The sequence below is a fragment of the Borostomias antarcticus genome (assembly GCF_949987555.1).
Source record: "Borostomias antarcticus genome assembly, chromosome: 18".
Taxonomy (NCBI): domain Eukaryota; kingdom Metazoa; phylum Chordata; class Actinopteri; order Stomiiformes; family Stomiidae; genus Borostomias; species Borostomias antarcticus.
This window is the reverse complement of record NC_140251.1, coordinates 22,000,899-22,065,898: the sequence shown is the minus strand read 5'-3', so window position 1 is coordinate 22,065,898 and position 65,000 is coordinate 22,000,899. Positions and strand designations below refer to the sequence as shown.

General features: G+C 46.5%; 1 protein-coding gene across 1 annotated transcript; it reads left to right on the top strand.

Annotated features, from left to right (window-relative positions):
• Window positions 1-34,833: 34,833 nt before the first annotated feature.
• LOC311320996 (serine/threonine-protein kinase pim-3-like) lies at window positions 34,834-37,591 on the top strand (the record flags this gene model as incomplete). The annotated part of the gene is made up of 6 exons (XM_084452864.1): window positions 34,834-35,042; window positions 35,355-35,464; window positions 35,578-35,628; window positions 35,755-36,118; window positions 36,991-37,167; window positions 37,407-37,591. The coding sequence occupies exons 1-6, from the start codon at window positions 34,958-34,960 to the stop codon at window positions 37,589-37,591; spliced, it is 972 nt and encodes a 323-aa protein (XP_084308990.1). The 5' UTR covers window positions 34,834-34,957.
• Between the last annotated feature and the right edge of the window lie 27,409 nt (window positions 37,592-65,000).

Here is a 65,000-nt window from a genome sequence, read left to right as displayed (position 1 = left end):
CGCCCCGATGAGCCGGGACCACGCCTTGATGAGCCGGAACCACGCCCCGATGAGCTTGGACCACGCCCCGATGAGCTGGGACCACGCCCCGATGAGCCGGGACCACGCCCTGATGAGCTGGGACCACGCCCCGATGAGCTGGGACCACGCCCCGATGAGCCGGGACCACGCCCTGATGAGCTGGGACCACGCCCCGATGAGCTGGGACCACGCCCCGATGAGCCGGGACCACGCCCCGATGAGCTTGGACCACGCCCCGATGAGCTGGGACCACGCCCCGATGAGCCGGGACCACGCCCTGATGAGCTGGGACCACGCCCCGATGAGCTGGGACCACGCCCCGATGAGCCGGGACCACGCCCTGATGAGCTGGGACCACGCCCCGATGAGCTGGGACCACGCCCCGATGAACACTCGCCCCACCACACATGCCAGACATGAGCTCTAATTTGCCAACAGTACGGCATTTATAATAATATTTCTATCATGGAAGTAGATTGGTCTTGATGTTCACATGCCACGGCATCACACTCCGCAGTTCATCCTACAGCATGAAATCAAGCCAATCCGTTCAAAAACTCCTTTTGATTAGAAATTGTCTCTGAAATCACAATTAATAATACAGAACACAGTACTGATTGATGAAATAATCAAAGAAACGCATGTTTTGTGTTTGAGCCAGAATTCAGCGATGGTGAACATTCTCCTAGTTTCAGCTGGGTTTCATCCTAGACGTCTCACATGTTGTTGCTAGCCTCTGTAGTGACAGCAGCTCACAGCAGTGATCATCTGCAACTAATCACACTAGACTTCACTTCTGTACTCTGTGTGCTGTTCCAACATACAGCCTCTGGCTGTGGCTGTCATAGCTTCACCTGAGAAGGCCCCACAATCCCCTCGTCTTCGAGGGCCTGAGCCCCGCCCAGTGATGAGAACACGGACGGATTGCTACCACGGTGTGATGGAATGCACAAGTTAAGACCACTCCTTGTCAAGTGGCCTTGAACCAGCTACTTCACCTGGGTCTCCGGCATCACTGCGTCACTCGTCAGTGTTGCTCTCAGACCTCAGCAGTGCAAGTGGGTGTGTGCGTGTGTGTATGTGTGTGGACTTATACCCAAATACCCATGACCACCTCCCAAAACAACTGCTTTAGCTGCAGTTGCGCCACTGAAAAGTGAACATGTTTCCCCTCCCAATTCACCTGCCTTTCATCCGCCCAACACCAGAGAGGTTCAGCCCAGCGTGTCCCTACAGCCCTGGAGATGGGGCAATTAAAATAAGCCCTTTGTTTCCAAAGGTTAGATAGAACAGAATAGAGCAAAGCCAGAGGAGTCTTTGATGCAAGCTCATATCAAACACAAGAAGAGGTGCACTTTAGCTACATACAAAAGACACTTCACACTCCAGGCTACAGGTGTCACTTGAAGGGCTGAAGCCAGAGCTTCTTTGTGTGCTTGTAGGAGCGGTTTTTGTGTAGAAATATGAAGTGATGGGGAAACTACTGCAGTTTACTAAGCTGCAGTATCAATCACTTCACACTGAAGGAAGTGACGATACAATAAAGCTAGGGTTCAGAGAAGTTACTACTAGTAACTACATAGATACTGTGAAGTTGGGGAGGGGGGGGTGTTAGTTGGGGAGGGGGGAGGGGTTTAGGGCCTAGCACCCATGTGTCTCTGTTCCCTGCGGCGTCTGGGTAAAAGAGTCTCAAATAGAGCTGGTGGTAAAGGTCATGTTGATTGCGTAACCTTTTCCTGTATTCAGAACATGGGGTTATCTCAAACATGGCGCTCTCCCGTAACACTGCTGTCTACGCAGCTGCTCCTCGGCGATAGGCTGCTCGGAAATCATCTGATCACCTGTGATGAGTTACAGCGGCGATGCACGGGTACTCTCAGGATTTTGGTGACTGTGTGTACGAGCTGGAATAATCCTGTCTCCCCTGTAGCTCCAACAGATCAGAGAGATGATTGACACAACCCTGGAGGAGCTCTAGTCTAGGAGAGACCTCTAGTCTGGGAGAGAACCTCTAGTCTGGGAGAGACCTCTAGTCTGGGAGAGAACCTCTAGTCTGGGAGAGACCTCTAGTCTGTGAGAGAACCTCTAGTCTGGGAGAGACCTCTAGTCTGGGAGAGACCTCTAGTCTGAGACCTCTAGTCTGGGAGAGAACCTCTAGTCTGAGACCTCTAGTCTGGGAGAGACCTCTAGTCTGGGAGAGAACCTCTAGTCTGGGAGAGACCTCTAGTCTGGGAGAGAACCTCTAGTCTGAGACCTCTAGTCTGGGAGAGACCTCTAGTCTGGGAGAGAACCTCTAGTCTGGGAGAGACCTCTAGTCTGGGAGAGAACCTCTAGTCTGGGAGAGACCTCTAGTCTGGGAGAGACCTCTAGTCTGTGAGAGACCTCTAGTCTGGGAGAGAACCTCTAGTCTGGGAGAGACCTCTAGTCTGGGAGAGACCTCTAGTCTGGGAGAGAACCTCTAGTCTGGGAGAGACCTCTAGTCTGGGAGAGACCTCTAGTCTGGGAGAGAACCTCTAGTCTGGGAGAGACCTCTAGTCTGGGAGAGACCTCTAGTCTGGGAGAGACCTCTAGTCTGGGAGAGAACCTCTAGTCTGGGAGAGACCTCTAGTCTGTGAGAGAACCTCTAGTCTGGGAGAGACCTCTAGTCTGGGAGAGACCTCTAGTCTGGGAGAGACCTCTAGTCTGAGACCTCTAGTCTGAGACCTCTAGTCTGGGAGAGGAACTCTAGGAGAGACCTCTAGTCTGGGAGAGACCTCTAGTCTGGGAGAGACCTCTAGTCTGGGAGAGACCTCTAGTCTGGGAGAGAACCTCTAGTCTGGGAGAGACCTCTAGTCTGGGAGAGACCTCTAGTCTGTGAGAGAACCTCTAGTCTGGGAGAGACCTCTAGTCTGTGAGAGAACCTCTAGTCTGAGAGAGCTCTAGTCTGGGAGAGACCTCTAGTCTGGGAGAGGAGCTCTAGTCTGGGAGAGACCTCTAGTCTGAGAGAGCTCTAGTCTGGGAGAGACCTCTAGTCTGGGAGAGACCTCTAGTCTGGGAGAGACCTCTAGTCTGAGAGAGCTCTAGTCTGGGAGAGACCTCTAGTCTGGGAGAGGAGCTCTAGTCTGGGAGAGACCTCTAGTCTGGGAGAGACCTCTAGTCTGGGAGAGACCTCTAGTCTGGGAGAGACCTCTAGTCTGGGAGAGACGTCTAGTCTGGGAGAGACCTCTAGTCTGGGAGAGACCTCTAGTCTGGGAGAGAACCTCTAGTCTGGGAGAGACCTCTAGTCTGGGAGAGACCTCTAGTCTGGGAGAGACCTCTAGTCTAGTCTGGGAGAGACCTCTAGTCTGGGAGAGACCTCTAGTCTAGGAGAGGAGCTCTAGTCTGGGAGAGAACCTCTAGTCTAGGAGAGACCTCTAGTCTGGGAGAGAACCTCTAGTCTGGGAGAGACCTCTAGTCTGGGAGAGACCTCTAGTCTGAGACCTCTAGTCTGGGAGAGACCTCTAGTCTGAGACCTCTAGTCTGGGAGAGACCTCTAGTCTGGGAGAGACCTCTAGTCTGGGAGAGACCTCTAGTCTGGGAGAGACGTCTAGTCTGGGAGAGACGTCTAGTCTGGGAGAGACCTCTAGTCTGGGAGAGACCTCTAGTCTGGGAGAGACCTCTAGTCTGGGAGAGACCTCTAGTCTGAGAGAGACCTCTAGTCTGGGAGAGACCTCTAGTCTGTGAGAGAACCTCTAGTCTGGGAGAGACCTCTAGTCTGGGAGAGACGTCTAGTCTGGGAGAGACGTCTAGTCTGGGAGAGACCTCTAGTCTGGGAGAGACCTCTAGTCTGGGAGAGACGTCTAGTCTGGGAGAGACCTCTAGTCTGGGAGAGACCTCTAGTCTGGGAGAGGAACTCTAGTCTGGGAGAGACCTCTAGTCTGGGAGAGACCTCTAGTCTGGGAGAGGAGCTCTAGTCTAGTCTAGGAGAGACCTCTAGTCTGGGAGAGACCTCTAGTCTGGGAGAGACCTCTAGTCTGGGAGAGACCTCTAGTCTGAGAGAGACCTCTAGTCTGGGAGAGACCTCTAGTCTAGTCTGGGAGAGACCTCTAGTCTGGGAGAGACCTCTAGTCTGGGAGAGACGTCTAGTCTGGGAGAGACGTCTAGTCTGGGAGAGACCTCTAGTCTGGGAGAGGAGCTCTAGTCTGGGAGAGACCTCTAGTCTGGGAGAGACCTCTAGTCTGGGAGAGGAGGCCCTGATATGGCAACTGTTAGGTTGTGAATATCCATCCCACTGAAATTGGTTGTGTTAGGGTAAGTAAACATAACTTTAAATCAATAAAAGATTACTGTGCACCATACAGAATGTATAAAGTTGTTGATTTATTAACTCTTTCCCAACATTTGTTAAATACAGACTTTTTAGACACACTGGAGCTGGTCTCACTGGTAGTCTCTCTCCATACTCAAATATTAGCTCTCTAGCTCATTATATCGTTGCGCTCTGAGGGTGTATCGATGGGTCAAAATTGCAAATGAGAGACGCTAGCCCAGGTTAGATGGGCGGGGCATATCTATGGGTTGGAGCGCCTGGTTGCGAAAGTCGTTACTGATTGGTGTCGCTGGGATTCCTGCGAAACCAATGAATTGCCAGGATTTGAGCACCAGATTTTTGCATGAAGTGTCCCAGATCCAAAGAGAGATCTGCAGCATGCAATAACGTAGCTATCATAGTTTACGTAGTGTATCAGAGCAGTTAGCGTAGCTTATGTAGTGTATCAGAGCAGTTAGCGTAGCTTATGTAGTGTATCAGAGCACTTAGTGTAGCTTACGTAGTGTATCAGCAGTTAGTGTAGCTTACGTAGTGTATCAGAGCAGTTAGCGTAGCTCACGTAGTGTATCAGAGTAGTTAGTGTAGCTTACGTAGTGTATCAGCAGTTAGCGTAGCTTACGTAGTGTATCAGAGCAGTTAGCGTAGCTTACGTAGTGTATCAGCAGTTAGTGTAGCTTACGTAGTGTATAAGAGCAGTTAGCGTAGCTTACGTAGTGTATCAGAGCAGTTAGCGTAGCTTACGTAGTGTATCAGAGTAGTTAGCGTAGTTTACGTAGTGTATCAGAGTAGTAAGCCTAGTTTACGTAGTGTATCAGAGCAGTTAGCGTAGCTCACGTAGTGTATCAGAGCAGTTAGTGTAGCTTACGTAGTGTATCAAAGCAGTTAGCGTAGTTTACGTAGTGTATCAGAGTAGTTAGCATAGCTTACGTAGTGTATCAGAGCAGTTAGCGTAGCTTACGTAGTGTATCAGAGTAGTTAGCCTAGTTTACGTAGTGTATCAGAGCAGTTAGCGTAGCTTACGTAGTGTATCAGAGCAGTTAGCGTAGCTTACGTAGTGTATCAGAGTAGTTAGTGTAGCTAACGTAGTGTATCAGCAGTTAGTGTAGCTTACATAGTGTATCACAGCATTTAGCGTAGCTTACGTAGTGTATCAGAGCAGTTAGCATGTAGCATGTAGTGTATCAGCGAAAGAACTCTCATGGGTCTGGAATTGAGACTATCTCACAGGTGCTGGTCAGACTGGTGCTGGTCTCATTGGTGCTGGTCTCACTGGTGCTGGTCTCATTGGTGCTGATCTCACTGGTTCTGGTCTCCCTGGTGCTGGTCTCACTGTTTCTGGTCTCACTGGTTCTGGTCTCACTGGTGAGTGTGACCCAGACAGGTCTCAACAGGAAGGGTCAGGCAGGTCTGGATAGTCTGGGTGGTGGTGTGGTGGGTGGGGGTCTGGGTGGTGCAGGTGGTCTGGGTGGTGGGGATCTGGGTGGTGGTCTAGGTGGTGGAGGTGTGGTGGGTGGGGGTCTGGGTGGTGGAGGTGTGGTGGTCTAGGTGGTGGAGGTGTGGTGGGTGGTGGTCTGGGTGGTGGAGGTGTGGTGGGTGGGGGTCTGGGTGGTGGAGGTGGGTGGTCTAGGTGGTGGAGGTGTGGTGGGTGGGGGTCTGGGTGGTGGAGGTGTGGTGGTCTGGGTGGTGGAGGTGTGGTGGGTGGGAGTCTGGGTGGTGGATGTGTGGTGGGTGGGGGTCTGGGTGGTGGAGGTGTGGTGGGTGGGGGTCTGGGTGGTGGAGGTGTGGAGGGTGGTGGTCTCTGTGGTGGAGGTGTGCTGGTCTGGGTGGTGGAGGTGGTCTGGGTGGTGGAGGTGTGGTGGGTGGGGGTCTCTGTGGTGGAGGTGTGGTGGTCTGGGTGGTGGTCTGGGTGGTGGAGGTGTGGTGGAGGTGGTCTGGTTGGTGGAGGTGTGGTGGAGGTGTGGTGGGTGGTGGATGTGTGGTGGGTGGGGGTCTGGGTGGTGGAGGTGTGGTGGGTGGGGGTCTGGGTGGTGGAGGTGTGGTTGGTGGGGGTCTGGGTGGTGGAGGTGTGGTGGGTGGGGGTCTGGGTGGTGGAGGTGTGGTGGGTGGGGGTCTGGGTGGTGGAGGTGTGGTGGGTGGGGGTCTGGGTGGTGGAGGTGTGGAGGGTGGGGGTCTCTGTGGTGGAGGTGTGGTGGGTGGGGGTCTGGGTGGTGGAGGTGGTTTGGGTGGTGGAGGTGTGGTGGGTGGGGGTCTGGGTGGTGGAGGAGTGGTTGGTGGGGGTCTCTGTGGTGGAGGTGTGGTGGTCTGGGTGGTGGATGTGTGGAGGGTGGGGGTCTGGGTGGTGGAGGTGTGGTGGGTGGGGGTCTGGGTGGTGGAGGTGTGGTGGTCTGGGTGGTGGAGGTGTGGTGGGTGGGGGTCTGGGTGGTGGATGTGTGGTGGGTGGGGGTCTGGGTGGTGGAGGTGTGGTGGGTGGGGGTCTGGGTGGTGGATGTGTGGTGGGTGGGGGTCTGGGTGGTGGAGGTGTGGTGGGTGGGGGTCTGGGTGGTGGAGGTGTGGAGGGTGGTGGTCTCTGTGGTGGAGGTGCGGTGGGTGGGGGTCTCTGTGGTGGAGGTGTGCTGGTCTGGGTGGTGGAGGTGGTCTGGGTGGTGGAGGTGTGGTGGGTGGGGGTCTCTGTGGTGGAGGTGTGGTGGTCTGGGTGGTGGAGGTGTGGTGGGTGGGGGTCTGGGTGGTGGAGGTGGTTTGGGTGGTGGAGGTGTGGTGGCTGGGGGTTTCTGTGGTGGAGGGGTGGTGGTCTGGGTGGTGGAGGTGTGGTGGGGGGTGAAGGTGTGGTGGGTGGGGGTCTGGGTGATGGAGGTGTGGTGGAGGTGGTCTGGGTGGTGGAGGTGTGGTGTGTGGGGGTCTCTGTGGTGGAGGTGTGGTTGTCTGGGTGGTGGAGGTGTGGTGGAGGTGTGGTGGTCTGGGTGGTGGAGGTGTGGTGGGTGGGGGTCTGGTTGGTGGAGGTGTGGTGGGTGGTGGTCTAGGTGGTGGAGGTGTGGTTGTCTGGGTGGTGGAGGTGTGGTGGAGGTGTGGTGGTCTGGGTGGTGGAGGTGTGGTGGGTGGGGGTCTGGGTGGTGGAGGTGTGGTGGGTGGGGGTCTGGGTGGTGGAGGTGTGGTGGGTGGTGGTCTAGGTGGTGGAGGTGTGGTGGTCTGGGTGGTGGATGTGTGGTGGGTGGGGGTCTGGGTGGTGGAGGTGTGGTGGGTGGGGGTCTGGGTGGTGGAGGTGTGGTGGGTGGTGGATGTGTGGAGGGTGGGGGTCTGGGTGGTGGAGGTGTGGTGGGTGGGGGTCTGGGTGGTGGAGGTGTGGTGGGTGGGGGTCTGGGTGGTGGAGGTGTGGTGGGTGGGGGTCTGGGTGGTGGATGTGTGGTGGGTGGGGGTCTGGGTGGTGGAGGTGTGGTGGGTGGTGGAGGTGTGGTGGGTGGGGGTCTGGGTGGTGGAGGTGTGGTGGGTGGGGGTCTGGGTGGTGGAGGTGTGGTGGGTGGGGGTCTGGGTGGTGGAGGTGTGGTGGGTGGGGGTCTGGGTGGTGGAGGTGTGGTGGGTGGTGGTCTGGGTGGTGGAGGTGTGGTGGGTGGTGGTCTGGGTGGTGGAGGTGTGGTGGGTGGTGGTCTGGGTGGTGGAGGTGTGGAGGGTGGGGGTCTGGGTGGTGGAGGTGTGGTGGGTGGGGGTCTGGGTGGTGGAGGTGTGGTGGGTGGGGGTCTGGGTGGTGGAGGTGTGGTGGGTGGGGGTCTGGGTGGTGGGTGGGGGTCTGGGTGGTGGATGTGTGGTGGGTGGGGGTCTGGGTGGTGGATGTGTGGTGGGTGGGGGTCTGGGTGGTGGAGGTGTGGTGGGTGGGGGTCTGGGTGGTGGAGGTGTGGTGGATGTGTGGTGGGTGGGGGTCTGGGTGGTGGAGGAGTGGTTGGTGGGGGTCTCTGTGGTGGAGGTGTGGTGGTCTGGGTGGTGGAGGTGTGGAGGGTGGGGGTCTGTGTGGTGGATGTGTGGTGGGTGGGGGTCTGGGTGGTGGAGGTGTGGTGGTCTGGGTGGTGGAGGTGTGGTGGGTGGGGGTCTGGGTGGTGGAGGTGTGGTGGAGGTGTGGTGGGTGGGGGTCTGGGTGGTGGAGGTGTGGTGGAGGTGTGGTGGGTGGGGGTCTGGGTGGTGGAGGTGTGGTGGGTGGGGGTCTGGGTGGTGGAGGTGTGGTGGGTGGAGGTGTGGAGGGTGGGGGTCTGTGTGGTGGCGGAGTGGAGTGAGTGAATGATTAGATCCCAAATGATATTTTAGCACAATGAATAACGTTGGCTGGAACCTGAGAATGCAGCTTCAGATGTGTGAGTTTGAGTCACAGGAGTCATTTCCACTTCACACTCTCTGTCTTGGGTTTTGAATGAATTGAATTGCAATTTTGTATGTTTTCATACATATATTTTAAAAATCCACTTCTTAATAAATTAAACAGGATTTGTTAAGAATGTAGTTTTGTATGATACCTCAACAGTCATGAAAGTGTCGTGAATGGCTGCTGTGTTATGAATGCTTATGAACACCACCTCGGAGTGAAGTGTTAGCAGATGTTCCCTGCCATCCTCCACCAGACCTGGTGACCTTCCTAGCATGTCCTGATGTGATTAGTGTTGTGTAGAGTGGGGAGTGACCATGGAGGACGCGTCCAGGTCTAAGCTCAGCGGATGTGTGTGGAGCTCAAACACGGCTGGGGAGATGGAACATCCTCTGCTCTGGAGGTCAACGTGTCCCCGGGAGCGGAAATATCAAATAGCACCAATCACTCTCAATCATCCTCTGGGAGCTGCTAAGGATCCGTCACTCTTAAAAAATGGGTTGGACCAATGAGGGCTAGGCTGTGTTTAAATCTGGCAAATCGTGACGCAGAACACAAAAGAAGGAAGCATATTCCAGTAACAATGGGGCTGTCAGTAACAGCAGGTGGCTAAGGGTTATTGTCTCCCGGTAATTCAAGTTCCCACTTTTTGGGGGGAAGAGAGAAAATTGTCCTCAAAACACTAAAGTACATGTATATATATATTTATACAACGGGTAGTTCTGACCTCGCAATCTGATTGGTTAATAACCGCTGTATATTCACGATATACCACGGGCAAAGCCTCTTTATCGTTCTATGTGAAATATCAATGCGCCAATTATTACTGCCTGTAAAAACGTTAGTTCCATTGAGTAACGGTCTGTTGGTTACATTACGGTTTCTCCTCAGGAAAAATGTAAACGTTCAATGTCAATTTTAAGTTGTTCTATCTGTCCTGTAGCCTACCACTCTGGTTTATCGTCACCACTTTTACAACTCGCAGTTGCACAGCAAAGGTAGGCTACACTTCGTTCATGGCTAGCTAGTTTGGTCAAGAGTATTCGTTGTGGCTTATTGTTCGTCGTTTTGAAACTCTTTAGCAATGTGATAGTTTTATGAACTACCTTTCTTGGCAGAGTTCACTAACATCGATATTAAGGCACTGAAATAGCCGGTATTTATCCCATAAATGTTTCCCGATGATGGAACCGTGCTGTGGTATATGGACAATATACCACGGGTTGCACTGGTTGACCGCAGCACAACCCGTGGTATATTAGCCAAATACCACACCCTCTCATGAGTTATTGCTTATATATATATATATATATATATATATATATATATACACATATACACACACACACATATATGTAAGGGATATTTACCTCGTCACCCTCCGCTCGGGCATTGAAACAGCATATTGCCCGGTAAATATCTGCTGAGGGGTAAATATTCCCCTTATTCAACTTCTTTTCAACTTAAAACATAACAAAACATAATTATGAAAATAAAATAAAAGTATTGCTCAAATATATTTGCTTTAAAAAGTGTAGGCTCGAAATTGAGTTTCATAGTCCATTTTGTGGTGAACTGCGTTGCTATGGTGCACCTCAATCAATGAACATAGCAACGCATCTACTGCCTGTCTGAATTAGCCTGCATCTCTTTGGATGTTTTCTTTTAACGTCAAATCAATAGTCAGTTTTTCATCCCTCGCCTCTCGCCTTTAGGCTCATCTTTGCCCCTCGTAACCCCAAGCAGCCATTCAATGCATTGCGTGACTTACGAGGCTTTATGTTAGGCTTATTAGGCTATGAATAGCCTAATATTAGCCTATTAATAATAATAGCAGTAAAAAATAGCATATTGTCATCAGTAGAAAACTAGTAGCCTAGGCTAGTCTAATCGTGGGCCTATGTAGGGCCTATGTCTAATAATAAAAATGGGAATATGGTTGGATCGTTTTTATTTCACAGAACAAAAGAGAACACTAAATAAGGCCTAGGCTATATATTAATTGCACAGTAAAATATAGGCCTAAATCTGCCTAGGCTATCCTATAAATATGCTCTAATTATTATTAGGTGGGCTAGCTTGCAGAAGCCCAACTTGTGCTATTCCCACTATTTGGGGGCCAAGCAGCGCAGCACCCATTGTGTTTGTATGTTTTCGTTATTGGGGGCCAAGCAGCGAAGCTGCGAAGGCCTCCATTGTTCTTGTACCTTTTCTTATTTTTCTTTCTTTCTTCTTTATTTATTCTTCTGCCATTGGAGTCTATGGCAGCCCATAGAACCGTATGGTAAAAAGTAGTGAAAATTGGAACACTCATTCATGACAGTCCCCTGAGTCTTTTCACCAAGAGCCATGTCCACAGCTCCAACCCTCTAGCGGACCGTTGGATTCCTTGGCTCAAGCCGAGGTGCATCCTAATATCCTCAAAAGTTGTACAGGGATTTTCGATTCTCAAAAGCGTTCGTCCGCTACAGCCAATCAAATTTGGCGTCCAAGCCGCCAAACAGGATATGGGGTCATATCTCAGCAAATTCTTAATGTACACATGTGCACATTTGGCACACTCATCTGGGACAGTGCCATGACCCTTGTCAGCAAGTGTATCGCGACAGCTCGAACCCTCTAGCGCCACCACCATGTCAAGTGCTCAGGACTCAGGCTCAAGTGTGAGGGAGCGGAAGGGTGGTTTGTGCACTCCACTGTCAAAGTTGGAAGTGCGTTTATTCTGAACCACATGCCGGATTTTCTGCGGTAAGGATTCGAAAGCGGCTATGGCATGTTTCACTTGTTGTCTTTGATGCGCTGGTCACGCATCCTGCTTGGCCCCCACATTCGCCTTATTCACCTCAGCTGCCATATTGGTCAGTCTGACGTAATTAGGGGTGCGGATGTGGAAGTGCCTGTTGCCTTCAATGTTAAAAGTTCACTGTAAAAACACAACTTCAAGAACCAAAATAGTCAAAATAACAGGCTGAATACACTATCAGAGTTACAAACTCATCATTACCAGACCCCGATTGTCGTTGTTTTCGTGTTTGGAAATACATCGGAGTGAATGCAGCTGACGGCTAACTATGGTTCATTCACCTCCATGTGGCTCATCCACCTCTTTCTTTCTTTCTTTCTTTCTTTCTTTCTTTCTTTCTTTCTTTCTTTCTTTCTTTCTTTCTTTCTTTCTTTCTTTCTTTCTTTCTTTCTTATTATTCTCCCCAGTTTTTGTCTCCCTTAACTACTTCTTCATACTTTGTGCTAGAAACTTCATTAAAACTTTAAAATGTTCATCGTCTTTAGCTCTTTAATGGATCCATTCAGATTTTTGATATTTTTTATAGTTTTTTAGAAATGTAACTTTTAAAACTATTTTTTGTCCTATTGAAACTGCTTGAAACTGCTTTTGGAATGTTCAGAAACTTTGTTTTTTAGAGTGGTGACAGCTGTTGCTTTGAAAATATTCACATATTTTGTAAACTGCTGGCACTCCTACAGTTTTGAACACTCACACATATTATATATTAAAATGTTCACATAACTGTGCTGATTCGTACAATGTAAGTATCTAAGCTGTGTTACTTATAGTTTTCGCTGTATGATGATTTGTTTAGCAACTGCGCTCCCCATTGAAACATATGGCAATGCACTCTAGCTTTTGAGCTGCTAATTTTGCATTTTTACTCTCTTTCTAACTTGTCGCTATGCCTACAGTTTTAACAGCTCATACACATATTATATATTGAAATGTTCACACAACTGTGCTGATTCGTACAATGTAAGTATCTAAGCTGTGTGACTTATAGTTTTCGCTGTGTGGCGATTTGTTCGGCAACTGCGCTCCCCATTAAAACATATGGCGAGTGAGTCAGTGAATTCTGTGTTCTGTGCTGTAGAGCTGTGCTGCTGGTTGCTATGGTGACAGTTCACAGGAGAGAGCTGGAAGGTATCTTAAAGGTACACACACCTAAGCCCAATTTATGAAGCAAGACCTATTTGAAGTCAAGCAAACATTTGTGGAACCTTTTTGTATTACAGCATAGTTTAGATTAAATTATTAAGTAATTAAGTATTATATTACAGAACCTTAGTCTCGCCACCACACCACTATCCACGCCATGGGCCCCACAACTCAGCCCCAGAGTGGCCTAGAGACACACGGTCTTCACCGGTGGGGGCAGGTGGTTGGCCCGGAGAGGGATACACTGTCCCCACCTGGCTCTGATCTGAGGGGGCGGAGTCTCGCCACCACGCCACAATCCACGCCATGGGCCCCACAACTCAGCCTCAGAGTGGCCTAGAGACACACAGTCTTCACCGGTGGGGGCAGGCCATTGGCCCAGAGAGGGATACACTGTCCACGACAGGCTCTGACCTGAGGGGGCAGAGTCTTCCCACCACGCCGCTATCCACGCCACGGAACCCACAACTAATGCCCTGACTGGGCTAGAGACACACGGTCTTCGCCGGTGGGAGCATGGAGATTGCCCGGAGGTCATTGCACTGCCCCCGACCGGCTCTGGCCTGGGGGAGTGGAGTCTCGCCACCATGCCACTGTCCATGCCACGGACCCCACCATTCAGCCCCTGAGTGGGCTAAAGACACACGGTCTTCGCCGGTGGGTGCATGGAGATTGCCTGGTCCATAGTAGTTCTAGCAGTAGCTGTTACATACAGCTGCAGCAGCTAGACCACCTCACATTTTCTCCAGGAAATGTACTTTCTAGTTTTATTATTATATTCTGACCACGCTTCTCATTTATTTGCGACAAACTGAACATTTCCATTATTTGGCTACAATAACGAAGGTCAACCGTTTCTGCAGCCTGATGGCTACAGTGGTTTCCTACAGTGGTTACAGTGGTTTCTATAGCAACCGCAAGGCTGCGTCTCAAGATGAGTGTTTGCTTTCTGTGGCTGTCTCCGGCGCTTCCTGTGTGTGGTGGAGGGGTCACGACCTCGCCTCATCAACCTCTCTCCCACTGAGACAACGGATGAACGGCAATGAGAGCAGACGAAAGACAGAGAGAGAGGAGAGAGGGAGAAGAGAGAGTACATGAGAGACAGAGAGAGAGGAGAGAGAAGAGAGAGAGAGGAGAGAGAAGAGAGAGAGGAGAGAGGGAGAAGAGAGAGTACATGAGAGACAGAGAGAGAGAGGAGAGAGGGAGAAGAGAGAGTACATGAGAGACAGAGAGAGAGAGGAGAGAGAACAGAGGGAGAAGAGAGAGTACATGAGAGAGAGAGGAGAGAGAACAGAGGGAGAAGAGAGAGTACATGAGAGAGAGAGAGAGAGGAGAGAGAACAGAGGGAGAAGAGAGAGTACATGAGAGAGAGAGGAGAGAGAACAGAGGGAGAAGAGAGAGTACATGAGAGAGAGAGAGAGAGAGGAGAGAGGGAGAAGAGAGAGTACATGAGAGACAGAGAGAGAGAGGAGAGAGAACAGAGGGAGAAGAGAGAGTACATGAGAGAGAGAGAGAGAGGAGAGAGAACAGAGGGAGAAGAGAGAGTACATGAGAGAGAGAGGAGAGAGAACAGAGGGAGAAGAGAGAGTACATGAGGGACAGAGAGAGAGGAGAGAGAACAGAGGGAGAAGAGAGAGTACATGAGAGAGAGAGGAGAGAGAACAGAGGGAGAAGAGAGAGTACATGAGAGAGAGAGGAGAGAGAACAGAGGGAGAAGAGAGAGTACATGAGAGAGAGAGGAGAGAGAACAGAGGGAGAAGAGAGAGTACATGAGAGACAGAGAGAGGAGAGAGAAGAGAGAGAAAGGAGGGAGAAGAGAGAGGAGAGAGAAGAGAGAGAGGAGAGAGAAGAGAGGGAGGAGAGAGAGAGTACATGAGAGACAGAGAGAGAGGAGGGAGAGGAGAGAGAAGAGAGGGAGAAGAGAGAGAGTACATGACAGAGAGAGAGGAGAGAGAAGAGAGAGAGGAGAGAGAAGAGAGGGAGGAGAGAGTACATGAGAGACAGAGAGAGAGGGGGAGAGAGAGGAGAGAGAAGAGAGAGAGGAGAGAGAAGAGAGAGAGGAGAGAGAAGAGAGAGAGGAGAGAGAAGAGAGGGAGGAGAGAGAAGAGAGGGAGGAGAGAGTACATGAGAGACAGAGAGAGAGGAGAGAGAGGAGAGAGAAGAGAGAGAGGAGAGAGAAGAGAGAGAGGAGAGAGAAGAGAGGGAGGAGAGAGAAGAGAGGGAGGAGAGAGTACATGAGAGACAGAGAGAGAGGAGAGAAAGGAGAGGGAGGAGAGAGAGAGTACATGACAGAGAGGGAGGAGAGAGAAGAGAGGGAGGAAAGAGAGAGTACATGACAGAGAGAGAGGAGAGAGAAGAGAGGGAGGAGAGAGAGAGTACATGACAGAGAGAGAGGAGAGAGAAGAGAGGGAGGAGAGAGAGAGTACATGAGAGACAGAGAGAGAGAGGAGAGAGGGAGAAGAGAGAGTACATGAGAGACAGAGAGAGAGAGGAGAGAGGGAGAAGAGAGAGTACATGAGAGACAGAGAGAGAGAGGAGAGAGGGAGAAGAGAGAGTACATGAGAGACAGAGAGAGAGAGGAGAGAGGGAGAAGAGAGAGTACATGAGAGAGAGAGGAGAGAGAACAGAGGGAGAAGAGAGAGTACATGAGAGACAGAGAGAGAGAGGAGAGAGGGAAAAGAGAGAGTACATGAGAGACAGAGAGAGAGAGGAGAGAGAACAGAGGGAGAAGAGAGAGTACATGAGAGAGAGAGAGAGAGAGGAGAGAGGGAGAAGAGAGAGTACATGAGAGACAGAGAGAGAGAGGAGAGAGAACAGAGGGAGAAGAGAGAGTACATGAGAGAGAGAGAGAGAGGAGAGAGAACAGAGGGAGAAGAGAGAGTACATGAGAGAGAGAGGAGAGAGAACAGAGGGAGAAGAGAGAGTACATGAGAGACAGAGAGAGAGAGGAGAGACGGAAAAGAGAGAGTACATGAGAGACAGAGAGAGAGAGGAGAGAGGGAGAAGAGAGAGTACATGAGAGACAGAGAGAGAGAGGAGAGAGAACAGAGGGAGAAGAGAGAGTACATGAGAGACAGAGAGAGAGAGAGAGAGAACAGAGGGAGAAGAGAGAGTACATGAGAGACAGAGAGAGAGAGAACAGAGGGAGAAGAGAGAGTACATGAGAGACAGAGAGAGAGAGAACAGAGGGAGAAGAGAGAGTACATGAGAGAGAGAGAGGAGAGAGGAGAGAGGGAGAAGAGAGAGTACATGAGAGACAGAGAGAGAGAGGAGAGAGAACAGAGGGAGAAGAGAGAGTACATGAGAGAGAGAGGAGAGAGAACAGAGGGAGAAGAGAGAGTACATGAGAGAGAGAGAGAGAGAGAGGAGAGAGGGAGAAGAGAGAGTACATGAGAGACAGAGAGAGGAGAGAGAAGAGAGAGAAAGGAGGGAGAAGAGAGAGGAGAGAGAAGAGAGAGAGGAGAGAGAAGAGAGGGAGGAGAGAGAAGAGAGGGAGGAGAGAGAGAGTACATGAGAGACAGAGAGAGAGGAGGGAGAGGAGAGAGAAGAGAGGGAGAAGAGAGAGAGTACATGACAGAGAGAGAGGAGAGAGAGAGTACATGAGAGACAGAGAGAGAGGAGGGAGAAGAGAGAGAGTACATGAGAGACAGAGAGAGAGGAGAGAGAAGAGAGAGAGGAGAGAGAAGAGAGGGAGGAGAGAGTACATGAGAGACAGAGAGAGAGGAGAGAGAAGAGAGAGAAGAGAGAGAGAAGAGAGAGGAGAGAGAAGAGAGGGAGGAGAGAGTACATGAGAGACAGAGAGAGAGGAGAGAAAGGAGAGGGAGGAGAGAGAGAGTACATGACAGAGAGGGAGGAGAGAGAAGAGAGGGAGGAAAGAGAGAGTACATGACAGAGAGAGAGGAGAGAGAAGAGAGGGAGGAGAGAGAGAGTACATGACAGAGAGGGAGGAGAGAGGGAGAAGTGAGAGAATACATGAGAGAGAGGGAGACAGGAAGAGAGAGAGAAGACAGGGAAAGAGAGGGAGAATTAGAGGTGGGAGAGGAGAGGAAAGAGGGAGGGAGAGAGAGAGAGATCGAGAGAGCTTAGCCATTATTACACAACATGTAGCCTACATCAGTAAAGACTTGAGGGCATAATACACATTCACATGTTTCACAGAGAGCTGTGTGGCTTGTCTGCTCTTCCATCCAGCAGATAGCTTTCCCACACCAGGTTGAAAACGTCTGATGTTTCTATATTCTACTGATGCACCGTTCAATACTGTCTCTCTACTCTGGGCTGAGCTGGGCCTATGAGCTGGGCCTATGAGCTGGGCCTATGAGGTGGGCCTATGAGCTGGGCCTATGAGCTGGGCCTAACTGTCCCAATCCCTCAGTCAGAACCGCTGACGCGGCTCGGAGCTCACACAGCTCACACACCTATTTCACACCACGTTCCAAGACAAAGACAGAGCCCGTCTTTGTTCTGGGAGAGATATTCAACAGGCACATTCTCAGAACCCGCCGGGTTCTAAGAACCAACCACAATTCAGGTTATTCTGTTTAATGAGTCCGTAGATGGATTACATGTAGCCTGGTACGACCATCCTGTTCTCGCGAGCTCACATTCTGTTTCACTAACGCAGAACGGTCTGGCCTGCGCCTCCTCCAGAGCGATTATCCCCAAATCCAGACCATACCACTGCTGTTCCGTACCACAGTGGAAAGTAGCCCAACAAACATGGCAGCTCCCGAAGCAACGAGTGGTAACGTTAACGTTAGAAGAATAAACGCAGCTATAAGTGTAGTTTTTGCAGGAATAGACTTGATCACAACACTTAAACAAGAACAAGAGTATGCACTAGCGGAGTTTCTCGGTGGAAAAGACGTTTTGCCGTTCTTCCGACTGGATTTGGCAAACATTTGATGAACGCTGATTGGCTGAAGGTGTTTGTCTGTCAAGGCAAGTAAGTACCCCCTCCCACATAATCGCTCTCTATGGGACGAGGGCCAGACCGATATTGCAGAGCGAAGCAGTGAGCTCGCTAGATTGGGATGGTCATACCAAGCTAGATTACATGTACCTGAGGACCATTGAGATGTTTTTGCTGGATCCATAGCTCTTCACTAGAGCTCACTGATTAGAAGTGTATTGTGATACACCGGCTCAGGAATGTTACCTGTGTTAAGGGTTTCAAAATAGTGGTTATATTACAGGCATTTGGTGATCAATTCCACGAAATGGAGGGAAATATGTGCTTTGTTAACTGGTACTTTATAGTGTGACCTTTGACACTAGATCCTCAGTATATCACCCTGGTATTAAGGCACATCCTAACCCTCAATGTCCTCAAATGCTTTTCAGTGTGGGAAGCTAACTGAAGCAGAGATTAAGACCTACAAGAAAAGCGAATGTTTTCTTGGGTGCGAAAAAGACTGACATCCCCGGTTACCTTCGAATACATCCAACCTTTTTCCCACTTGAAAGCCTCAGGGTATTCTGAGCGTTTGGGAGAGTTTTACTGGGCCGAGATGGAGCAGGAGCCATGCCTGTTTCACAGCATGCCCGGGAGTGAGGCACCACCAGATGTGTTCTTGGGTGCGAATCTAATGCTGTAAACCTCCATTTACAGCGGCGCGATCAAACAAGGCCCTTTCTCAGCTTCAGGCCTGAGTGTTACTGTCTGAGTGTTACTGTCTGAGTATTACTGTCTGAGTATTACTGTCTGAGTGTTACTGTCTGAGTGTTACTGTCTGAGTATTACTGTCTGAGTGTTACTGTCTGAGTATTACTGTCTGAGTGTTACTGTCTGAGTGTTACTGTCTGAGTGTTACTGTCTGAGTATTACTGTCTGAGTGTTACTGTCTGAGTGTTACTGTCTGAGTGTTACTGAGTATTACTGTCTGAGTGTTACTGTCTGAGTGTTACTGTCTGAGTGTTACACAGTGTTAACGGTCAGGACTCTCTCCAGTCCAGGTCAACACATCAGGGCCAATCAGCGCTGGTCAAAATGAAAATAAGGACCTACGAAGAAGATATTAATGGTGAGAGGATGTTCACCTGACAACGAGAGCCAAGCTTTCCAGGGCCCATTCTGGAAGCGGTGGCCGCCGTTAATATACACCGGTGGAGTTTCACGTCTGGGAATCAGACGCACGTTACTCTCTACTGTACCTGTTGAAGATTGATGTACATCTAATGGACGTCAAGGTGTTGCATTTCCTATATCCCACAAGCACCTCGACCAAGAAATGCCCCAACTGACCAGACTCAAACTAGGAAAGAGCTGATGAACACACATGACGAGCTGCTCCACCACTCACAAGGACAGGCCAGCAGGTGGACAGGACAGGTGGACAGGACAGGTGGACAGGACAGGTGGACAGGACAGGTGGACAGGACAGGTGGACAGGGCAGGTGGACAGGACAGGTGGACAGGGCAGGTGGACAGGACAGCTGGACAGGACAGGTGGACAGGACAGCTGGACAGGACAGGTGGACAGGACAGGTGGACAGGACAGGTGGACAGGGCAGCTGGACAGGGCAGGTGGACAGGGCAGGTGGACAGGGCAGGTGGACAGGACAGGTGGACAGGGCAGGTGGACAGGACAGGTGGACAGGGCAGGTGGACAGGACAGGTGGACAGGACAGGTGGACAGGCCAGGTGGACAGGCCAGCAGCTGGACAGGACAGGTGGACAGGACAGGTGGACAGGACAGGTGGACAGGACAGGTGGACAGGACAGGTGGACAGGACAGGTGGACAGTGTTTATATGATAAATAAAGAGTTGGACCACTTCAGCTCGGTCACCCTCACCCCTAAACTCACTCCACGGCTCTCCCGATTGGCTGGCCTGAGCTCAACTGTAGATCCAGGTCACGGCGCCATTGTGACGGACATCACTGGGTCACATTTCCAAACAGATGACTAAGCTGAGTGGCCTAATCAAGCAGTCGTTTTTAGGCTGCTGACTCTAGCTAATTAAAGGAAAATGCTCGTTTTTGACAACCTGGACCTTATTTACGACATATTATAAGAAGTTTGACTCACCGAGATCACTTTGGTGTAGTTCGGAGGCCTGTAGAAGAAATTTAAAATCCAGCGCGAGCCAGTATATCCATGTAATGACGGTGGACGGGGCAACGAGAATGCAGTTTCTCAAAATCTATTTTCGGCCGCTAAACGGTTGTTTTCATCAATCAGATTGGATGAATCGACAGTTGAGATTCCTCAACGCGAGCCATTGTAGTGGTTTTCAAATACGGGGTCTTTAGCCTCTGTAATATGATCTTTACACGCCTTTCCCCACTTGCTCCAGCACGCATGCGCACAGGCCAGCGCGCAGACTGGCTATTCTCCGGCTCACATTCTCTGCGCTACGATCGGATTGTTGCGGACGAATGACGACGACAATATTCTCGGCACCAACAACGATCGTAGCGCAGAGAATGTGAGCCGGAGAATAGCCAGTCTGCGCGCTGGCCTGTGCGCATGCGTGCTGGAGCAAGTGGGGAAAGGCGTGTAAAGATCATATTACAGAGGCTAAAGACCCCGTATTTGAAAACCACTACAATGGCTCGCGTTGAGGAATCTCAACTGTCGATTCATCCAATCTGAGCCAGATCACATGTGGATATGGAAAAATTCAGGATGACTTCTTGATGACCTGGACTGGTCACTAAATCGTTGAGGGGGGCAATGAACACACATTTTACAATACAAAAATATGTTTTATTTTTTTCTGGTCTGCATTCATAAGATAACAGAAATGTCCCAGAGTACCAGTGTTGGGCTCGTTACTCAAAAAATGTAATATATTACTTATTACTCATTACCCTTTTTAAAAGTAATATCGTTACTTTACTTATTACTCCCAGCCAAAAGTAACTAGTTACTTATGTAATATATTACTTTCCATATTGACTACCTTTTGCAGCGTGCTCATCACGGTCCGGTTCTCTTTCCACCAACTTCATGTTGCTGTGTTGGCGTAGCAAATGTTTCAGGAGATTTGAGGTGGTGTTTCTGGCACAAGAAAGAGTCTTAGTAGAACTTACACACAGTTTACACTTGACAACATTCTTGTTGTCTTTCAGTTCCAGGAAATCGAAATAGTGTGCGTATTTCCAGCCATGGAATGTTAACGTCGTCATGTTCAAATAGCTACGCTCGCTCGCTGCTTGCCTGGTAATGTGACGGGACGTGATATGAGCGGAACGTTCTTCAATCTGAAATCAAAACTTTATTTCACCATTTGTAAAACGAAAATAAATAAACAGAGCAGGCCTATGACAAAAGTAATGCAGTAGCGAGCTTTCTGGGGGCAAGTAACTGTTATATTATTACTGAAATGTGATTAGTAACTCGCTACACCCCTCGTTACTGGAAAAAGTAATATTATTACTGTAGCGCGTTACTAGTAACGCGTTACTGCCCAACACTGCAGAGTACCAATCTACATTTATATACAGTCACACACACATACATAAAATAAATAAAATAATTACTTCAAGTAGGCTATCACAGTTGAAAAATCCACAACCACAACTTAAGATCTCTGCAGTCCGAATCAGTGTAGGCTTATTACAACTCGTCTAAATGCCTTCAGAACCCAGTGAACATCCATCCAAGATTGAACAACATCTAATTTATGGACTGAACTGTCAAAACCAAAATCTCCAGTGTCAAGTCTCTCTTCACTACCTGTCTCACAGTGATTCCTGTGGATTATACACTCCAAACAAATCACTCACTATCTCCAGTGTCAAGTCTCTACATATCTAATGACCAGGCAGTATGGAGAGGACTGATGGGGTGGGGAGGGGGGTAGCGTATGCTGCCCTATTCACAGCACTGCGGGGGTTGTAACCCCCTCCCCCAGACCGTCCAGGGGCATGCTTCAGGTAGTCGCCGGCGAAGTATGCGCTGTCACGGTCTCTTGCAGTCGGGCTCCAACGCTTCACCGCCTCTGTAATAGATAATAATTAACATTATCAGAACTTTAAAACCAAACTTGGCTTTTTAACCCACTCAAGCGAAGCCCAATCAAGCAAAATATAAAAATAAAGTATCAGAATCAAAGGAGCAAACTGACCATAGGGCCTCCATATGACTGGGTTAGGGTTAGGGTTATCCTCCATATGACTGGGTTAGGGTTAGGGTTATCCTCCATATGACTGGGTTAGGGTTAGGGTTATCCTCCATATGACTGGACGACAGTGATTCACTGGCCTGGCTGCCAGGGGGAAGCTGTGTCTATACACATCAATCAGGGGGAAGCTGTGTCTATACACATCAATCAGGGGGAAGCTGTGTCTATACACATCAATCAGAGGGAAGCTGTGTCTATACACATCAATCAGAGGGAAGCTGTGTCTATACACATCAATCAGGGGGAAGCTGTGTCTATACACATCAATCAGGGGGAAGCTGTGTCTATACACATCAATCAGAGGGAAGCTGTGTCTATACACATCAATCAGGGGGAAGCTGTGTCTATACACATCAATCAGGGGGAAGCTGTGTCTATACACATCAATCAGTGTTCAGGCACAGCGCCCCGGGGCGGCCGGGGTGTGATGTGTTTGCGATTAGGCACAGCGGCCCTCTGACGAGACAGGCCAGGGAGACAGAGAGGGACAGGGACAGAGAAGGACAGGGAACGAGAGACCGACGGACACACAGTGTGTGTTAACACACACGAGAGAGAGAGAGAGAGAGAGAGAGAGAGAGAGACAGACAGACAGACACAGTCTCAGAGAGAAAGAGAGAGCAGGCATGTGATTGGCTACGTATAAAAAGAAAATACACAAGAGTGCAGAGCATGTGAGGACATGTAATTATATTTAATCATATTATCATGTTGTATGGCTATGGTATGTGTGTGTGTGTGCGTGAGAGAGAGAGAGAGAGAGAGAGAGAGAGAGAGAGAGAGAGAGTGAGTGAGAGAGAGAGCATACATACGTGAGTGTATTTTTCGGAATAGTTCATAGCACGAGCCTGGGCCTGTTATATAATTTCTCTTAGATCTGATGATGACATCAACACAGGACCCTCCACTTCAGGTGGATAGCACTTTTCTGCTCCACCATCTGGGAGAGGTAGGCTACATAATGGTCACTAAGAACTTCAGAGTTCCTGTGCACAGGCCCGCATTAAGGCACCCATGGGCCCCGGGGCTAGGCATTTTCCTAGACCCCCCCCCCTCCCAGTAACAGTACCCTCACCACCACCAGCAACACCACCCCCGCCACTGCTACCAACACACACACAATTTCACTATATTGTAACAATCTCTGCAACTCAGCATATTGTATTATTAATTTGCTTATTATTTGAGCCAAGTTTCATATTTATAAGTCAAAATTTACAATTCTACTCTTAAGCCAGGCGCACACACTCCGGTCCAGCAACTCAACATCCACACTCTAGCGCCAACATCACTCTGAACTAATGACGGGCACGCTCCCTTTAACCCCCCCCCCCCCCCCTCACCAACACAAGCCCTGAGCATCAAGAACAACAACCTATTCATCACATACAACCTGGCTGCACGCATCATTCTGTCCACTCACAAGTAGAGCAAGCATAAGACAGCCTACTGATCAATAGAAACGCGCAGGTAGGCTAATAATGCCTTAGGTTTAAATTTGATTTGCATTCAATGCATTCTTACCTTTAAAAAGGCTTCTTCCTGGCTTTACGCCTGGCAAAGTTCTTAATTAGAGCAGTAAAGAGCTCTCAGAATGTCATTTTCCAAAGACATCAATGTCAAGTGGTTGAGTCTTTCTTGTCCCATTGTAGAGCCCAGTCTGTTTTTGAGGTCTGAGTTTAAAGGAGCGCTCTCGAGAGGCATTGGATACAGGCAGAGTTAAGTAAATCCTTAAGGCTATATCCATGTTTGGAAATACTGAAGACAGGTCCATCTTTCTTATTAATCTGAATGGTATTTCTTATGAAGCATTGCAGCAGCTGAATTTAGCTAAAGCTTTCGCTACATTTTCAAAAACGAGTAAAGCTATGCTTTAGCTATAGAGAATAGCCCTGTTGCACAGCCAGGCAGGTAGCTAGCTACTTTGCATCGGTGTAATTAATAGCTTTGATTACGGCCCTGTTACAGTGGAGTAGAACGTTAATCAACCTTATTAATTAAACTTGTCATTCTCGTTTACAAGCTCAAAATATCTGGTGTGCAAAAGGCCTAGCCTGCTTGTGGATGTTGCCCGTCTCCTCAGCTCTAACTGCCGGCGACTCATCGGCCAATGTTGACGCAGGGTCTCGTCCTCAGGCCCAGCACTTGCAGCTACTTTGAAATACCCCGTTAACTTTGGGATTTGTCAGTAAATGTGTTTCCCTTTCTAATTTATCGCTTTGTTTTTTTACGTTTAGTCGACCCACTTTCACTTTTCTTTGAGTTTCCATTGACATCTTTGGCTATATTATGTTGTCTCTCAAGTCGAAGTCGCTCACAAAACTTCACTCAAGCATCCAGTCAAATCACCAGCTAATCAAATCACGGTATGTAAATACTCCAGTCACAGAGCCAATCAAATCGGCAATCGAATCGCGCTTATATTAGCGGAGCTTTGAACTTGAGCCACTTCGAGTCCGCTCCAAGGAACGCAGGACGCCCCTATCGGGCTGTGGGGCCCTTTACGCCGTCGGGCCCCGGGGCTCAAGCCCCGGTAAGCCTGTGCATTAAATCGGGCTTGCCTGTGCATATGTGAAAATCTGACTAAAGTACATAGCACCTCTTCAGCCCTCCATCAGTCTGACCACTAGGGCTGGAGACTGAAGCCAGAGAACAGCAGCTGGCAACGATAACGAGTCAACTCGTCAGACCAGTGAATCATTTAAACATCTGTCACCGTCAGACTATCGTAAGTATCGTTTGCCTGACTGGACTCTGCACAGGATGGATTGCTCAGAGATGGCAGAACTTGTGTCAGATTCTCCAAAGGAACACTGAAGTTCTGAGTGACCACATAGTAGCCTATTACTGATGGTGGAGCAGAACAGGGCTGTCCTAAGACAAATTTAACCAATCAGGTCAGAAAAGCAGGAAATCCTGTTTAATCAGGAACAATCACATCCCTGAGAGAGAGAGGGACAGAGAGATACAGAGACAGAGAGACCGACAGAAACAGAGGGAGAGAAACAGACAGACAGACAGACAGACAGACAGACAGACAGACAGACAGACAGACAGACAGACAGACAGAAACAGAGGGATGGAGAGAGACTCAGACAGACACGAGAGAGAGAGACAGATACAGAGAGAGGGAGACAGAAAAAGAGAGACGTTAAGAAAAACAGACAGAGAAAATAAGAGTTGATGCAATTACCTAGAAGAACGTTAAACAGCTTTAGGCTTTAGGCTGTCGGCCATCTTCACTCCTGTTCCTCTCATGTTCATCAAGGCCATCATGCCGTTTGTGAACATCCTGAAACAGCAGAAACACACCCAATATGAAACACAGAACAGTTGAAAAGCCGTCTTCACTTGCTCAATTGAATTTGTTTGCTCAATACAATGTTTTGCTCAACACTTCATTACGACTGCATAATAAACGGCAGAATTCATCTAGTCCTTTGTACACACCTATCCATTATGTTGGTCACACAGTCCCTTAACTTCCTCCCCCGACTCGACAGGTGGGCAACCTGTGGATAATGTGTAATGTCACCGGATTGTATCCATTTCAGAGACACATAACATAAAACAAATGACCAAGGACCAAACATAGCACAATGAATACATCCATTCACACTGTACACTAGGCAAAGATCACATAAAAATTATTGAACACTTCCATGGGATGTCCTCAGGCTCTTTTGAGGCTGGCTCCATCAATGGACACGGTGGAGCTGTTTGAGCAAAGTGGAAGAGATTTTTGCTGTGATCATGCCATGCCACTAAACGTTAGTAAAAATACATTTATTCTTTGTCCCACCTCGGTATTAGTGGAACCAAATTAGAGCCAGCAGCCAGGCTGTGAGCTTGCGAATGTCAGCTAATGCTAATGCTAACGCTAGCCGACGAGCTAAAAGCTGCTTGCTTGCTTGCTTTTGGTTTCAGTAGCTAGCTTGCTAAATGTATGTCTCATGTTGGCTATGAACCTTTCCCCCCCACCATTTAAGTACATACATAAACATTGCATTGCCAGGAGTTGTCTCATAATTGAGATGTTAACTTAATGAAAGTAATTCAACACTCTCGCGTCGAAGTAGCTAGCTAGTTTGTTAGTACATTTGAACATTCATTCCTAGCTGGCATTTCAACGTTGATTCACGGGTGATTCAACATCATGTGACTATGTGAATCAACGTTGGATTAGGTCTTGATTTTGAAAGGTGAATTAACGTTGATATCGCGACGTTGTTCCAACATCTTACTCTTCAACATGGGTGAATTAAGGTCTTACAATCACTGTTGAATATGTGTTGAATTTGAAAGGTGAATCACCTTTGAAATCCCAACTTTGTTTCAACGGCTTACTTTTCAACATGGGTAAATTAAGGTCTTTGAGTCAACTTTGCATCACTGTTGAAACTGCAACTTTGTTTCACCTTCTAGTCAGTCATGTAGCCACAGAGAACAAAGGCGTGAACTTTTTTCAATTTTATTTTACATTAGAATCAAGATGCACATGTAGGCCTACAACAGCAGTGAATGGGGTTGCAACACTGACAACTGTGCAAATAGCAACTACATCAATCCAACAATAATGTGAAAAATAAGTGTTTGTGGCACTGGCATGCACACACACAAACACATTTTGTAACATACTTCTATACAGCAATGCTACAGAAAAAGGCATTCACAGTCAATCTGCTGGCTGGTTACAGCTTTTAGCTTTCTAAACATACAACCTCTGCAGCACAATACGACCCAGGATGTATGAACCCTATGTTAAAAACGTGAAAGCAAAACCAACTTAGCAAGCTAAACAATATAGTAAGCTACAATCTACAAGTAGCGGCAAAAGTTGGACAACAAGGGAATGACTGGCACATTGCTCAGCTATATAAGTAGATTCTAGCTATGTTTAGCTAGTGCGAGACAAACATTAAACACGATGCACCGCACCAAAATTGCCAAAGAAACTACGGTGTCCATAATAGGACATCCTCAGATGTTCACGAAAGGAAATTTGAATTTCATTCTTTGTGCAAGTGCAAAATAAGGATTTGTGACCAATAAAATTAATTTATTGCAAAGATATATAAAGCAAAACCTTCGTTGGGCCACTTTTTACCCATATTGTGCATTGAAGGGCGATAAGGCAGGTTGAAGACATGTTGACGTTGTTGTACATCAACGTACAGATCTTCAACAGAATTTCAAAGTTGATTTATAAGTATTTTATCAACCTTTTTCAACCATTGAGCATTCAATATTGTTTCAAGGTTGAAACGACGACTGACATTAAGGTCCATGTATCATCCGATCATTCAATTATTCCTTTCAGTCTGGCAAACGTAAGGTGAGAAAACGACTCAATATTTCGTTATTCAGTTTTTCTATATGTACCAAAAACAGGAAGCCGTTGCTTGTTTTCCTGTTTTCAGCCCTAAACGTAAAAATGCACAAACAAGGAAACCAAAACAAAATAATAAGTCTAATTTACGTTTTCTCTATTTTTCTTTCTATTTGCGCATGCGCAGTTTTACATACGGTGAGCGCCAAAAGTGGAGGGGCCAAACTTCTTCTGCCCTGGCCTGATATCTTTTATTATACAACGGTATAGATCCGGTCCATTGTCTCTATTGGTCAGTTTGCATTCCAGCCGTGGTGATAACCACGATATCCCCACGCTAACATGGAATGTTCACACATATTTTAATATCAATCCACCTCTTATTAGTAGCCGTGGCAACGTCCGATCAATGTTTACAAAGCATTGTCGTTGCCTGGCAACGTTCCCTTTTCAGCGGAAGTATCCGCAAATGATTAACAAATAGTTCCATTAAATATACATTTATTTAAAATTCGTATTGTCTTTCTTTTTGAAATATTGACAATAAATCTGGCAACCGTTGTATAAAAACATTATGGAACTCGAAGCACTGCTTCTCGTTCCATAATGCTTTAATATAGCCTACTTCATAGGACAAGCTATGGCTCATGGCTGCCATGGAAACCAAGCTAAAGACTAATGTCCAGGCATTCCTTTCCCTGGCAACCAAGAGCCACGAGACATGAAAGCCTCTAGGCTTCAAGTAAGAAAGAAGCTGGAGAATCATGGTTATCTCCTGTTTCTGTAGCGCAAGGCAGCAGTACACCCCCTGGACATGACGCTACTAGGCTTTAAGGATAATAATAACAATAACAATAACAATAATAATAACAATAACAATAATTATAGGCCTAAATGTTATTTGTATTGCACCTTTCATACAAATAAATGCAACTCAAAGTGCTTAATGGGATTCTGTTGGCTTTTTGTCATTTTCTATTGATGATGTTTCTTTGGTGTGTTTTCAAGTTCAATAAAAGGTGCAGCGTCACCTAGCCTACAGTAACTATAACCACTGTCTTGTCTGACTTCTTGTAGGCAAACAAAATTACTGAAGAAATCACTCCAACACAGAATTTGAATCAGCGATAAAGACAGGTTTATTACAGTTAGCATAAAATAGACCCTTTCAGTCTGGTCTTATTGCCCTCTCACACATATGATTAGAGGGTGCAGCATGTGAGGGTGCAGCATGTTTCTCTCCAAACCGAGGCTATTATTGCCACATTGTGTTTGGCCGGTATGAAGTGTATGGCGACTGGCGACTTGGTCACGGATAGGCTACTGCATCTGTGTTCAGAGATGCGCATGTTGAGTGAACGACTATTTGAGCAGGTGGGCTAGCCTATTACATTCGTCATGGCGCAAGTAGACCTAATAGCCTAATGCTCTTGACTTCCAGGCGTCTCCCCGTGAGGGGGTGTGTAAAAGTGAGGGGGTGTGTAAAAGAGAGGGGGTGTGTAAAAGTGAGGGGGTGTGTAAAAGTGAGGGGGTGTGTAAAAGAGAGGGGGTGTGTAAAAGAGAGGGGGTGTGTAAAAGTGAGGGGGTGTGTAAAAGAGAGGGGGTGTGTAAAAGTGAGGGGGTGTGTAAAAGAGAGGGGGGGTGTAAAAGTGAGGGGGTGTGTAAAAGTGAGGCTTTTGTGCACTTGGGCCATAGGTTCCATTGGGGATATGGTCTAGGAATTAGGTCTAGGCCTACTGGTTGAATTAGGTCTAGGCCTACTGGTTGAATTAGGTCTAGGCCTACTGGTTGAATTAGGTCTAGGCCTACTGGTTGAATTAGGTCTAGGCCTACTGGTTGAATTAGGTCTAGGCCTACTGGTTTTCGGGGAAGGAGATCTGATTTTCATTTGATTAGCCTTTGTAAGGCGTTTCTAGGCTATTCAATCCTATAGGACATAATTATGTCTTTGAACGTCGTGTAGTACGGTTTTGGGTCACGGAGGAGGTGCCAGTGTCAATCTGCCCGAACTCCCTCCCAAGGGATGAATATGCACAGGGGACTGTTCTTGGAGATCTTGTCCTTTGTACATATCTCTTTAATCAGAGATAAGTATGGGTGAGTGAGACCATTGCAAAAATTCTGGCTTTGATTCGGGTAACCGTTTCCCTTTGGCGCTCACCGGATATTCTGGTCAAGATCTGACTATTCATGATGTGACTTGAGTTGTACCCAATCGGGCTCGTCCGGATTCGTCCGAGTCCGTCCGTGCTTGCTGGGTTATAGGAGCAATAGCTACTACCAGACGCCAGGGCTTAGCTGTCTTGATATGTTAGTAGGCTAATTACAACCGTTTTTAACGTGTTTTAACTTTACCAAGATAATTATCCACCCAGGGTTTAGGTTCAGGTCACCCCACCTATCTGGAGAGGAGAGTTGGCTGGTTAAGTGACTCGTCAAATAAGGCTGAAGATGCTAGTTTCATAAACTGCAATTTTCTTTTGGGGAAAACTTGTTTATTTGTTTGCAAAACAGGGATGCCCTTTTGCATGCACTTTGAATCACTTATGATGGACTTGATATATAGTGTTATTTTTATTTAAAAAGGTTTTTATTCTCATATAACAGCAATCAACTTATTTTGACAGTTTTCATGAATTCAGAGCAGTGAGGAGACATTCCAAAGATATGATAATGGTAAGGTAGGTAGACAGACAGACAGACAGACAGACAGACAGACAGACAGACAGACAGACAGACAGACAGATATAGACCAGTGGCGGCTGGTGACTCAAAAAACTGAGGAGGACAGGAGGAAGAGAGGCGAACCGCCCATGGGCGCCGGGGGGCGCTTTCCCTCAGTCAGTTATTATTTGAAATATCAGCATTAAAGTGGATTTACAGTCAATTTTAGCATATGAAAAACTGAATAACACTTTCTTTAACTACATGCAGCATTTATTTATCATATTCATGATAAAATATTACAAAACAACAATAAAACATTGTAAGCAATAGTTGTTGTAATGGATTGTACTCTTCTCTAAAGAGAGAAAATAATTGATATTGGTGAGGTGCTGGAGAGGTTAGGTGATGTATGAAAAATGTTTTTGATTAGGGGACACTGAGGTGTGCTGGCTCTCAAACAGTTTGTTGGCAAATAGATTTGACAACTGGACAATGAAATACGTTGCACAGCAAATGCAGTATCCAACAGTTCGCTCATGGCTAGCTAGCAATGATACAGCTATGGGATTAGCTCATCTGGGTTGCTGTCAAAGCTGCCACTCTTATGTTGCTATAGCTACAATTATCACAACAATATGAACATTCAGTTGAAAGTTTTCCATCCACCCATCCATCACTGGGTTGGGACATACTACCTTGTCATAACATTGCGCCTTGAAATTTGCCCACATCCGTCGCTGTCCATAACGCGACATTAGTCTTCAGCTGTCACGAATGTCACGACTGGCACATGTGACGCTGCGCACAGGATTGTGGGTCAGAATAGCCAGAAAAGCCTGCTGGCTTGCATACTGCAAAATACGACCGGATGTAGTAGGACATCCTGGTATTTTTGCCATACTGCATGTGGCATACTATGTATTGGGACATACTACATCCTGTTTTGGCATACTATATAGGAGGGTAGTATGTGATTCGGAACGCAGCCAGTCTCTAGAAATGTTTTGGACGAGTTGCCGACAGTTTGCGCCTCCAGCCAATCAGCGCGCCTGCCTATGCCGCAGCCTGACGTGCACCTCGTAGCTAACGTTACCGGCTATAGCAGCCAGTGGAACTGTCGTGTTCAGACGGCTCTAGCTCAAAAAGTATGTCAGCTTGGATATTTAGATGGCTAGAATCAAGACAAATAGACGAACAGTTATATGTATAATATGTCCCATAATACTTTAGGATGTATTATATTATGGAGCTACGAACACACAAAAAGTCTCCAATGGCACAGGGAAGAGAAACACAGACATCAACGCTGACTCAATCGGCCTTCACTGTGGTAAATCTGGAATCTGAAATGTGATTGGACTAACAAAATGTCGATATCTGAATCCTGTTCAGACAGGGCCGGAGTACTGGTAATTTTTCAGCGTTTTGGCCAATCACAAATTAGCAAGAAAAAAAGGCATTACATTGATTTAAGAGAAGAGAACCCGCCCTAAGGGAGGCTAGCCTCCCTTCCATAGATATCTATGGGTCCTCCAGCTGCATGTTATAGATGTCACTGTTGGAGCTTTAGAATTTCAATAATGGGTTTTTATCCGTAGGGAAAACCTGCTTTATGAACAAAACTGAGATAATATTAATTGTGAATAAATAAATTAATATATTTATATTTTAATCCCTCTCTTCTCTCCAAAAACTGAGGAGGACTGTCCTCCCCTGCCTCAATGGACGAGCCTCCACTGATATAGACTTATGTCAAAAACACACAAAGGTAGGTGTCGGTGAGAACTTAGAATAACAATGAGAAATGAGATATCCCTCTAAATCTGACTGAAAAATGACTTAAAACGGGCTTAAAAGCACCCAAACAATTTGTGTGTGCCCCCCCCCCCCCTAACATATTGAATGCCCCCCCTGGCATTTCATTCTGGAAACGGGTCTGTGACAAGGTGACCACCACCTTCCTCTGGCCCTCAACACAGTGACAAGGTGACCACCACCTCCCTCTGGCCCTCAACACAGTGACAGGGTGACCACCTTCCTCTGGCCCTCAACACAGTGACAAGGTGACCACCACCTCCCTCTGGCCCTCAACACAGTGACAGGGTGACCACCACCTTCCTCTGGCCCTCAACACAGTGACAAGTTGACCACCACCTCCCTCTGGCCCTCAACACAGTGACAGGGTGACCACCACCTTCCTCTGGCCCTCAACACAGTGACAAGGTGACCACCACCTCCCTCTGGCCCTCAACACAGTGACAAGGTGACCACCACCTCCCTCTGGCCCTCAACACAGTGACAAGGTGACCACCACCTTCCTCTGGCCCTCAACACAGTGACAAGGTGACCACCACCTTCCTCTGGCCCTCAACACAGTGACAAGGTGACCACCACCTTCCTCTGGCCCTCAACACAGTGACAGGGTGACCACCTCCCTCTGGCCCTCAACACAGTGACAGGGTGACCACCTCCCTCTGGCCCTCAACACAGTGACAGGGTGACCACCACCTTCCTCTGGCCCTCAACACAGTGACAAGGTGACCACCACCTCCCTCTGGCCCTCAACACAGTGACAAGGTGACCACCACCTCCCTCTGGCCCTCAACACAGTGACAAGGTGACCACCACCTCCCTCTGGCCCTCAACACAGTGACAAGGTGACCACCACCTTCCTCTGGCCCTCAACACAGTGACAAGGTGACCACCACCTCCCTCTGGCCCTCAACACAGTGACAGGGTGACCACCACCTTCCTCTGGCCCTCAACACAGTGACAAGGTGACCACCACCTTCCTCTGGCCCTCAACACAGTGACAAGGTGACCACCACCTTCCTCTGGCCCTCAACACAGTGACAAGGTGACCACCTCCCTCTGGCCCTCAACACAGAGACAAGGTGACCACCACCTTCCTCTGGCCCTCAACACAGTGACAAGGTGACCACCTTCCTCTGGCCCTCAACACAGTGACAGGGTGACCACCTCCCTCTGGCCCTCAACACAGTGACAGGGTGACCACCACCTCCCTCTGGCCCTCAACACAGTGACAAGGTGACCACCACCTCCCTCTGGCCCTCAACACAGTGACAAGGTGACCACCACCTCCCTCTGGCCCTCAACACAGTGACAGGGTGACCACCTCCCTCTGGCCCTCAACACAGTGACAAGGTGACCACCACCTGCCTCTGGCCCTCAACACAGTGACAGGGTGACCACCACCTCCCTCTGGCCCTCAACACAGTGACAGGGTGACCACCACCTTCCTCTGGCCCTCAACACAGTGACAAGGTGACCACCACCTTCCTCTGGCCCTCAACACAGTGACAAGGTGACCACCTTCCTCTGGCCCTCAACACAGTGACAAGGTGACCACCACCTCCCTCTGGCCCTCAACACAGTGACAAGGTGACCACCACCTTCCTCTGGCCCTCAACACAGTGACAAGGTGACCACCTTCCTCTGGCCCTCAACACAGTGACAAGGTGACCACCTTCCTCTGGCCCTCAACACAGTGACAAGGTGACCACCTTCCTCTGGCCCTCAACACAGTGACAAGGTGACCACCACCTTCCTCTGGCCCTCAACACAGTGACAGGGTGACCCCCTCCCTCTGGCCCTCAACACAGTGACAACGTGACCACCACCTCCCTCTGGCCCTCAACACAGTGACAAGGTGACCACCACCTCCCTCTGGCCCTCAACACAGTGACAAGGTGACCACCACCTTCCTCTGGCCCTCAACACAGTGACAAGGTGACCACCTTCCTCTGGCCCTCAACACAGTGACAGGGTGACCACCACCTCCCTCTGGCCCTCAACACAGTGACAGGGTGACCACCACCTCCCTCTGGCCCTCAACACAGTGACAGGGTGACCACCACCTTCCTCTGGCCCTCAACACAGTGACAGGGTGACCACCACCTCCCTCTGGCCCTCAACACAGTGACAGGGTGACCACCTCCCTCTGGCCCTCAACACAGTGACAAGGTGACCACCTCACCAAGTTTTGGCGTGATTAATGTTAAATTGGACCTGGGATTCTGAATTAGACATTGTTCATTCACAAGGGACAATTCAAAGAGATCAAAAATGTGGAAATATCTTCACTCTTTACACTCACTTTTTTCACATTCAACATTGTACACAATGTTAATACTGTTCTATTTGTGCCTCTAGGAGTCTGTCTGTCAGTGGACAGACCTTTTCCAATCATCTTGGGCAATATGATGAATAGTGGAGATGTTTCAACTATAAATAGTTCTATTTAATTGTATACAGTACACATTAAAAAGTCGTGAACTTCAGTATATTTTATAAATGTGTTTCTGGAAGAATATGACACTATTCTATTATAATTTTAGCTCCCTCTATGGGTAGTGTTTAGTACTGACAGCTGTATTAATTGGGTATTATGGCCAAAAAACATTTGGCATAGATGAAAAAATGAACACCATGATATTAATGCGCACACTTGTATATGATGAACACAATTGCCTAATCTATAGTTATATTTAACTTAATTTGAGTGTGCAGTGACAGTGATTGTCTGAAGACGTGAAGGTGGGACATCAGAAATGCTGCCACACCGGGAAATAGAGCGGTATTCAGTGAATTATGGTTTCAACACACGCAGCAGGATTACGATGGACTGGATGCAAATGAGTCCTCCATCTCTGGAATAAAACAACGCACCACCTAGGGGGCTACTCAGTAGGAATCCTTGGGCGTCTGGTACTACATGAAAATAGACCCTCTCTTTAAAATAATTCTGTCGCATACATTTTGGCCAACAATTCGACATTTCAACACAGCTTCACTTTCATGGGCATATCGTTAATTTGTGGTATTTTAAATCAGTGACAGAAGTGTAATATATATCAAGGCGGCGGAAGGATCTACACTCTCTCAAAGGCATAACATTGGCTTTAAAGAGCAGCCAGACCTCGTTCACCAGAGATTACTGGGTTCGTCAGAGGAGACCGTGGACGCGTTGAAGAGCCTGGCTGAGCTGTTTAACGCTCATGTAACGTGCGCTAAAGGACTAGTTCTCTGGATTTTTATCTGAATTACTCAACAACCGACTAATGATATTTGCATTGTTGGACTACAACTTTTCAACGTTGTTCTCTCTGTGAAATCGGCAACGGATTTGACTTTTAATCTTGATATTTCAAGGCGTCGTGCGTAATTGGATACTATTTTTGAGACTCAACTAGGGTCTTGTTTTGGAGACGATATGTTGCTTTCCAAATTCGGCTCATTTTCTCACATTTGCAGCACGTCCAGCATGGATTTGCCGGTGAAAATACAGCTCCAACAAGGTATGGGCTTCCACACTGGCTTCAAATCCACGTTAATTTAGCCTATTTCTTATGTTGCCACGGTCCAGTTGGACACAATGCAAATATACTTATATGGTAAATAATTCTACTAATGGGCCTATTTTAGCGCATTTAGCCCGTAGTTTTTGTTGTTGTTTTTCAAATCGAGGAATGCCAGAGAGTGGCGGGGTTGCCAGCAGGTCTGACCCTAAAAATCTGGAGCCATTTTGAATGCCGGTGCGCATTTTGCGCCTTTTACATTGCTGCTTATACGAATAACACATCATTCCTTATTTTGATTTCCTTTTCCAGTGAAGACTGAGAAGGAGCCATTCGAGAAGGTGTACCATGTGGGCTCCGTGCTGGGGAGCGGGGGCTTCGGGACCGTGTACGCGGGCAGCCGCGCGTCGGACGGGTTGCCGGTAAGGGAGCAGCAGCCAGGCGCTTTGTTTTGGTGTCGCCACATGGCCGCGTTTCGCGCGGATTCGTGTCTGACTCGTCTGCGGTCTCACAATGCCCTCTCTTTACACACCAGGTTGCTGTAAAACACGTCACCAAAGAGAGAGTCACGGAATGGGGCACACTGGTACGCTTTTACGCATTTTATCTATTTTTATTACTAGACTTATAGTTAAATTGAGTGCAATTGTATATTATTGGCCGATTGGAGATGAGGTTCCATTGTAACCGTGTCCCATCGCTTCCCTCGCAGAACGGGGCGGTGGTGCCTTTGGAGATCCTACTCTTGAAGAAAGTGGGCACGACTTTCCGAGGCGTGATCAAGCTCATCGACTGGTACGAGCGACCCGACGGCTATCTGATCATCATGGAGCGACCGGAGACCGTGAAGGACCTGTTCGACTACATCACGGAGAAGGGCTCCCTGGACGAGGGCACGGCCCGGGGGTTCTTCCGCCAGGTCCTGGAGGCGGTGGGGCACTGCTACAGCTGCGGGGTGGTGCACAGGGACATCAAGGACGAGAACCTGCTGGTGGATCTGCGGAGCGGGGATCTCAAGCTCATCGATTTTGGTTCGGGGGCCATTCTCAAGGACACGGTCTACACAGACTTTGACGGTATGATCTTCACTTCTCATATTTGGAAGTAGGCTAATGCCCCGAGGTCCTGTGATGGAGACCGTATGGGGAGTTTGGGTTAGTAGTTAGATGCCGAGCAGAGCTGGTATATGGAGACGTATTGATGTTTAGTGGGACGCGGCCAGCCAGGGGAGCCCTGCTGCTATTTTAAGCCTCACTTCTCGTCGATAGCCTGTGTGTTATTTTGAGAGAGAAACATTTTAAAATTGCAGTGATATGCCAACCGAATAGGTCCAAACAGTGTTGCGCTCAGTGCGCATTAACCCGGGTGCCTGGATAATGGCTACTCTGTTGGTTTTGATGTCGATGTCAATTTGAGCTGGTTACTTTGCAAAGCTGCGCCACGTAACATCTGCTTGTTGTGAAACCCGAGTCCACGCACGCATTCCTGGTTTTGTTTGGTTTCCACGTTCCTCGCGTCCTTGGGGAGGGGCGGGGCGGGGTTACGCGCTTCTAATGTTGGGAGGAAATCTGCTTTGTTATGGGAATGTCGTTTCGAGGCTATTTCCAGACACGAAACCGCCCGGCGCGGCCCATACTTGGCAAACAGACGCGTTATGGCGCAGCGTTGGTCCTTGGTATTTTCTCCTGGACTTTATTTTGGGTTCGTGGAGCAGACAGCCTCACGCACGACGTAGACAGGCGAGGGAGGAGGGAGGCAGACTGGCAGGGTTTCAATACGGCGGTCAGCTGACTTGAATAGCCTACCTTGTTATGTCGCAGTATACAGTACATCACAGTCCAAGTATACAAACACGTTTTTCATGATGCTTATTTTCGAGTTTAAACCCAACTAATTTAAATATAATCCCAGATATTAATGTTGCTTTTTTTAATGTGATTGTTCCCAGGGACCAGAGTGTACAGTCCTCCGGAGTGGGTCCGTTTCCACCGGTACCACGGGCGCTCCGCCACCGTCTGGTCGCTGGGCGTCCTGCTGTACGACATGGTGTGCGGCGACATCCCGTTCGAGCAGGACGAGGAGATCCTGCGGGCGCGTCTGCTCTTCAGGAGGAAGATCTCCACCGGTGAGTCCCCCCCCTCCCTCGTCTCACGCCCTGTGTCTTGTGTTCTCCGGCGCTGACCTCCCTCCCTCCCTCGTCTCACGCCCTGCGTCTTGTGTTCTCCGGCGCTGACCTCCCTCCCTCCCTCCCTCGTCTCGCGCCCTGTGTCTTGTGTTCTCCGGCGCTGACCTCCTCCCTCCCTCGTCTCGCGCCCTGTGTCTTGTGTTCTCTGGCGCTGACCTCCTCTCCTCCTCGCTCTGCAGAGTGTCAGCAGCTGATCCAGTGGTGTCTGTGCCTGCGGCCCTCCGACCGGCCCACGCTGGAGCAGATCTTCCATCACCCCTGGATGCGGCCGACCACCCAGGACTCCAAAACAGAGGGCTGTGACATCACTCTCCACGCCATCGGCCCCGAGTCATTGTCGAGCTCAAGCAAAGAGAGCCTCTGAGTGGTTGACCGTGACCTGAACACCCTGACTGAACGCTGGCTCTCTCTGACGCATGGACCCCCCCTAGTCTCACCGTAAGGCGTGGGTTGAAGAGGACTTGATTTTTTTGGGGCTCTCTCTATAAGTTATGGTTTTCCTCTAACTATGTAGTAGTTGTTTTGAGGAAGTGTTTCCTCATCGGGAACTTGTTTGGCCAGAGCGGCCGTGTTTTTTTTATTTCAAGAATTTTTGGGCTGGTTCCTGTTTTCTGTGACCCCCTTCTGTTCTGATCTCTCTGCAGCTCTTATAGAGCGCTCTCTCTCTCTCTCTCTCTCTCTCTCTCTCTCTCTCTCTCTCTCATTGATTTGGAGTGCCTTGTTTGAAAGCTGCTTTGGTGGGTCCCTAGTTATATTAACCTGTCCTGTTAGATGCTTGACAAGGGGGCTCACCAACCAGGGCGAGTCTCTACCACACCTAGAGCCAATCCCAAGGCAGCATCAGGATCATGTGACACAGGATCCCGCCCACAGACATGGTGGAATACTTGAAACGCACACTCAACTCACACTAGAAACACAAGTCTGCTGCTCTCACTAGAAACGCCTACACAAGTCTGCTGCTCTCACTAGAAACGCCTGCACAACCGTGTAGAGAATGGGTTACTCATTAGTTTCTCTGAATGTGTACTGAAATCCTCCAAACCTCTCTCCCTCTGAATGGCTTATTAAGGGTCCTAGCAGGAACCCTGCCCTGCGTTTCTCTGGTCCATCTCACGCCCCCTGCTGGCGCCACACGGCACACACAGGACTGGGAATGGGGGCCAAATGCACAATCAATGCAATATTCATGGTCTCATTGTATTTTTTATTACTCTTTTTTTTTTTGTTGAATATTTGTATATTTATGTACATTCTCCCATGTGTATTTATTTGTTCTAGACATTCCACACTCTGTGGCTATTTATGTATTTATTTCATATAAACTTAAAGGAAGTCCCAGAGTTCCCGTTCTACCACGGCCTTCGCATTCCGAGCATTTCTAATTTGGAAAGAAGAATTCAACTCCACAGTGTCCATATGGGCAAACTGATGTGTGTACGTTCTCATGTATGAGGAATCCAGCTCACCCCTGCTGGTGGTGAACGACATGTCGTGTCATGATGTGGGAATTGTCATACGAAGTTTAACTCGGTAGGATACTACATTTTAAAATGTTTTTCCTAAAATATGGCTGAAATGTGAGTAGGCCTACTTATTTTCTTTTACAATTTCAAAAGTGTAAAATCACAGTGGGGAGACTATTTTTCATACCAAAATTTCAAATAAACATTTTGTATATAAATTACCTTGCTTGTCTGTTGTTAAACTATTGACATATGACTTCGCTTCAGTTAGCCTTCCCATGCTGTATGATAGCAAGATATCCCTGTCTGGGAGTGATCAGGATCAAGCTATATACATCAACAATACACGCTAGCTCTTGTAGAACAACACTGAGACCATACTCATCTGTACCAACACAAACAATCCACACTAGCTCCTGTACAACAACATGGCTCTATGCTGGGCTCTCTGAATAACGCAGCAGATGCTCTGCTCCTGTGGAGCCATCACCCACGATTGTGACCTATGAGTCATTTCTTGTGATGGAACTTGGACTACAACTTCGACTTGAGACATCTGAGTCACATGAATCCATGAATAGCAAGGATGAGGAGTATTCAAGTCCCTTCTAGTGGGACCATGCTGCCCCCTATGGCTCAATCCATCCCATGCAGGCTGTTCTCACCACATCAGAGATCTGTTTGTTTATTCCAGAGCCACCTGCAGCTCAGCGTGGGAAGACTAGGGAGATGGTGGTGGACCTGAGCAGGAAGAAGGCTCAGCTGACCCCTGCTTCCATCCAGGGGGTCGATGTTGAGGTGGTCGAGTCATACCAGTAGGCCTCGCCTGACCCCTGCTTCCATCCAGGGGGTCGATGTTGAGGTGGTCCAGTCATACCAGTAGGCCTCGCCTGACCCCTGCTTCCATCCAGGGGGTCGATGTTGAGGTGGTCCAGTCATACCAGTAGGCCTCGCCTGACCCCTGCTTCCATCCAGGGGGTCGATGTTGAGGTGGCCCAGTCATACCAGTAGGCCTGCTTAAGTGTGCATCTGGAAAAAACAGGCTAGAATGAGCAGGAGACTCAGTCCATGTTACTGTAACATAATGGCGAATAAAGGATATCTGAATCTGAATCCATCTATAAGAAGAGATTGCTCGATCGCCTTGTTGAGAGGGGTCAGGGAAGAATTTTTACAGCTCACTTATCTGGCCCCCGGGTGATTACTGTTTTTTTGCTTCCCTCTGGAATATGTAGAGAGTGGGTCGTATGCCCACCTCCCTTGTTCTCTGTAAAGCGCATTGTGTTGCCTCTGGGCATGAAATGCGCTATACAAATAAAGCTTTGATTGATTGACATGTTCTACCAGTCTGTTGTATTGAGTGCCGTCTTCTATGTGGTGGTGTGCTGGGGCAGCTGTATCAAACCAGCAGAAGCCAACAGGATGGACAAGCTGATCAGGGCTCTGTTCTGGGGGTCAGTTTGGCTCTGTTCTGGGGGTCAGCCTGGCTCTGTTCTGGGGGTCAGCCTGGCTCTGTTCTGGGGGTCAGCCTGGCTCTGTTCTGGGGGTCAGCCTGGCTCTGTTCTGGGGGTCAGCCTGGCTCTGTTCTGGGGGTCAGCCTGGCTCTGTTCTGGGGGTCAGCCTGGCTCTGTTCTGGGGGTTAGCCAGGCTCTGTTCTGGGGGTCAGCCTGGCTCTGTTCTGGGGGTCAGCCTGGCTCTGTTCTAGGGGTCAGTTTGGCTCTGTTCTAGGGGTCAGCCTGGCTCTGTTCTAGGGGTCAGTTTGGCTCTGTTCTAGGGGTCAGTTTGGCTCTGTTCTATGGGGTTGGGGGGGGGCTGGGTAAGTAATCATCATCATATCTTCTGGTAAGCACACACACTTGTACTTGGCTGAGCAAGGCAATATGAAAAGAGCAGGCAAACAACCATTAATCTTCAAAAACTGCCCAGCAAAAAGATTGAAAAAGCTGAAGAACAAAAACAGGTAATGTTAGCTTGCTGGACTGATGTCAAATCGGTCAAGACGGTCTGGATGCTCTCTATATAACGTTAGCTAGCTTAACACAAAACATTGTTAGCTTAGCTAGCTTGCACAAGGTTTAGCTAGCTCGCTTGTTAGCTATGGTTATAATGTCAGGTCTGGTGTTGGTGTGCAAGCTAAGTGAATTGACATAGGCTTACTGGATTGATGTCAAAGATATAAAGACGGTCTGGTCGCTAACTAGTGCTAGCTTGCACACTGTTTAGGTAACGTTAGCTTGCTTAAATTGTTAGCCACGGTAATAATGTCTGCTCTTGTTGGTGTGCAAGCGGATGTTGTGAATTGAAATAGGCTACTGTTTAGGTAGGATTTGAATTGAGAAGATGTTTATCTAATTTCAATAACATCACAAAATATGTTGGGTGCCAGACCAGTACAGTACAATCTATTAATACCCTGAATGTATTGCTCTCCTTAATGTAGAATGAAGTGACAGTAACAGAGAGAGCTCCCTTTTCTGTGTCCTTGAGACGGGCTGGTCGAGTTGAGTCAGATCACACGTGGGTGACAGCGTCATGTCTTCATGTGCTGCACTTAGTCAGGATTGTTGTTCCACTGTAGAGAAACGGTCTGTACCACCGTCTTGTTACTTCCTGTCATCAGTGAGCTGTCCTGGCATCCAGAACCGTCTACAACCTCGGTGACACACACACACACACACACACACACTGTTCCTGTCACTCTCAAGGAGATGAATACGGAAAAAAAATACAGGAACAGACATTCTGTCCAGTCATCTGTTCACTATCCCATCAGGCTTTTGTCATGGAATTTTTCGAGAACTGGCCTCAGGCCTTTCAGATTTCAGCCTTTTGTTCTTAAGGTTCACAGTCCTCTACCTTTAGCCATTCCAAACACCACCATCCTCTACCTTTATCCATTCCAAACACCCCCATCCTCTACCTTTATCCATTCCAAACACCCCCATCCTCTACCTTTAGCCATTCCAAACACCCCCATCCTCTACCTTTATCCATTCCAAACACCCCCATCCTCTACCTTTAGCCATTCCAAACACCCCCATCCTCTACCTTTATCCATTCCAAACACCCCCATCCTCTACCTTTATCCATTCCAAACACCCCCATCCTCTACCTTTAGCCATTCCAAACACCCCCATCCTCCACCTTTAGCCATTCCAAACACCCCCATCCTCCACCTTTAGCCATTCCAAACACCCCCATCCTCTACCTTTAGCCATTCCAAACACCCCCAAACTCCACCTTTAGCCATTCCAAACACCCCCATCCTCTACCTTTGGCCATTCCAAACACCCCCATCCTCTACCTTTAGCCATTCCAAACACCCCCATCCTCCACCTTTTATAATGATAAACACCCCCATCCTCTACCTTTATAAAGATAAACACCCCCATCCTCCACCTTTATAAAGATAAACACCCCCATCCTCCACCTTTATAAAGATAAACACCCCCATCCTCTACCTTTATAATGATAAACACCCCCATCCTCCACCTTTATAAAGATAAACACCCCCATCCTCCACCTTTATAATGATAAACACCCCCATCCTCCACCTTTATAAAGATAAACACCCCCATCCTCCACCTTTATAAAGATAAACACCCCCATCCTCTACCTTTATAATGATAAACACCCCCATCCTCCACCTTTATAATGATAAACACCCCCATCCTCCACCTTTATAATGATAAACACCCCCATCCTCTACCTTTTATAATGATAAACACCCCCATCCTCCACCTTTATAAAGATAAACACCCCCATCCTCTACCTTTATAATGATAAACACCCCCATCCTCCACCTTTATAATGATAAACACCCCCATCCTCCACCTTTATAATGATAAACACCCCCATCCTCTACCTTTATAAAGATAAACACCCCCATCCTCCACCTTTATAATGATAAACACCCCCATCCTCCACCTTTATAAAGATAAACACCCCCATCCTCCACCTTTATAAAGATAAACACCCCCATCCTCTACCTTTATAATGATAAACACCACCATCCTCCACCTTTATAAAGATAAACACCCCCATCCTCCACCTTTATAATGATAAACACCCCCATCCTCCACCTTTATAAAGATAAACACCCCCATCCTCTACCTTTATAATGATAAACACCCCCATCCTCCACCTTTATAAAGATAAACACCCCCATCCTCTACCTTTATAATGATAAACACCCCCATCCTCTACCTTTATAATGATAAACACCCCCATCCTCCACCTTTATAATGATAAACACCCCCATCCTCCACCTTTATAATGATAAACACCCCCATCCTCCACCTTTATAATGATAAACACCCCCATCCTCCACCTTTATAAAGATAAACACCCCCATCCTCCACCTTTATAATGATAAACACCCCCATCCTCCACCTTTATAATGATAAACACCCCCATCCTCTACCTTTATAAAGATAAACACCCCCATCCTCTACCTTTATAAAGATAAACACCCCCATCCTCCACCTTTATAAAGATAAACACCCCCATCCTCTACCTTTATAAAGATAAACACCCCCATCCTCTACCTTTATAAAGATAAACACCCCCATCCTCCACCTTTATAAAGATAAACACCCCCATCCTCCACCTTTATAATGATAAACACCCCCACCCTCCACCTTTATAAAGATAAACACCCCCATCCTCCACCTTTATAATGATAAACACCCCCATACTCCACCTTTATAAAGATAAACACCCCCATCCTCCACCTTTATAAAGATAAACACCCCCATCCTCTACCTTTATAAAGATAAACACCCCCATCCTCTACCTTTATAAAGATAAACACCCCCATCCTCTACCTTTATAAAGATAAACACCCCCATCCTCTACCTTTATAAAGATAAACACCCCCATCCTCTACCTTTATAATGATAAACACCCCCATCCTCCACCTTTATAAAGATAAACACCCCCATCCTCTACCTTTATAAAGATAAACACCCCCATCCTCTACCTTTATAAAGATAAACACCCCCATCCTCTACCTTTATAATGATAAACACCCCCATCCTCCACCTTTATAAAGATAAACACCCCCATCCTCTACCTTTATAAAGATAAACACCCCCATCCTCTACCTTTATAAAGATAAACACCCCCATCCTCCACCTTTATAAAGATAAACACCCCCATCCTCCACCTTTATAAAGATAAACACCCCCATCCTCCACCTTTATAAAGATAAACACCCCCATCCTCTACCTTTATAATGATAAACACCCCCATCCTCTAACTTTATAAAGATAAACACCCCCATCCTCTACCTTTATAATGATAAACACCCCCATCCTCTACCTTTATAAAGATAAACACCCCCATCCTCCACCTTTATAATGATAAACACCCCCATCCTCCACCTTTATAAAGATAAACACCCCCATCCTCTACCTTTATAATGATAAACACCCCCATCCTCTACCTTTATAAAGATAAACACCCCCATCCTCTACCTTTATAATGATAAACACCCCCATCCTCCACCTTTATAATGATAAACACCCCCATCCTCTACCTTTATAATGATAAACACCCCCATCCTCCACCTTTATAAAGATAAACACCCCCATCCTCCACCTTTATAATGATAAACACCCCCATCCTCTACCTTTATAATGATAAACACCCCCATCCTCCACCTTTATAAAGATAAACACCCCCATCCTCTACCTTTATAAAGATAAACACCCCCATCCTCTACCTTTATAAAGATAAACACCCCCATCCTCCACCTTTATAAAGATAAACACCCCCATCCTCCACCTTTATAAAGATAAACACCCCCATCCTCCACCTTTATAAAGATAAACACCCCCATCCTCTACCTTTATAATGATAAACACCCCCATCCTCTAACTTTATAAAGATAAACACCCCCATCCTCTACCTTTATAATGATAAACACCCCCATCCTCTACCTTTATAAAGATAAACACCCCCATCCTCCACCTTTATAATGATAAACACCCCCATCCTCCACCTTTATAAAGATAAACACCCCCATCCTCTACCTTTATAATGATAAACACCCCCATCCTCTACCTTTATAAAGATAAACACCCCCATCCTCTACCTTTATAATGATAAACACCCCCATCCTCCACCTTTATAATGATAAACACCCCCATCCTCTACCTTTATAATGATAAACACCCCCATCCTCCACCTTTATAAAGATAAACACCCCCATCCTCCACCTTTATAATGATAAACACCCCCATCCTCTACCTTTATAAAGATAAACACCCCAATCCTCTACCTTTATAATGATAAACACCCCCATCCTCTACCTTTATAAAGATAAACACCCCCATCCTCCACCTTTATAATGATAAACACCCCCATCCTCCACCTTTATAAAGATAAACACCCCCATCCTCTACCTTTTATAAAGATAAACACCCCCATCCTCTACCTTTATAATGATAAACACCCCCATCCTCTACCTTTATAATGATAAACACCCCCATCCTCCACCTTTATAAAGATAAACACCCCCATCCTCCACCTTTATAATGATAAACACCCCCATCCTCCACCTTTATAAAGATAAACACCCCCATCCTCTACCTTTATAATGATAAACACCCCCATCCTCTACCTTTATAAAGATAAACACCCCCATCCTCCACCTTTATAAAGATAAACACCCCCATCCTCCACCTTTATAAAGATAAACACCCCCATCCTCCACCTTTATAATGATAAACACCCCCATCCTCCACCTTTATAATGATAAACACCCCCATCCTCTACCTTTTATAAAGATAAACACCCCCATCCTCTACCTTTATAATGATAAACACCCCCATCCTCTACCTTTATAATGATAAACACCCCCATCCTCCACCTTTATAAAGATAAACACCCCCATCCTCCACCTTTATAATGATAAACACCCCCATCCTCTACCTTTATAATGATAAACACCCCCATCCTCTACCTTTATAATGATAAACACCCCCATCCTCCACCTTTATAATGATAAACACCCCCATCCTCTACCTTTATAATGATAAACACCCCCATCCTCCACCTTTATAATGATAAACACCCCCATCCTCCACCTTTATAAAGATAAACACCCCCATCCTCCACCTTTATAAAGATAAACACCCCCATCCTCCACCTTTATAATGATAAACACCCCCATCCTCCACCTTTATAATGATAAACACCCCCATCCTCTACCTTTTATAAAGATAAACACCCCCATCCTCTACCTTTATATTAATAAACACCCCCATCCTCTACCTTTATAATGATAAACACCCCCATCCTCCACCTTTATAAAGATAAACACCCCCATCCTCCACCTTTATAATGATAAACACCCCCATCCTCTACCTTTATAAAGATAAACACCCCCATCCTCCACCTTTATAAAGATAAACACCCCCATCCTCCACCTTTATAATGATAAACACCCCCATCCTCCACCTTTATAAAGATAAACACCCCCATCCTCCACCTTTATAATGATAAACACCCCCATCCTCTACCTTTATAATGATAAACACCCCCATCCTCCACCTTTATAATGATAAACACCCCCATCCTCTACCTTTATAATGATAAACACCCCCATCCTCCACCTTTATAAAGATAAACACCCCCATCCTCTACCTTTATAAAGATAAACACCCCCATCCTCCACCTTTATAAAGATAAATACCCCCATCCTCCACCTTTATAAAGATAAACACCCCCATCATCTAACATTTATAATGATAAAGACCCCCATCCTCCACCTTTATAAAGATAAACACCCCCATCCTCTATCTTTATAATGATAAACACCCCCATCCTCTACCTTTATAATGATAAACACCCCCATCCTCTACCTTTATAATGATAAACACCTCAATCCTCCACCTTTATAATGATAAACACCCCCATCCTCCACCTTTATAATGATAAACACCTCAATCCTCCACCTTTATAATGATAAACACCCCCATCCTCTACCTTTTTAATGATAAACACCCCCATCCTCTACCTTTATAATGATAAAAACCCCCATCCTCCACCTTTATAATGATAAACACCCCCATCCTCCACCTTTATAAAGATAAACACCCCCATCCTCTACCTTTATAAAGATAAACACCCCCATCCTCTACCTTTATAAAGATAAACACCCCCATCCTCTACCTTTATAAAGATAAACACCCCCATCCTCTACCTTTATGAAGATAAACACCCCCATCCTCTACCTTTATAATGATAAACACCCCCATCCTCCACCTTTATAAAGATAAACACCCCCATCCTCTACCTTTATAAAGATAAACACCCCCATCCTCTACCTTTATAAAGATAAACACCCCCATCCTCTACCTTTATAATGATAAACACCCCCATCCTCCACCTTTATAAAGATAAACACCCCCATCCTCTACCTTTATAATGATAAACACCCCCATCCTCTACCTTTATAAAGATAAACACCCCCATCCTCTACCTTTATAAAGATAAACATCCCCATCCTCTACCTTTATAATGATAAAGACCCCCATCCTCCACCTTTATAAAGATAAACACCCCCATCCTCTACCTTTATAAAGATAAACACCCCCATCCTCTACCTTTATAAAGATAAACACCCCCATCCTCCACCTTTATAAAGATAAACACCCCCATCCTCCACCTTTATAAAGATAAACACCCCCATCCTCTACCTTTATAATGATAAACACCCCCATCCTCTACCTTTATAATGATAAACACCCCCATCCTCTAACTTTATAAAGATAAACACCCCCATCCTCTACCTTTATAATGATAAACACCCCCATCCTCTACCTTTATAATGATAAACACCCCCATCCTCTAACTTTATAAAGATAAACACCCCCATCCTCTACCTTTATAATGATAAACACCCCCATCCTCTACCTTTATAAAGATAAACACCCCCATCCTCCACCTTTATAATGATAAACACCCCCATCCTCCACCTTTATAAAGATAAACACCCCCATCCTCTACCTTTATAATGATAAACACCCCCATCCTCTACCTTTATAAAGATAAACACCCCCATCCTCTACCTTTATAAAGATAAACACCCCAATCCTCTACCTTTATAATGATAAACACCCCCATCCTCTACCTTTATAAAGATAAACACCCCCATCCTCCACCTTTATAATGATAAACACCCCCATCCTCCACCTTTATAAAGATAAACACCCCCATCCTCTACCTTTTATAAAGATAAACACCCCCATCCTCTACCTTTATAATGATAAACACCCCCATCCTCTACCTTTATAATGATAAACACCCCCATCCTCCACCTTTATAAAGATAAACACCCCCATCCTCCACCTTTATAATGATAAACACCCCCATCCTCTACCTTTATAAAGATAAACACCCCCATCCTCCACCTTTATAATGATAAACACCCCCATCCTCCACCTTTATAAAGATAAACACCCCCATCCTCTACCTTTATAATGATAAACACCCCCATCCTCTACCTTTATAAAGATAAACACCCCCATCCTCCACCTTTATAAAGATAAACACCCCCATCCTCCACCTTTATAAAGATAAACACCCCCATCCTCCACCTTTATAATGATAAACACCCCCATCCTCCACCTTTATAATGATAAACACCCCCATCCTCTACCTTTTATAAAGATAAACACCCCCATCCTCTACCTTTATAATGATAAACACCCCCATCCTCCACCTTTATAAAGATAAACACCCCCATCCTCTACCTTTATAAAGATAAACACCCCCATGCTCCACCTTTATAAAGATAAATACCCCCATCCTCCACCTTTATAAAGATAAACACCCCCATCCTCTAACATTTATAATGATAAAGACCCCCATCCTCCACCTTTATAAAGATAAACACCCCCATCCTCTATCTTTATAATGATAAACACCCCCATCCTCTACCTTTATAATGATAAACACCCCCATCCTCTACCTTTATAAAGATAAACACCCCCATCCTCCACCTTTATAAAGATAAACACCCCCATCCTCCACCTTTATAATGATAAACACCCCCATCCTCCACCTTTATAAAGATAAACACCCCCATCCTCCACCTTTATAATGATAAACACCCCCATCCTCTACCTTTATAATGATAAACACCCCCATCCTCCACCTTTATAATGATAAACACCCCCATCCTCTACCTTTATAATGATAAACACCCCCATCCTCCACATTTATAAAGATAAACACCCCCATCCTCCACCTTTATAAAGATAAATACCCCCATCCTCCACCTTTATAAAGATAAACACCCCCATCCTCTAACATTTATAATGATAAACACCCCCATCCTCTACCTTTATAATGATAAACACCCCCATCCTCTAACTTTATAAAGATAAACACCCCCATCCTCTACCTTTATAATGATAAACACCCCCATCCTCTACCTTTATAAAGATAAACACCCCCATCCTCCACCTTTATAATGATAAACACCCCCATCCTCCACCTTTATAAAGATAAACACCCCCATCCTCTACCTTTATAATGATAAACACCCCCATCCTCTACCTTTATAAAGATAAACACCCCCATCCTCTACCTTTATAAAGATAAACACCCCAATCCTCTACCTTTATAATGATAAACACCCCCATCCTCTACCTTTATAATGATAAACACCCCCATCCTCCACCTTTATAAAGATAAACACCCCCATCCTCCACCTTTATAATGATAAACACCCCCATCCTCCACCTTTATAAAGATAAACACCCCCATCCTCCACCTTTATAATGATAAACACCCCCATCCTCTACCTTTATAATGATAAACACCCCCATCCTCCACCTTTATAATGATAAACACCCCCATCCTCTACCTTTATAATGATAAACACCCCCATCCTCCACATTTATAAAGATAAACACCCCCATCCTCCACCTTTATAAAGATAAATACCCCCATCCTCCACCTTTATAAAGATAAACACCCCCATCCTCTAACATTTATAATGATAAAGACCCCCATCCTCCACCTTTATAAAGATAAACACCCCCATCCTCTATCTTTATAATGATAAACACCCCCATCCTCTACCTTTATAATGATAAACACCCCCATCCTCTACCTTTATAATGATAAACACCTCAATCCTCCACCTTTATAATGATAAACACCCCCATCCTCCACCTTTATAATGATAAACACCTCAATCCTCTACCTTTTTAATGATAAACACCCCCATCCTCTACCTTTATAATGATAAAAACCCCCATCCTCCACCTTTATAATGATAAACACCTCAATCCTCTACCTTTATAAAGATAAACACCCCCATCCTCCACCTTTATAAAGATAAACACCCCCATCCTCTACCTTTATAATGAGAAAAACCCCCATCCTCCACCTTTATAATGATAAACACCTCAATCCTCTACCTTTATAATGATAAACACCCCCATCCTCCACCTTTATAATGATAAACACCTCAATCCTCTACCTTTATAATGATAAACACCCCCATCCTCCACCTTTATAAAGATAAACACCCCCATCCTCCACCTTTATAATGATAAACACCCCCATCCTCCACCTTTATAATGATAAACACCCCCATCCTCTACCTTTATAATGATAAACACCCCCATCCTCCACCTTTATAAAGATAAACACCCCCATCCTCCACCTTTATAATGATAAACACCCCCATCCTCTACCTTTATAAAGATAAACACCCCCATCCTCTACCTTTATAAAGATAAACACCCCCATCCTCTACCTTTATAATGATAAACACCCCCATCCTCCACCTTTATAAAGATAAACACCCCCATCCTCTACCTTTATAAAGATAAACACCCCCATCCTCTACCTTTATAAAGATAAACACCCCCATCCTCCACCTTTATAAAGATAAACACCCCCATCCTCCACCTTTATAAAGATAAACACCCCCATCCTCCACCTTTATAAAGATAAACCCCCCCATCCTCTACCTTTATAATGATAAACACCCCCATCCTCTACCTTTATAATGATAAACACCCCCATCCTCTAACTTTATAAAGATAAACACCCCCATCCTCTACCTTTATAATGATAAACACCCCCATCCTCTAACTTTATAAAGATAAACACCCCCATCCTCTACCTTTATAATGATAAACACCCCCATCCTCCACCTTTATAAAGATAAACACCCCCATCCTCCACCTTTATAAAGATAAACACCCCCATCCTCTACCTTTATAATGATAAACACCCCCATCCTCTACCTTTATAATGATAAACACCCCATCCTCTAACTTTATAAAGATAAACACCCCCATCCTCTACCTTTATAATGATAAACACCCCCATCCTCTACCTTTATAATGATAAACACCCCCATCCTCCACCTTTATAAAGATAAACACCCCCATCCTCTACCTTTATAATGATAAACACCCCCATCCTCTACCTTTATAAAGATAAACACCCCCATCCTCTACCTTTATAAAGATAAACACCCCAATCCTCTACCTTTATAATGATAAACACCCCCATCCTCTACCTTTATAATGATAAACACCCCCATCCTCTAACTTTATAAAGATAAACACCCCCATCCTCTACCTTTATAATGATAAACACCCCCATCCTCTACCTTTATAATGATAAACACCCCCATCCTCTAACTTTATAAAGATAAACACCCCCATCCTCTACCTTTATAAAGATAAACACCCCCATCCTCCACCTTTATAAAGATAAACACCCCCATCCTCCACCTTTATAAAGATAAACACCCCCATCCTCTACCTTTATAATGATAAACACCCCCATCCTCTACCTTTATAATGATAAACACCCCCATCCTCTACCTTTATAATGATAAACACCCCCATCCTCTAACTTTATAAAGATAAACACCCCCATCCTCTACCTTTATAAAGATAAACACCCCAATCCTCTACCTTTATAATGATAAACACCCCCATCCTCTACCTTTATAAAGATAAACACCCCCATCCTCCACCTTTATAATGATAAACACCCCCATCCTCCACCTTTATAAAGATAAACACCCCCATCCTCTACCTTTTATAAAGATAAACACCCCCATCCTCTACCTTTATAATGATAAACACCCCCATCCTCTACCTTTATAATGATAAACACCCCCATCCTCCACCTTTATAAAGATAAACACCCCCATCCTCCACCTTTATAATGATAAACACCCCCATCCTCTACCTTTATAAAGATAAACACCCCCATCCTCCACCTTTATAATGATAAACACCCCCATCCTCCACCTTTATAAAGATAAACACCCCCATCCTCTACCTTTATAATGATAAACACCCCCATCCTCTACCTTTATAAAGATAAACACCCCCATCCTCCACCTTTATAAAGATAAACACCCCCATCCTCCACCTTTATAAAGATAAACACCCCCATCCTCCACCTTTATAATGATAAACACCCCCATCCTCCACCTTTATAATGATAAACACCCCCATCCTCTACCTTTTATAAAGATAAACACCCCCATCCTCTACCTTTATAATGATAAACACCCCCATCCTCCACCTTTATAATGATAAACACCCCCATCCTCCACCTTTATAAAGATAAACACCCCCATCCTCCACCTTTATAAAGATAAACACCCCCATCCTCCACCTTTATAATGATAAACACCCCCATCCTCCACCTTTATAATGATAAACACCCCCATCCTCTACCTTTTATAAAGATAAACACCCCCATCCTCTACCTTTATAATGATAAACACCCCCATCCTCTACCTTTATAATGATAAACACCCCCATCCTCCACCTTTATAAAGATAAACACCCCCATCCTCCACCTTTATAATGATAAACACCCCCATCCTCTACCTTTATAAAGATAAACACCCCCATCCTCCACCTTTATAAAGATAAACACCCCCATCCTCCACCTTTATAATGATAAACACCCCCATCCTCCACCTTTATAAAGATAAACACCCCCATCCTCCACCTTTATAATGATAAACACCCCCATCCTCTACCTTTATAATGATAAACACCCCCATCCTCTACCTTTATAATGATAAACACCCCCATCCTCCACCTTTATAAAGATAAACACCCCCATCCTCTACCTTTATAAAGAAAAACACCCCCATCCTCCACCTTTATAAAGATAAATACCCCCATCCTCCACCTTTATAAAGATAAACACCCCCATCCTCTAACATTTATAATGATAAAGACCCCCATCCTCCACCTTTATAAAGATAAACACCCCCATCCTCTATCTTTATAATGATAAACACCCCCATCCTCTACCTTTATAATGATAAACACCCCCATCCTCTACCTTTATAAAGATAAACACCCCCATCCTCTACCTTTATAATGATAAACACCCCCATCCTCCACCTTTATAAAGATAAACACCCCCATCCTCCACCTTTATAATGATAAACACCCCCATCCTCTACCTTTATAATGATAAACACCCCCATCCTCTACCTTTATAATGATAAACACCCCCATCCTCCACCTTTATAATGATAAACACCCCCATCCTCCACCTTTATAAAGATAAACACCCCCATCCTCCACCTTTATAAAGATAAACACCCCCATCCTCTACCTTTATAATGATAAACACCCCCATCCTCTACCTTTATAAAGATAAACACCCCCATCCTCTACCTTTATAATGATAAACACCCCCATCCTCCACCTTTATAAAGATAAACACCCCCATCCTCCACCTTTATAATGATAAACACCCCCATCCTCCACCTTTATAAAGATAAACACCCCCATCCTCCACCTTTATAATGATAAACACCCCCATCCTCTACCTTTATAATGATAAACACCCCCATCCTCCACCTTTATAATGATAAACACCCCCATCCTCCACCTTTATAATGATAAACACCCCCATCCTCCACCTTTATAAAGATAAACACCCCCATCCTCCACCTTTATAATGATAAACACCCCCATCCTCTACCTTTATAATGATAAACACCCCCATCCTCTACCTTTATAATGATAAACACCCCCATCCTCCACCTTTATAAAGATAAACACCCCCATCCTCCACCTTTATAATGATAAACACCCCCATCCTCCACCTTTATAATGATAAACACCCCCATCCTCCACCTTTATAAAGATAAACACCCCCATCCTCCACCTTTATAAAGATAAACACCCCCATCCTCCACCTTTATAAAGATAAACACCCCCATCCTCTACCTTTATAAAGATTAACACCCCCATCCTCTACCTTTATAAAGATAAACACCCCCATCCTCCACCTTTATAAAGATAAACACCCCCATCCTCCACCTTTATAATGATAAACACCCCCATCCTCTACCTTTATAATGATAAACACCCCCATCCTCTACCTTTATAATGATAAACACCCCCATCCTCCACCTTTATAATGATAAACACCCCCATCCTCCACCTTTATAATGATAAACACCCCCATCCTCTACCTTTATAAAGATAAACACCCCCATCCTCCACCTTTATAATGATAAACACCCCCATCCTCCACCTTTATAATGATAAACACCCCCATCCTCCACCTTTATAAAGATAAACACCCCCATCCTCCACCTTTATAATGATAAACACCCCCATCCTCCACCTTTATAAAGATAAACACCCCCATCCTCCACCTTTATAAAGATAAACACCCCCATCCTCTACCTTTATAAAGATAAACACCCCCATCCTCCACCTTTATAAAGATAAACACCCCCATCCTCCATCTTTATAAAGATAAACACCCCCATCCTCCACCTTTATAATGATAAACACCCCCATCCTCCACCTTTATAAAGATAAACACCCCCATCCTCTACCTTTATAATGATAAACACCCCCATCCTCTACCTTTATAATGATAAACACCCCCATCCTCCACCTTTATAATGATAAACACCCCCATCCTCCACCTTTATAATGATAAACACCCCCATCCTCCACCTTTATAATGATAAACACCCCCATCCTCCACCTTTATAAAGATAAACACCCCCATCCTCCACCTTTATAATGATAAACACCCCCATCCTCCACCTTTATAAAGATAAACACCCCCATCCTCCACCTTTATAAAGATAAACACCCCCATCCTCTACCTTTATAAAGATAAACACCCCCATCCTCCACCTTTATAAAGATAAACACCCCCATCCTCCATCTTTATAAAGATAAACACCCCCATCCTCCACCTTTATAATGATAAACACCCCCATCCTCCACCTTTATAAAGATAAACACCCCCATCCTCTACCTTTATAATGATAAACACCCCCATCCTCTACCTTTATAAAGATAAACACCCCCATCCTCCACCTTTATAAAGATAAACACCCCCATCCTCTACCTTTATAAAGATAAACACCCCCATCCTCCACCTTTATAATGATAAACACCCCCATCCACTACCTTTATAAAGATAAACACCCCCATCCTCTACCTTTATAATGATAAACACCCCCATCCTCTACCTTTATAATGATAAACACCCCCATCCTCCACCTTTATAAAGATAAACACCCCCATCCTCTACCTTTTATAAAGATAAACACCCCCATCCTCCACCTTTATAAAGATAAACACCCCCATCCTCTACCTTTATAATGATAAACACCCCCATCCTCTACCTTTATAAAGATAAACACCCCCATCCTCCACCTTTATAATGATAAACACCCCCATCCTCCACCTTTATAATGATAAACACCCCCATCCTCCACCTTTATAAAGATAAACACCCCCATCCTCCACCTTTATAAAGATAAACACCCCCATCCTCCACCTTTATAAAGATAAACACCCCCATCCTCCACCTTTATAATGATAAACACCCCCATCCTCCACCTTTATAAAGATAAACACCCCCATCCTCTACCTTTATAAAGATAAACACCCCCATCCTCCACCTTTATAAAGATAAACACCCCCATCCTCTACCTTTATAATGATAAACACCCCCATCCTCCACCTTTAAAATGATAAACACCCCCATCCTCCACCTTTATAAAGATAAACACCCCCATCCTCCACCTTTATAAAGATAAACACCCCCATCCTCCACCTTTATAATGATAAACATCCCTGCTGTGGTTTTATCATCAGAACAGGAAGTCATCTCCAGGGGGGGACACACCTCAGGTTTTCAGCTTGGCCTAGAGTGACCTTCCATTCTTCTCTTGTCCCTACCTGAAACCTATTCAAAGTGTACCGCGCTATCTAATATCACGTGTCTGAACTCTTGACCACTGTTGATGATGTCCGCCATTTTATTATGACGTGTACAGATGGGTTAGCCAATCAAATCTCTGGAAGCGTCACATCCGTGTATTGCTTGAATATAAGACGGCGCAACACCAGACTTCTTCACTTCTGTGGGATGAACCACTGTGATTCATCCTGAGGTCCTTTTGCAATCGTATGGTTTTCTTAATAAATCAGACTGAACCTTTTGAGCGAAACTTGGCAAATCCAACTTGGCAAATCCATTACTTTTGATCAGATTAATTTCCACAACACTTTGTGAATGGTTTCTTACTTGGCCCATCCTTCAACGCACACATGTTTATGTGCAGCGCTAGCGCGTATTCCAGCTGGCCTCTGACCGGCGCTCAGCCTGACATGGCTGTGAACATGTGACTCAGCACAATTCTGCCAGTCCACAAGATCAAGCTGCCCAGCAGCTGCATGCGCTCGTCATGAGGCAGGCTGCCCGCTAGAAACGTGTGTGTGTGTGGGTGTGTGCATGTGTGTGGGTGTGTGTGTGTGTGGGTGTGTGTGTGTGCAGAAAATATTGTGTCTTTTAATGCACTGTGTGGTTTATTTTAGGTTCAACATGTTTCAATGGAACACAATATAATGAATTTTTATAAGCATTGATAATCTGTTTATTTTGGTGGATGCAGTATGGGTGAGTTAACATGGGCATCAGTGAACATGTAGAATGGTTGTAGTCTGGCAGAGAGAGCAGTTTGTGCTCATAGCCTAGCGTGGGGAGGAGCTCTTCCTCATCCTCTCATAGCCCTCCTCATCCTCTCATAGCCCTGAGCCCAGCGTGGGGAGGAGCTCTTCCTCATCCTCTCATAGCCCTCCTCATCCTCTCATAGCCCTGAGCCCAGCGTGGGGAGGAGCTCTTCCTCATCCTCTCATAGCCCTGAGCCCAGCATGGGGAGGAGCTCTTCCTCATCCTCTCGTTGATCTACGCCGTTTCAGGACAGGTTGGAAACGCTGAGTCACTCTCGTCCTTCCTTCTCTGCGTTGACGTACGCTCGGTTGATCCCCAGTGCTGATTCCTGTTTCCATGCTGAGTAAAGCGTGGTCTTAATCACGAGCAATAAAAAACGCTCTCCTGGCCGGCCGCCCACCTCCTCCTCGTCTGTGTCCTCTCCACCCTCTCCTCTCCACCAGTCTCTCGTCTGTGTCCTCTCCACCCTCTCCTCTCCACCAGTCTCTCGTCCGTGTCCTCTCCACCCTCTCCTCTCCACCAGTCTCTCGTCTGTGTCCTCTCCACCCTCTCCTCTCCACCAGTCTCTCGTCTGTGTCCTCTCCACCCTCTCCTCTCCACCAGTCTCTCGTCTGTGTCCTCTCCACCCTCTCCTCTCTACCAGTCTCTCGTCTGTGTCCTCTCCACCCTCTCCTCTCCACCAGTCTCTCGTCTGTGTCCTCTCCACCCTCTCCTCTCCACCAGTCTCTCGTCTGTGTCCTCTCCACCCTCTCCTCTCCACCAGTCTCTCGTCTGTGTCCTCTCCACCCTCTCCTCTCCACCAGTCTCTCGTCTGTGTCCTCTCCACCCTCTCCTCTCCACCAGTCTCTCGTCTGGGAAAAACATGTGTTCTGGGGGATTTTGTGGCCAGAGCAATGGCTTTTTACTGGCGTCTCAGATGAGGAATTTACATAGTCATTAATGTGCTCTTACATTTTACTGAGTACAATGGTCAAAGGTAGATTTGTTTCCACTTCACGGCTTTACGGATATGACATAAAATTCACACAGTACACAATACATTCTGAAATGTACAACAGGAAGATATACTTTTAACTTGCCTTGTCAATCATAGGTTTTCTTTAATTGTATCTACCTCTTATGATGTTGATAGAGCCAGACAAACCCAGTGGATAGGCTACTCACATCCCCCGTTGAATCCATCACCTCAGTCCTATTACCCCTCAGTGTTCCATCACCTCAGTCCTATTACCCCTCAGTGTTCCATCACCTCAGTCCTATTACCCCTCAGTGTTCCATCACCTCAGTCCTATTACCCCTCAGTGTTCCATCACCTCAGTCCTATTACCCCTCAGTGTTCCATCACCTCAGTCCTATTACCCCTCAGTGTTCCATCACCTCAGTCCTATTACCCCTCAGTGTTCCATCACCTCAGTCCTATTACCCCTCAGTGTTCCATCACCTCAGTCCTATTACCCCTCAGTGTTCCATCACCTCAGTCCTATTACCCCTCAGTGTTCCATCACCTCAGTCCTATTACCCCTCAGTGTTCCATCACCTCAGTCCTATTACCCCTGTGTTCCATCACCTCAGTCCTATTACCCCTCAGTGTTCCATCACCTCAGTCCTATTACCCCTCAGTGTTCCATCACCTCAGTCCTATTACCCCTCAGTGTTCCATCACCTCAGTCCTATTACCCCTCAGTGTTCCATCACCTCAGTCCTATTACCCCTCAGTGTTCCATCACCTCAGTCCTATTACCCCTCAGTGTTCCATCACATCTAGGGCACACATGTCGCCCCTGGTGACGCTGCCTCAGACCATAACAGGATGTGCAAATGCCTGCTTCTCTCCCTCTGTCCCTCTCTGTCCTCCCGTACTTCCTCTCTCTTCCCCTGACATCCACACACCAACAGGCTTGAACCACATGAACAACACCACTCAATAGAAGTGGGTCACATTGATGGGAAAAACTCTGATTGAAAGGCTGTTGAAATGAAGTTACATTGTTGTTTTTTTTACCATTCTGATAAGTGGTAAACGGACTGCACTTATATAGCGCTTTCATCCAAAGTGCTTTACAATGGCTTCTCGTTCACCCATTCATACACAGGTTCACACATGGCGTCAGCTGCCAGGCAAGGTGGGGCACTTAACATGTGGGCGGGAGGAACTTCAGACCGCTGCTCCCTCGGTCATTGGACGACCCGCTCTACCTCCTAGACACAACCTGTGATAACAGCTGAATTCTGTGTGTGTTTGTGAACAAAGAATGAACCCATGACAACACAAATCTGCATGTGAGTCACCTGGAGAGGAAGGACCTAGGTCAATAACAGATGTTTGTAATGTACATTGATAAAAAGCTCTCGTTTCTACCACCTTTCAATGCCCCAGATTTATTTTAAGGATGGTTGCATGATGTCTGCTTGGTGCACTTCCTTTCATGTCCTCTCCCTGCTTGTTTCCTGTGAGTGAGAGTGTGTGAGTGTGTGAGTGTGTGAGTGTGTGAGTGTGTGAGTGTGAGTGTGTGAGTGAGAGTGTGTGAGTGAGAGTGTGTGAGTGAGAGTGTGTGAGTGAGAGTGTGTGAGTGAGAGTGTGTGAGTGTGTGAGTGTGAGTGTGTGAGTGTGTGAGTGAGAGTGTGTGAGTGTGAGTGTGTGAGTGAGAGTGTGTGAGTGTGAGAGTGTGTGAGTGAGAGTGTGTGAGTGTGTGAGTGAGAGTGTGTGAGTGAGAGTGTGTGAGTGAGAGTGTGTGAGTGAGAGTGTGTGAGTGTGTGAGTGAGAGTGTGTGAGTGTGAGAGTGTGTGAGTGTGAGAGTGTGTGAGTGAGAGTGTGTGAGTGTGTGAGTGAGAGTGTGTGAGTGTGAGAGTGTGTGAGTGTGTGAGTGTGTGAGTGTGAGAGTGTGTGAGTGAGAGTGTGTGAGTGTGTGAGTGTGTGAGTGTGTGAGTGAGAGTGTGTGAGTGTAAGAGTGTGTGAGTGTGAGAGTGAGAGTGTGTGAGTGTGTGAGTGTGAGTGTGTGAGTGTGTGAGTGAGAGTGTGTGAGTGAGAGTGTGTGAGTGTGTGAGTGTAAGAGTGTGTGAGTGTGTGAGTGTGTGAGTGAGAGTGTGTGAGTGTGTGAGTGTAAGAGTGTGTGAGTGTGTGAGTGAGAGTGTGTGAGTGAGAGTGTGTGAGTGAGAGTGTGTGAGTGTGTGAGTGTGAGTGTGTGAGTGTGTGAGTGAGAGTGTGTGAGTGAGAGTGTGTGAGTGTGTGAGTGTAAGAGTGTGTGAGTGTGTGAGTGAGAGTGTGTGAGTGAGAGTGTGTGAGTGAGAGTGTGTGAGTGTGTGAGTGTAAGAGTGTGTGAGTGTGTGAGTGTGTGAGTGTGTGAGTGAGAGTGTGAGAGTGTGTGAGTGTGTGAGTGTGAGTGTGTGAGTGAGTGAGAGTGTGTGAGTGTGTGAGTGTAAGAGTGTGTGAGTGAGAGTGTGTGAGTGTGTGAGTGTGTGAGAGTGTGAGTGAGAGTGTGTGAGTGTGTGTAGGGGGGGGGGCATGCTGTAGAGAGGCATGGCATAGACAATTATTGCCCAAATTCAAAACTGCCTTGTTTAGCAAAGGTCCTAGATTTATCAGACAAGTAATCAATTAAGGCAACCAGCCGGTCACTGAGGTCATCCGACCAGGGGCTCCTGGCGGTGCCTCGGACCGGGCTTAAAACCAAGGGGGACCGGGCTTAAAACCAAGGGGGACCGGGCTTAAAACCAAGAGGGACCAGGCTTAAAACCAAGAGGGACCAGGCTTAAAACCAAGAGGGACCAGGCTTAAAACCAAGGGGGACCAGGCTTAAAACCAAGGGGGACCGGGCTTAAAACCAAGGGGGACCGGGCTTAAAACCAAGGGGGACCGGGCTTAAAACCAAGGGGGACCGGGCTTTTGGGGCGGTGGCCCCAGGGCTCTGGAACGCACTCCCCCAGGACTTGAGAGCCTCTGCCTCAGAAAATACTTTAAAAAAACTGTTGAAAATGCACCTGTTCAGACAGGCTGTTGGCTGCTAGTAGCTCTGAGTTTGGTATTGTCTGTTGTTTCTATGTTGTTGTGGTTCTCTGTGTATTAATCTCTTACTGCACTGCACTCTGTATTCCATCGCACTTTGTATGTCATTGCACTTTTACTTTGCTTTCTTATATTGTTTTTAATCTGCCTTTTTAATCCCTGTGCAGCACTCTGTGCATCCGTGCTGTGAAGAGCACTATACAAATAAAGTTTTACTTACTTACTTATGTACGTTTTTTTTATTTTTAAATCTATGACGCTCTGAATGTTTTCCAGTCTGGTGTTAGACTGTGTTAGACAGTCTGGTGTTAGACTGTGTTAGTCTGTGTTAGACTGTGTTAGACTGTGTTAGACTGTGTCAGTCTGGTGTTAGACTGTGTTAGACTGTGTTAGACTGTGTTAGTCTGGTGTTAGACTGTGTTAGACAGTCTGGTGTTAGACTGTGTTAGACTGTGTTAGACTGTGTTAGTCTGTGTTAGTCTGTGTTAGACAGTCTGGTGTTAGACTGTGTTAGACTGTGTTAGACTGTGTTAGTCTGTGTTAGTCTGTGTTAGACAGTCTGGTGTTAGACTGTGTTAGACTGTGTTAGTCTGGTGTTAGACTGTGTTAGACTGTGTTAGTCTGGTGTTAGACTGTGTTAGTCTGGTGTTAGACTGTGTTAGACAGTCTGGTGTTAGACTGTGTTAGTCTGGTGTTAGACTGTGTTAGACAGTCTGGTGTTAGACTGTGTTAGACAGTCTGGTGTTAGACTGTGTTAGACAGTGTTAGTCTGGTGTTAGACTGTGTTAGTCTGGTGTTAGACTGTGTTAGACAGTGTTAGTCTGGTGTTAGACTGTGTTAGACTGTGTTAGTCTGGTGTTAGACTGTGTTAGTCTGGTGTTAGACTGTGTTAGACAGTCTGGTGTTAGACTGTGTTAGACAGTCTGGTGTTAGACTGTGTTAGACAGTCTGGTGTTAGACTGTGTTAGACTGTGTTAGTCTGGTGTTAGACTGTGTTAGTCTGGTGTTAGACTGTGTTAGACAGTGTTAGTCTGGTGTAAGACTGTGTTTTCCAGTCTGGTGTTAGACAGTGTTAGACTGTGTTAGTCTGGTGTTAGACTGTGTTAGACAGTCTGGTGTTAGACTGTGTTAGACAGTCTGGTGTTAGACTGTGTTAGACAGTCTGGTGTTAGACTGTGTTAGACTGTGTTAGACTGTGTTAGACTGTGTTAGACAGTCTGGTGTTAGACTGTGTTAGTCTGGTGTTAGACTGTGTTAGACTGTGTTAGTCAGTCTGGTGTTAGACTGTGTTAGACTGTGTTAGACTGGTGTTAGACTGTGTTAGTCTGTGTTAGACTGTGTTAGACTGTGTGAGACAGTCTGGTGTTAGACTGTGTTAGTCTGGTGTTAGACTGTGTTAGTCTGGTGTTAGACTGTGTTAGACTGTGTTAGACAGTCTGGTGTTAGACTGTGTTAGACAGTCTGGTGTTAGACTGTGTTAGACTGTGTTAGACTGGTGTTAGACTGTGTTAGACTGTGTTAGACTGTGTTAGACTGGTGTTAGACTGTGTTAGACTGTGTTAGTCTGTGTTAGACTGTGTTAGACTGTGTTAGACAGTCTGGTGTTAGACTGTGTTAGACTGTGTTAGACAGTCTGGTGTTAGACTGTGTTAGACTGTGTTAGTCTGTGTTAGACAGTCTGGTGTTAGACTGTGTTAGACTGTGTTAGACAGGCTGGTGTTAGACTGTGTTAGTCTGGTGTTAGACTGTGTTAGACAGTCTGGTGTTAGACTGTGTTAGTCTGGTGTTAGTCTGGTGTTAGACTGTGTTAGACTGTGTTAGACTGTGTTAGACTGTGTTAGTCTGGTGTTAGACTGTGTTAGTCTGGTGTTAGACTGTGTTAGACTGTGTTAGACAGTCTGGTGTTAGACAGGCTGGTGTTAGACTGTGTTAGACTGTGTTAGTCTGGTGTTAGACTGTGTTAGTCAGTCTGGTGTTAGACTGTGTTAGACAGTCTGGTGTTAGACAGTCTGGTGTTAGACTGTGTTAGACTGTGTTAGTCAGTCTGGTGTTAGACTGTGTTAGACAGTCTGGTGTTAGACTGTGTTAGACTGTGTTAGTCAGTCTGGTGTTAGACTGTGTTAGACTGTTTTAGTCAGTCTGGTGTTAGACTGTGTTAGACTGTGTTAGTCAGTCTGGTGTTGGACTGTGTTAGACAGTGTTAGTCTGGTGTTAGACTGTGTTAGTCTGGTGTTAGACTGTGTTAGACTGTGTTAGTCAGTCTGGTGTTAGACTGTGTTAGTCTGGTGTTAGACTGTGTTAGACTGTATTAGACAGTCTGGTGTTAGACTGTGTTAGTCTGGTGTTAGACTGTGTTAGTCTGGTGTTAGACTGTGTTAGACTGTGTTAGTCAGTCTGGTGTTAGACTGTGTTAGACTGTGTTAGACTGTGTTAGACTGGTGTTAGACTGTGTTAGTCAGTCTGGTGTTAGACTGTGTTAGTCTGGTGTTAGACTGTGTTAGACTGTATTAGACAGTCTGGTGTTAGACTGTGTTAGTCTGGTGTTAGACTGTGTTAGTCTGGTGTTAGACTGTGTTAGACAGTCTGGTGTTAGACTGTGTTAGACTGTGTTAGTCTGTGTTAGACAGTCTGGTGTTAGACTGTGTTAGACTGTGTTAGTCTGTGTTAGACAGTCTGGTGTTAGACTGTGTTAGTCTGGTGTTAGACTGTGTTAGACTGTGTTAGTCTTGTGTTAGACTGTGTTAGACTGTGTTAGACAGTCTGGTGTTAGACTGTGTTAGTCTGGTGTTAGACAGGCTGGTGTTAGACTGTGTTAGTCTGTGTTAGACAGTCTGGTGTTAGACTGTGTTAGACAGTCTGGTGTTAGACTGTGTTAGACTGTGTTAGACTGTGTTAGACTGTGTTAGACAGTCTGGTGTTAGACTGTGTTAGACTGTGTTAGACAGTCTGGTGTTAGACTGTGTTAGACTGTGTTAGACTGTGTTAGTCAGTCTGGTGTTAGACTGTGTTAGTCTGTGTTAGACAGTCTGGTGTTAGACTGTGTTAGACTGTGTTAGACTGTGTTAGACTGAGTTAGACAGTCTGGTGTTAGACTGTGTTAGTCTGGTGTTAGACTGTGTTAGACTGTGTTAGACAGTCTGGTGTTAGACTGTGTTAGACAGTCTGGTGTTAGACCTGGGCATAGTACTGGGTCAGCGGCCTCTGAGGTTAAAGAAAGAAAGAAAGAGAAAGAGAAAGATGAGTGTATGAGTGTGTGTGGGCGTAGAGAGGAGTGTGTGAGTGTGTAGAGAGGAGTGTGTGAGTGTGTGTGGGCGTAGAGAGGAGTGTGTGAGTGTGTGTGGGTGTAGAGAGGAGTGTGTGAGTGTGTGTGGGCGTAGAGAGGAGTGTGTGAGTGTGTGTGGGCGTAGAGAGGAGTGTGTGAGTGTGTGTGGGTGTAGAGAGGAGTGTGTGAGTGTGTGTGGGTGTAGAGAGGAGTGTGTGAGTGTGTGTGGGTCTAGAGAGGAGTGTGTGAGTGTGTGTGGGTGTAGAGAGGAGTGTGTGAGTGTGTGTGGGCGTAGAGGAGTGTGTGAGTGTGTGTGGGTGTAGAGAGGAGTTTGTGAGCGTGTGTGTGTGAACGTGTGTGTGGGCGTAGAGAGGAGTGTGTGAGTGTGTGTGGGTGTAGAGAGGAGTGTGTGAGCATGTGTGTGTGAACGTGTGTGTGGACGTAGAGAGGAGTGTGTGAGTGTGTGTGTGTGAGCATGTGTGTGTGTGAGCGTGTGTGAGCGTGTGTGTGTGAGCATGAGAGTGTGTGAGCGTATTTGTGTGGGCATAGAGGAGTGTGAGCGTGTGTGTGTGCGGGCGTAGAGAGGAGTGTGTGAGTGTGTGCGGGCGTAGAGAGGAGTGTGTGAGCATGTGTGTGTGAGCATGAGTGTGAGCGTGTGTGTGCGGGTGTAGAGAGGAGTGTGAGCGTGTGTGTGCGGGTGTAGAGAGGAGTGTGTGAGTGTGTGTGGGTCTAGAGAGGAGTGTGTGAGTGTGTGTGGGTGTAGAGAGGAGTGTGTGAGTGTGTGTGGGCGTAGAGGAGTGTGTGAGTGTGTGTGGGTGTAGAGAGGAGTTTGTGAGCGTGTGTGTGTGAACGTGTGTGTGGGCGTAGAGAGGAGTGTGTGAGTGTGTGTGGGTGTAGAGAGGAGTGTGTGAGCATGTGTGTGTGAACGTGTGTGTGGACGTAGAGAGGAGTGTGTGAGTGTGTGTGTGTGAGCATGTGTGTGTGTGAGCGTGTGTGAGCGTGTGTGTGTGAGCATGAGAGTGTGTGA